Here is a 72,089-nt window from a genome sequence, read left to right on the forward strand (position 1 = left end):
AGGTTTCAAACTACTGATATTCAGATTATGTTACAGAAATAGTCAATTTTATTTAAGAAAAGCTGGAAAGAGAATTCCTGGGGGACTTTGACTTGCCTTTTATCACCAATAGCTATAATACTGGGAAAAAAAATTAGGCATCTGACACCAGTAACATGAACCCTGAAGTAAGGGAGGAAGGCAAGATAAAACCCTTTATTTCTTAAGTTTAATACCAGAAAAGTGAGCAATGAAATAGCATTGTTAGGTGAATCAAATTTCAAGGTGCACAACAATGTATAGTTACATAAATATTTACATAAAGAAAATGTGTTTGTACAATATATACTGTATATACTCTCAGAATACATATCAAACATTTTTTTCACCTCTAAGGATGGAGTGAGAATGAGTTACTTGTAAAGTAGCAGTTGTTTCAGTAAGTGGTGTGACCTGCCTAAGCAGGGCTTTTTATGTCTGGACCCAAGTTAAATTGAATGCCACGTAGGCTACAGTTCATTTTTACCAGATTATTTCTTATTTCCTGTAATACATCGCACTTATTCACCCATTTAGTTTTACTTATTATTTCTCTAATTTTGGAATTTCCTTCACTATTTCTACCTATTGAAATGCTAATCAGGTATTTATCCCCATCTTGGGTGTTACTTTCATGATTATTTTTTGACTTGCTGACCCTCTGGCAATTGCTGTCTCCCTTGCATATTCACACACTGTTTTCTATTACAGATAATTGTGCATATTTTAGTCTCCACTACTAGACCCCATCTTCTTTAGGGCAGAGGTTATGTCTTAATTAAGATTAAATCTCTATCTGCATAAGATCTTATACATAACATGTTGGATTGACCTGCATGTAACTGTGAGATGTTCTCATTTCACCCTGTCCCACAACACAGATCTTAAAAGAAGGTTGGTAATAATCAGGAGTGATTTTCTGAAATTTTGCAATGCGATGTCATCACAGTGCCGTACCAACACTATATCTCAATAGTGTTTTAAAATAATATATGAATGGGCATTATTTGCAATGTAGTATTGTAAGTGATTAACTCTAAAAATATTTTCAGATATAACATTCTTTCTAGAGCTTTTACTCAACTACATACTAAACAAAATTCTATTTTACTCAACCTGCTATGTATCATTTCTCAGCTTTCTTTCTCTTCTGATACTGATTTTCATGTTTATATAACTATTTTAAATTACACCATGGGAAAAAAAATCATTACACTTTTTTTTAAAAAAAAAAAAAAAACAAGGCCTCACAAAATTCAGATTAAATATTTTAACTTCCATTTTAAAGCAGGAACAATTGTTTCCTAGATTTCCAAGAAGAAAGATAATTGTCCTGTTAAGAATGGAAAGTAAATTCTTCCTTTATTGGATAGGGAAGGAAGAAGGGAAAGATGTTTTCCTGGAGAATATAGGTTGTAGTTCAGAGTGGCAATATCTTTTATCCGTGCAGAAGATAAGACCTGGAACAATAGTATCAATTCAATAAGAGGAAAGGAGTGGTCCAAGACATGGGGAAAGAAATGGAAATAATTTCAGATTTTACAGGCAAGGTACATACCTTCTGGCAAATTAAGGATGATATTAATATGTTCTACCCTAAACTGATTCGTTATAAAAAAAATTGAGAATTGATCATGTACCAGAATTGATAAAGACAGATATATAAACCTGAATTAAATCTAGAATTAACAAGAGTATAGACTCTTCTAAGTCTTCTTGGTGGTGGCAGCCTCTTTTAAGCAGGTAATATGCTGGAGGTCAAAGGAAGAGACATGAAACAATATTAGATGGTGGGTGTATTTGTTTTCCATACAGATTTTAAATATGTTTCTAACTTGTGGAATGATCTTTAGAAATCACATTCATGTACAATCACCATACAATGACACGACAATCTCTGTTGTCCTGAATTTAGTAAAGGAGGAACTTGAATAAATTATTTAGTGGCCTGCTCTCCCTTCAGTAATCATGGTTTGTTGATGTCAAAAGTGGACAGTTATGTCATTTTACTAGCATGGTGTTAGTAAACTAGTCTCAGAACAAAACAGAGAAGAAAACTGTCAAAGTAATCCAAAGTTATAAAAGAATCATGAGCCAGAGATCCGTGCAGAGCCAAACTTGACGTCTACTGCAACCTGGGACTTCTGATTATGACTTATGTAACCTAGTTCGAAGGTGGATCTCTTTAGAGATAATGGGCCTAACTTAAACAAATTTGCCAACTCAGCTTCCATCCTAAATTAACAGCTTACTTTTTCATAGTGACTCCCTGAAACCTATATATATACCTTACATTGAACCATCAGGTTTTTTTCTCAGGTGTCTTGAAGTTGGATTTAATAATCATGAACAAATTTGCAGCTACAAAGCTGATATGTTTTTGCTTAAGTTTATGACAATACTGAAATTTAAATTGCACGTGTCATTAAGTTCACTGAAAGACGAAACAATTTATAATATATTAGATAATGCTGCAGAAAATATTTTGAAAGTCTATTCTTGCAAAAGTTACACAAGTGCAGATGTTAAATGTAATATAAGGTTCAAAAGCTTCACCATTCTTTCCTTCTAAAACACTCAAGAAATGTCTCACTATATCTAAGATATCTCATTAGATATAGTCTATGCCTATTCCCTTTTGCCAGTTATTCATAAACAAGATTGAGAAACTCTAGATATGATGAAAGCACATAATATCTCATTGTAAAACTACACATAGAAAAGAGACATGGTAGAAGGATGTGGACAGTTCAGCACAATTTTATCATCACTGTTTTAAAAAACAGATCAAAACATGTCATGTGGCAATGTTGAGTTAGTAACATTATTTTCATATGAAATGGCGTATAGATCTGTATAATTTATTACATGGAGAATGAAGATCTACATTTACAAGTTTGTCAAAAATTTACTTTGAATAAACCAATACATGGTATATTAGTTAAGGGAGTATTTTTCTACAATAAGCCTGCCTTGGTTAAACTCAAAGATCTACTACTGATTATCAAATAATAAACTATACTTGTATCTTTTGACCTCTCTCAAAATCACACTTCAAACATATGTAGCTTAAGGATAACAGCAAATTTATACAATAATGCATTGAATGAATAGATTTATGCATAATTATCAATTCATATATATATGTATACAGTCAAAAACAAAATTTTGACAGATTTAAAGATCTAGTTGGCTTTTCTTAGAGATTCACCAATCAGCCAGTATTTCATCTATGAAATTAAAATGCACTCTGAGGAGCCTATAAAGGTAGAAAAGGGCTGAAGAGGTAGAAAACTGAGAACTAAAATAAATTGGTTGTTTCAAAGTCACTTTCCTTACAGAATTAAAAGAAAAAAGATATTCTTCTTTTTAATTTTAAATTTTTATGTGTATATTATAGTTGTACATATTGATGGGATATACATGCTATTTTGATATAAACATGCAATATGTAATATCAAATATGGGTAATTGGAATATGTATTACTTAAGATTTATTATTTATTTCTATTAATAGCATTTTAATTTTTTTCTAACTATTATAAAATATACAATAAACTATTGTTAACTATGGTCTCCCTATTATGCCATCAAACACTAGAACTTATTGCTTCTATCTAACTATCTTTTGTACCCATTAATAAACCCATATTTATTCCCTCCTCCCCACTACCATTCCCACCATCTGGTAACCATCATCCTATTCATTGGTGTAGAGCTAAAAATGTTGATCGCATGAGATCACATGAGAGACACCAAGGAGACATCAATTCTAACCAAATTAATCTCTACTTCCATGAGATCTTTTTTTTTAGCTCCCACATATGAGTGAGAACATGCAACTTTCTTTTTATGCTATTTCAAACTGACTGGGCTCCTTCTGAATGGTTTTGGTGAATCTCCTGTTTTTTGGAAAACTATCCTTTTTTAAAGTTCAGTTTGATTACATTGTGCCTAGCATGACTGATTTCTCTCCGGGGGCCAGATCTGTTGGGGCCTAGTGCAGGAGCTCAGTCCAAAACAATGTCCTTTCATACATTTTATTTAACAGCACATATAGAGTAAATTTATATGCCTAAGTAATCGAAATTTGAAAATGCTCTATAAATATTAACTATGAAAAAAGAGAAAACAAATTAAGCAGTAAGGTTATTTTACATTTACACTTTAACACGAGCTCGGTGGCTCACGCCTGTAATCCCTGCACTTTGAGACCCCGAGGTGGGTGGGTCACTTGAGGTCAGAAGTTAGAGACCAGCCTGGCTGGCATAGTGAAACTCCATCTCTAATAAAAATACAAAAATTAGCCGAGCATGGCGGTGTGCCCAGCTACTCAGGAGGCTGAGACAGGAGAATCGCTTGAACCTAGGAGGCAGAGGTTGCAGTGAGCTGAGATCGTGCCACTGCACTCTGGCCTGGGCCACAGAGCGAGACTTCATCTCAAAAAAAAAAAAAAAAAAAATTAATTAATTAAATTAAAATAAACAGTTTCTATAGTTGAGTCTATAACTACATAATTTGTTTAATTTAACAGGCTGTGGTTATTTCTGGTAGTGAGAAAATAGAACACACATTTGTTTATTTCATACGTTTTTATTTTACTAGCTGTTTGGTACTTATCACATGGATAGCTTCATTTATAGGAGGTTTTTTCCTCAGGAATTTAAAAATATTACTCTAAAAACTAAAATTTAAATTAATCTACAGTTTTTGTATGCATTTATAACAACCATAATTTCACATGATATATTTGAAATTGTTCCTATTTAAAATATGATTGAAAGGGGGAAGACTCTTTGGGGAAAATGCTAAAGATGAAACAAAATCAAATAGAAAGCAGATAATTCCACTAAGAAAAGAGAAATATTACCATTTTCTTCTGTATAAGGGAAGCTCAGAATAGGACAAATAGTATCATCACTTCTGTTGTGTAAAATGTTCAGTTGACTTGATGTGCTGGAACTTTCAACTATATATTTGTAAATATTCCCATATTACTACTGGAAGTTGAGAGTTGAAGTGCTCAGAGAGTTCTATTTATAAACTAGACATGAGACTACTTTAGGTTACTACGCTAATATTCAAGTATAGTCTAGTGATATTTCTATCTTTTCATTTACCTCTTCTGGCAGCCTCCAAGCTGGGTCCTGAGATCTTTCTTTTCTCATTCTGCACTCTTCACTTGAGTTAACTTGTTTAGGGCCGTAACTTCAAATATTATTACTCCAAGGACAAATTTATATTTAGCCCTTATCTTTAAACTAGAGATGTGGGGAGTAAACAGCTCACTTGACATCACCACCTTGATATTTCTTAGGCATTTTACACTTCTCTCTACCAAAGCAAAATTCTTGGTCCCTAGCTCTCTTGCTAAAGCTGTTTCTCTCTAGTCTTCTCCGTCTCAGTAAATTACCAGTCATATACCCCACTGTTGGAGTGAAAATTATTTTCTTCATCTCCTGATTCCCATCTATCAGCAAACCTATTAGTTTAATTTCAAACTATAACTCTTATCTCTCCCTACCTCACCATCCTTTGGGCAACCTCCATTCTTTTTCTGGTCATTATAATCTCTCATAAATATTTACTACTAAAGGAACCTGCATCTGACCACTTCTTACCCCTACCCTAGGCACTGCAATACCTTTCTAGCTCTTTCCTGATTTCTACTCTTGTTTCCATAGTCTCTATCAACCGTCTGAGTAACCAGCCCCTTCTACCTTCATCCTCTGCATTCTGTGGTTGCTTATTACATTCATCATGGTTTCTTTTCTGGTTTTTGAACACTAATTCTTTCCTATTTCAACTTCTTGGCAAATGATGTTCCCTTTATTGATTCTTAATTGACATGGCATTTCTCATTCTTTTCGTGTCAACACCAACCTTACCTACTCTGAAATCCCTTGCCTTACAATCGTTTATTAAGTGGCTCCCTGGCTGCCCTACCCTGGCTCACTGAATTACTGTGTTATAGCACTGTACTAAATTTCTTTCATTTTCCCCTTTAGATCTGTTCTCCCTTTTCTCTAGCTTGCCCTCTGCCAGGGGAGGATGATATAAACCTTTGATTCTGATTTGCTTCCACCTGGGAGGAGGTTTGAGGTATGAAAACAAAGCCAGGAAACAAACCTGTTACTCTACCTACCTCCCTGTAATGTGTTCATCGGCTGGTTGTGTCCCTAAAACAAGACCCCGGAGTCTTTGAGCACTGGGCAACTTCATACAGCTCATTTTGTTAGGTCCAGAGATGGTAATAGCTCAGATGTTTATAGTGACAAGTAACTGAACTGTCTCTCGTGGTTCTATTAGGCTCAAACCTTTGTTTAAAAAAAAAAAATCCTTTCTGAAAACAAAACAAATAAGCAAGCAAACAAATACAAGTGTCTGGTGATTCCATTGTGAGTCTGCTTATCCAATTGAGTGTGCTTTCAGTTTACTAGTGGGATTCTGACTGAAAGAATTATTTTCTTGATTTCCATCATAGCAGAATGATAACATGAAATAATTTTTTAATTTATTGATTTAAAATTTACTGTGCTCTGTTTAATGGAATATAAACTCAACAAGGGCAGAGAAAGTCCCTATTTTGTTCATTTCAATTTTTATTAAAGGTTTCTAAAATAATGTCTAGTATGAAGCAAAGCAGGCACCAAATAAATATTTTTGAATAAATAACTTGAGAACTAAAATAAGAGAAGATAATTATTAGTATGTTAGCATACAAAGAATATAAATTGAAGAATTGAGGTTAATATTAAAGCTGTTAGTATATCCATCAAATTTCATCTTCTTTGAATATTTTAGTGTGGAAGGATAGTCTGGTGCCTCCAGATCTATACAAAGCTTCACAAAGTTGGAAATAAATTTACTAATGTAGAAAACAGAATCAGATGTTTAAAGTTTTGTAATGCCAAAACAGCAAGTGATTTAAAAGAAATTTAAAGTTTTAGCAGCAAATTTTAATTGTATGCAGATGTTCAGCATTGTACTAGCCTGTAATTTAATCATACGTGATTGCTAGCTAACTTTTCTATTCTGTTCTCATACTAGCTAAGGTAATAGGTAACACTTAGCCACTAACTCTTTAAGCCGATTGAAACTCTTTAATCCAATTGACCGGGTTACTTATGGCAGAAGAATAAAGCAAATGGATGCTCATATACATAGTTTCCGCTTGTCAAGAAGATTTGTTGCAATGGATTCTCATATACATAGTTTCTGCTTGTCAAGAAGGAGATTTGTTGCAAGGATTGAGGCAAGAAGTGACTACAAAATAGAGATAGGTTCAGTGAGAAGATGTACTGAGTGTTCATATTTTAAATCTTTTTTGTGTGTGCTACTAGAGTGAAACTTTTCTGACAAGTGGTATATTTTCTATACTTTGACTGACAACCTAATCTCTAGGGAGAACTGAGCTTTTCAGTGGATCAAAGATATGTCTTTCACACTCACTGGCTGCTGAGTCCAAAACAGAAAAGACGCTGCCACAGGGAGAAAGTGCAGAAGCCAGAGTGAGGAAGGTGGAGATAAAAGCACAAAGCCTTGTTATGACATTTTTGGAGTCAGTTCCTCATTGTTAACCTTTATGAATAAAAGTCTTCCATGTTGAATGAGATTAAATTCTCATATCTTAAATCCTAAGTATTGAATTTCATTGAACCAACATCTCTTCATTTCAATACAATCATTGCTATGTATCTTCATTTAAACATGAAAACATTTAAATGGTGCTTCATATTTTTTAAGTAATAAAAAATAATTATTACTTACTACACAAAATCTATTGTTTTAAATGAATATTTATTGGCATAGATTCTCTTGATATCTTTTCACCAAGAAGTATACACTATGAAATAAGTAGAGTGTGATATATATATATATATTCTATATACATGGAATACACATTAAATTATACACACATATCTACAAATAAAGGTGCTCAGGAAATAATTATTTTAAGGTTATAAGACTATAGATATTTTAATTTTGTACTATTCTTTATTCATCTATAATTTCTATTTTTCCCTGCTATATTTTTCATATACTTATTATATATAATATTGTTGGGAGAAAGTCCCCCAAAATCTGGCCATAAACTAGTCCCCAACCTGGCCATAAACCAAATCTTGGCAGCACTGTAACATGTTCATAATGGCCCTAACACCCAAACTGGAAAGTTGTGGGATTTACGGGAATGAGGGCAAGGAACACCTGGCCCACCCAGGGTGGAAAACCGCTTAAAGGCATTCTTAAGCTACAAACAATAGCATGAGCGATCTGTGCCTTAAGAACATGCTCCTGCTGCAGTTAACTAGCCCATCTTATTCCTTTAATTCAGCCCATCCTTTCGTTTCCCATAAGGGATACTTTTAGTTAATTTAATATCTATAGAAACAATGCTAATGACTGGATTGCTGTTAATAAATATGTGGGTAAATCTCTGTTCGGGGCTTTCAGCTCTGAAGGCTGTGAGACCCCTGATTTCCCACTTCACACCTCTATATTTCTGTGTGTGTGTCTCTAATTCCTCTAGCGCCACTGGGTTAGGGTCTCCCCAACCAAGGTGGTCTTGGCATAATATACTACATATTATACATTTATTACATACTATAAATTACATGGCTTATGTTATATAATAAACAATGCATTTTATATTATATGTAATAAAAAAGTGATTATAATTTTTAAAGTGCTCACGAAGATGGAATAGACTTGTAGATACTAGTAAAATAATTTTTACTTGGTAAAATTGAGCAGCAATGACTTAAAGCAATCTTTAGGAAACAATCTTTAGTCACTTATTTATCTCTGTACAGAGGCCTAGAATGGGACAGTCTTGGCAGGTACAACATGTTTGTTAAATAAATAAACTAAGATAGAATTTACAAATAACTTGCCAGTTTCAAAGAAGATAATTGATGGAACGGCAGTAGAATTGAAGTGTACCTGCAGTAGAATTGTAGATGAGAGAAAAGACATAAGGGATAGAAATAACAGGATTGGCAAGAAGGGGAAGGCCTTATAGCAGAAATGATTGGAGATAAGTATTTAGTATTTATTGACATGTAGGTATGTTGGTCCTCACATTCTTGCCTTCTGGGTAAGAAAGTCCAAAAATAGTAAAGAAAATAGAGGAGAGGAAGAACAGCAAATAAACCATGGAAAAGAAACACGTACATAGCAGACAGGAAAATCCTCATAAAAAGACAGTTAGAAGGAATTGTGTCTGGAGTTGGTTCCTTCCACTGGATTCTTGGTCTGTTTGGCTTCAAGAATGAAGCCACTGACCTTCGCAGTGAGTGTTACAGCTCTTAAAGGTGGCACAGACCCAAAATGCGAGCAGCAAGAAGATTAACTGTGAAGAGCGAAAGAACAAAACTTCCACAGTGCGAACCACGACCCAGCAGGTTGCCGCTGCTGGCTGGGGTGGCCAGCTTTTATTCCCTTATTTCCCACCCATGTCCTGCTGATTGGCCCCTTTTTACAGAGCACTGATTGGTCCATTTTACAATGTGCTGATTGGCACACTTTACAGACCTCTAGCTAGCCACAGAGCACTGATTGGTGTGTTTTACAATCCTAGCTACGAAGTGCTGCTTGATGCATTTTATAATCCTCTTGTAAGTCAGAAAAGTTCTCCAAGTCTCCGTTCCACCCAGGAAGTCCAGTGGGCTTCACCTCTCAGAATGACTAGAAAAGTAGGAGTTAAGGCAGAGGGCACTGTCACAGCGGCCAGGAAGGAAAGAAGTACAAGTAGAAGAGTTTGGTACTTGATTGAACATACCACTATGTTGAGATTAAAAAAGACATGTCTGTTGAAGGAAAAAGAGAAATCATGTTTGACATCTTGAATTTCAGTGATAATCTTAGCTAGAACCTATGCAGTAAACAGGTGAAGAAAAATTCAGATTATATGAGATTTGGAGGTAAATAAAATGTGACGGGGAAGAGTGTAGACTTCAATTTTAAGAAGCTTGACCAGTGAAGGGAATAGTTACAAAGAAATAAATGAAAACAGGAATTTGAGAATTAGGCAACTTCATTTTATTTTTGAAACCAAGTAAAATTTTAATCATTGGAGACAAAGACATTGAAAATAATGAAACTATATCATTAATGGCACACGGTTTCTGAGGAAGTAGGATGTTGTGAGTATCTTTAAATTGCAATGGAAATAATTCAACTTAAACTAATTTTTAAAAAAGGAAAGAAAGGAAAATTAAAAAAAATATATATCTGCATCGATTCACCCTTTCTGACTCTAAAAAGACTTGGATATTGCTATTTAAGAAAGCTTCCAAAGACTTGGGAGTGTCTTCAAAGGAATAGAAGTAAGAGTTGGGTCTAAACTTTAGAACATATTGGGGTGGAATCACTAAGTCATTTTCACTGTGGTCTAATATTTCAGCCCATAAATTAAAACCAAAACAACTGCAGTAATCACTAAGATGTTATGATATATTTAAACTGGTTGGCAAATTGACTGAGGTTCTAAGCCACCAAGTACTTCCTTACACGTTCACTGCTCTATACTCTTCCCAAGATTTTCCGTGTAACTAATGGGTAAATACTTTATATGAGCTGCTACTTTATTTGTTTCTCAATATTTTAAATGTCACCCTCAATTCCACCAAGGCAGAGGGAAAGTGATTCAAGGGCTGTGAATCAGAAACATCAACAACATCAGCAGGAGGGACTATGACTCACAAAATAATGCACAAGGACTGAGTAAAGCTGAAGTGTAGTTAGTCACCATGATTAGAGAACATATAGAAATTTAGGAATCAGAGAGGACAGAGTAAGGCAGATAAAGGGGAGTACAGCACATGAGAAAGAGGCTGCAGATTAGTTGTTGGTTAAAATATTTTACTGTGTATGTGTGTGGGTATGTTCTCTCTTTCTCTCTCTCTCTATATATAATGTGGCTCTCTCTATATAGAGATAATATATAATATATATTTTATATATCTATATATATTATGTATATTATATATATCTATATATATAATATATCTCTCTCTCTCTATGTCTCTCCCTCGACATTTTTCCTGAGGAAATAATTTCATGGGAAAAGGCAAATACACTGAGCAATGATATGTAATGTCTCTCTCTCTATCTCTCTCGATATTTTTACTGAGGAGATAATTTCATGGCAAAAAGTAAATACACTGATCAATGATTTGCACGATAGAGTGTGATTAGGTGCATAGAGACACATGTAGGAAGTTCATATGAGATTTTAAAAACAGAATATGAGAGAGAGACAGTGAGCACACAGAAATGCTCAAAAATGCGGCATTACGAGGCACATAGTAATGGCACACTGAAGACATTTTATTTCAAAGTTTTGAAACATTTATCCCCAAAGTCTAATTAGCTTTACATTACATTATATTTTTCAGAATGTGTAGGCAAATATTGTCTGTTATCCTCATTTTCCAGTCTCATACAGAACTCTGAGACAACAGGGAAAAGTCACACATAAGGACCTATTAATGAGGGTTTGTGATTGTTTGAACCTGGCCCCTGTGTATAGCTAAACATTTATCTGTGAGTAGAGAAACTAGAATAGAGACCTACCAACCACTTTTTTTTTTTTTTTTTGCCTCTCTAACCCAGATTTGCAACATTCTCTTCTGATATTTGTAATCAATATATTTTAAAAAACAAATATTTACTCAAAGCAAATGTTCAAGATAGCTTTTCTTTTTGAGCTTGAAAATTTACTCTGAAAATTTACAGAATAGGGATTTGCTTGGGAAGAAAATTAAAGAACCAAATATATTATTTTAATTAGGATCACATTAAAATTTAAAAAGTTAAAGGAAAGGAATACTAAGTATATAGCTTCGATGAGACTATATTTTATGGTTATTTTGGAATAAATGACTAGATAAAGCTACATCAACATATATTGAAAAGATATAAAGACACATGAAGAGTTCTCTTTTTTTGAGTTTCTGAATATGTGTATATATGGCTGTAGATAGGTAAGTCCTTCAAAGTAATTTTTAAATAGTCATTATCCCATGATCTATACTCGTGTATACTCTTAAGAATGTAAAATTAGTTACAATTTTGTGAGTAGAATTTTCAAATACCTTAAAATTTCAAAGAGTCATTTAACATTTTAACTTGCTACATGACAACATTGGCAGTATTTGCATAAACGTTGAAATCACCACACTTACTTTTTGAAGAGTCCTTAACAATCTTTTTTCTTCACCTTGAATTCAAAGATACTACTAATGAAAGTAGCAATATTACAAACTCTCCTACGTGGGTTTGTGTTCTTGAGAGCCAACTGGTGACATCGTGATGAAACATAGCACTAATAATTGATTAAAGTGACTTCTCTCCTCGCCCCAGTGCTCAGTGAAATGTTACACCTGGCAATATATTATTAAGCCCCATTGTCTCGCTGATGCACTGGACAGAATGTCACTAACGCATCCTTCTCTGAGTAATATATTTCTCCTTCACAAGTTTGAGAAAATCTTATAATGCACATTCAAAACCAGCCTATGTGTCTATTTAAAGAATAAAATCAACTTAGAAAAATCTTAATATTTCAAAGATTGAAATGTGTATATTATGGCTGGAAGCCCAGGCAGTTCAAACTAATGAATAATGCATTTTGGGTGTATTGTGCATTTATGAAAAGAGGAGTCTTCCTCCTGAGGAAAGAACCAGAAGTAAAAGGCAGACACACTGAATGATGGCTTACAAAATGAGGTGTGACTATGGGCCTGGAGATTTATGCAAAAAGCTCCTACAAAGTTTTTTTTATCTTTTTAAGACCACTATAAGGTTATAGAATCACTAAAAAATATAAACAATAGGCCAAATGGCTGTGGTTTCAAACCCATATATTTAAATGTCTGACTATCCACATTACAGGAAAGGCAAAGACAAATGAGTTTCAGGGATCAAAACTTCCTGAGATGAAAAGATGCAGATAATAGGTAATATTTGTTGGCACGTTACAAAAAATGGTGTTAGTTCTACACCAGAGAACTTGACAAAAAGTAGACTAAAATGATAATTAAAATTTTCATCTTCATCAGCTCTCCCAGTCCTTAGAAAAGAAGGTTAGTGACTCATTAAATCTTTGTTTAATTAAATTTAAGGTATTGAGAGTCACAGGGCAGGATGAAAAGGTCTTCCTGTTCCCTAATTCAAATCAGATATTTCCATGAGAGCCAGTATATAAATTAAGATTGCCTACAAATGGTGGGAGAGACACAACATGCAGAAATGTGAAGCTCAGGGGCTGCCATGCGTAGAGTGAGAGCATATAGGGAGAATCTGACCTATGTGTCCTAGATCTGGTAAGTAAAGAGATTGATGCCTAGTTATTGTTATTGTTTGCAAGACATGAAGGGTCAAGCATGGTTGAAACAGCCCAAAACAGCAAGGAAAGCAGAGAGACCAGCAAAGGAAGTTAAATACATTTCCAGAGACTGCTAGGACAGCATGTCTATGTTTTTCTATGGGTTCAATGGATACTACTGACAGCACTTGACTTGATAGATAGGGCTGAGTCTTTTTGAGAGACCACATCCAGTAGTGTTCTTGTGAGGGCTCAGTGATTAATTAAAAATAAAACAAAATCAATGTTGTGTGGTGTATTATTTAAAGAGCAGGAGTATAGGGATGGCCTTGAACAGTTTTCCTCCGGTAGTATTTTCTACATGTAAATGAAATGTTGGGCAAGGAAAAAAGAAAGATTGGATGATAGGAAAGGCATAGATGTTTTTATACCATAGCCATCAGAGAAATAATGAAAATTAATGCAAAGTTAAAATTAGGAATTTCATTGCTATCTCTGTTTTAGGGAGAATATTGAAGTAGAGGTATGAAGGGGTGATGTGGTCATGTCCTAGCATCTTTATCTGGCATAAAGTTTCAATGCAAGGTGCCAAGTGCATATATTCTTGTGAAATAGAAAGATTTATAAAATTTCTCCTCTTGCTATATATAGCTATGTACATGAGAAAAATAAAATAAAAATAAAAATTAATTAATTTAATAAAAATAAAAATGATTACCCAAAACTAAGCATGTCACCAGAAGCAGACACCATAAAGGAAAAAATATTTTCCCATATTAAAGAAAGATTTGGACAGGGCCCAGTGGCTCACGCCTGTAATCCCAGCCTTCTGGGAGGCCAAGGCAGGTGGATCTCTTGATATATGTATATATATGTACATATATGTGTATATACACACACACATATATCATGTTTTTTTAACATATTTTAAAGTCAATTTCAAATATCTATTCTATTAGTCAAATAACACAACTGTAATTTAACCAGTCAGGTTTATTAATGCAACACAGTGAGGGAGACTCACTATAGGAACCCACAGGGCAACTCATAGGATGTTGGAAAGCCCTAATATTAAGTGAATCTGTGTAGCCTTGAAGTAAATGGAGCTTTTCTATGGATTGAATACTGGCCAGAAGTGAGGAAAATTTCATAACTTGGAATCTTAATAATTTTTATCTAGAAGGCAGGAGGAAATAAGGACAAACCTGCAGTTGGTAAAGACTCAGTAATCATCTTAGCTGGGAGAGAGAAGTGTTTGATATTTTCTGATTTAATGATGACCTTGTTTGTCTATGCTCGGATGAGATAATGAAATGGTCTTGTTTGTTTCTTTCTCTCACATTATCATAGACACATGATGACAGAGTGACTTTGTCTGATGTAGGTGTTTTGAGATTATTTATGTTCCACAGGAGGACACTACAATTTAGTTGTGAATGCCAGCCCAGTTTCTAACAACATCTAGACTAATCTTTAGTGTCAGGTCAGTTTCCAGATGTCAGGGGATACTTTTTTCTTTCTCAGGACACATTCCTAAATGTGAAGCTAGTGGTCCAGATATCTCAAGCCAATTTCTAACTGTTGTTTTAATGAAGCAGTGATCAGACTATCAGAGTATGAATCTTCAACAAAGCCACTCAGATTGAGTAAAAGCAATTTGGACCCACCCTGATTTGTTGCATCTATAATGGAAATGCAGAATGAATTAAACAATGGCAGCAATTCAGATGTATCTAATTCTCTAGAACTGATTCATTGTATGCACTGGCATGTGCAACGTGTACCATTTGTGCCTACTTCCTGCATACCAACACCTCCTATATAAGGAAATTTGGAGATGAGGAGACATTGTTGTAAGGGTTTTCTAGAGTAAACAAACAAGCACACATGTACGCCCTTTTGTTCTCTTGTGAACTTCGACTTTTATTTCACTGCTTCCTCTGTAGATGGCTGTATACAAAAGAAATCCTGTCATGTGTGATCATCATTGGTAGTTAAAAATCAGAAAGTCATCATTGTCCCTCTAACTTTCAGAAATGACCCTTGCCTGCCTATTCTCTGTAACTGTTGTCTCCTCTGGGGTTTTCAAATACCCACTGACTTAAATCAGACATTATATATTATTTTATGAGAGTACCACACACAGAACATATTTTAAAATACCTTAATCTGATTAGTTGTCAAGACACATCTATAAACCGAAATTCATTTTTATCTGATATTTGTGTGGAAAACTGTAACACCTGACTAAAATTTAGAAATGACTTGAAATTGTAGATGCAGGGATAGAATTGTGGAGGGAGAGTGGAAGCATGGAGGTAGTACACCAAAAAGAAAATCAAGATATGAGAATGTATATGAGCTGTATATTTTCTGCCTTCAGCTGGCCCTGATAAAATGCATGTTTTTTTACATGAAAAATACTTAACCAATATTCAATAAAATAGGATATCATTATTAGACACCTTACAGTTCGTTTTAATGCTTGAATTATTTTCAATCTTCTCTTTCTTAATGGTATAAAATGAGAAACAGGATACTCAGATTCCAACATAGAGTAGTGTTTATAGCATGCACTCTGGAACAAGAAACAAATGGGGGTTGATTCCCAAAATTCTGTAGTAACTGGGTACCTAATATTTAGTATCTTTCTTAACATGTTTATAATTTAGTGTCTTCGTTTGTAAAATAAGAATGATTTCAGCATCTATTTTATAGCATTCTTATGAATATTTACTTACATAATTTCTGTAAAGCATATAAAAGAGGACATGGGACATAGAAACACCATATGAGTGTGTATTGCATAGTTCAATTGAACCTTGAGAATTTTTTTAATCCGTTCTCTTTTTATGAATCGATGGCCAAGATTGGAGATAAAAGTGCATAAGCCCTAGTCTTCCTTCTCTTTGTACCAAATTATATAGTACTGTTTGGTAATGATCTTCCTCCACAAGGTAGCCAGCAACATCCTGTCCTTGAGTTTCTTCTCCTCCCACAGAGACATTTCCACTTTTAGCCTGTTCATCAGAATGTGAAGTACAGAGGATCTTACAGGCTAGATCAGAATTTGAACATGGAGGAGAAGTCCCCATGTCTCCTATTTTCATAACAAACATATAGGAACCAAATAAGAGTAATTAAACTTTCAGTTGCATTTCTGTACAAATTTGACTTATTCATTCTAGACTTCTATTGTATTTAACATTAAATACATCAACAGTAACACACGGAACCTCCCCTAGAAATAGGGGTTATTAGTGATTGGAACTTTACCTATTCATAATAGAAAATAAAGATATAAACCAGATAGCACCTGTAAACTGTAGACTCATTTGATATCTTCCATGCTGAAGAGACTAAAGATGATTATAGCATAATAAAAAAATATATATCAATTCAGAGCCCAAACACAACATAGAATCCATACAAAATATTTATTAAAATACCTCATACAGTGAGAAAAACCCAGAATCACATTAAAAAAAAATCTTTCCCCAAACAGAGCAAGTTGAGAGATCAAAAATGACCTGGACATATCCAACTTGGCAAGTAGATGAGTTTATTACATATTATGTATGACAAATTCCTGGATGCTAGCAGGAGAGCTTTTTAAAAAAATATTTATTTATTTAGAGACAGAGTCTCACTCTGTCACCCAGGCTGGAGTGCAGTGGCACGATCTTGGCTCGCTGCAAGCTCCACCTCCTGGGTTCAAGAGATTCTCCTGCCTCAGCCTCCCGAGTAGCTGGGACTACAGGTACCCGCCACCACACCCAGCTAATTTTTTGTATTTTTAGTAGAGATGGGGTTTCACCATGTTAGCCAGGATGGTCTCGATCTCCTGACCTCGTGATCCACCTGCCTCAGCCTCCCAAAGTGCTGAGATTGCAGGCGTGAGCCACCACACCCAGCCATTAGGAGGGCTTTACATATCCCTGCTGCCCCTTGTCTCTAAACTACTTTCATGCTTATTTTCTGGCTCTTTGCCTACTGTGCTTAAGCGATGAGACTGTTTTCCTAGTAAGTTCTCAGACACTTTCCGGGATGTTTAGGTTCTCAGGAACACCTGCTCCTTTGCTGAACCCCATACCCTTGGCTCACTGCCCAGCCTTCAAAGTTCGGGTGGTGAGCATATTCCTGTGTCTAGCTAGAGGACTTGTCACAGTATGCCTCTCTTTTTCATCAGTTGTTGCCTATGTTCTAAGAACAGGGACAATTTATCTTATATCATATGGAGCTTATCTCTCTATATCCAGTACCTATACCCACACACAAATCCCCTTTCCATCTTAGTGATGAAAAGGAAAAAAAAAAAAAATGGAGAAAAGTTAAAATCTATTGACATCAAGATTTCTCTAGGTGTAGTGGATGACATGGTGTGCCACACAAAGCCCCCTTTTGGAATAAGCTATACAGTGTCCCACATTTTGAACATGTTGACTGCTAACAGCAATTCTTTCCTTAGAAATTTGCATCTATAAAAGAGAGATTTTTTTTTTTTTTTTAAAGTTCATGCTATCTCCCCAGTAGTAGCCTGCATTCAGTAACTGGTTGATTTGGGAGTACAAACTGTGTTCCCTTTGACACAATGTGGTTTAACTGAACTGTCACACTAGCTTCCACGATCTCTCTGGGATCCACTACGGTGTCTGTTACCACTGCATTGCAATTCACATTCTTCTGCCAAATCCTACCAGCTTCCTCTCCCTTAAGAGGGTTGTTTCTGAGAGCACCACCCAATGAACTTCTACATGAAAATCTGTCTCACATTGTCTTTCCAGGGAGCTAAACTAAAACACTAAATTACAAATATTTGGTGATGAAAAAGACCTAGTTTTTGCCTTCACACAACTCAGATTCTGGCATTTCCAAATGCTTAGTTGCCACATTTTTATTCCTACATTTAATTTTTCCCAATAAAGAATTGGTTAAGTGTCTACTGTGTGCCAGCACTCTATTACTCAGGGCCTCTTTCCAAACTGTGACCGGAATTGGTGAGTTCTTGGTCTCGCTGACTTCAACAATGAAGCCACAGACCCTCCTGGTGAGTGTTATAGTTCTTAAAGATGGTAGTTCAGAGTTTATTCCTTCAGATGTTCAAATGTGTCCACAGTTTTTTCCTTCTGGTGGGTTCACAATCTTGCTAACTTCAGGAGTGAAGCTGCAGACCTTCCTGGTGAGTGTTACAGCTCACGATAGCAGCATGAACCCAAAAAATGAACAGTAGCAAGACTGACGGCAAAGAGCAAAATACCAAAGTTTTCACACAGTTGAAAACAACCTAAACAGGTTATTGCAGGTTAGCGGGGCAGTCTCCTTTTATTCCCTTATCTGGCCCCACCCACATTCTCCTGGTTGGTCCATTTTACAGAGAGCTCATTGGTCCATTTTACAGAGAGCTGATTGACCCATTTGGACAGGGTGCTGATTGGTGCATTTACAATCCCTGAGCTAGACACAGAGTGCTGATTGGTGCATTTACAATCCTCTAGCTAGACATAAAAGTTCTCCAAGTCCCCACTAGATTAGCCAGATAGGGAGTATCCATTGGTGCGATTTACAAACCTTGAACTAGACACAGAGTGCTGATTGGTGTGTTTACAATCCTTTAACTAGACAGAGAGTGCTAGACAGAAAAGTTCTCCAAGTCCCCAGTAGGTTAGCTAGATACAGAGTATCAATTGGTGTGTTTACAAACCTTGAACTAGACACAGGGTGCTGACTGGTGTATTTACAGTCCCTTAGCTAGACATAAAAATTCTCCAAGTCCCCACTAGACCCAGGAGCCCAGCTGGCTTCACCTAGTGGATCCCACACCAAGGCCAGGCAGAGCTACCTGCCAGTCTCACGCCTTGCACCAGCACTCCTCAGGCCCTGGGTGGTTGATGGGACTGGACGCCCATGGGAGCCCATGGTAGGGGGTGGGGTTCGGGCATGTTGGGCTGTAGGTCCTGAGCCCTGCCCCACAGGGAGGCAGCTGAGGCCTCACGAGAATTCCAGCCTTGTGCATGTGGGCCGGCAGGGCTGGGGTACCCGGCGCAACCTCCGCAGTTGTTGGTCCAGGTGCTAAACTCCTCACTGCCCTGGGCCGGCAGCGCCCGCAGGCCGCTCCGAGTGTGGGGCCCCCTGAGGCTGCGCTGGGATGTCCGGGCAGGCCAGGAGTGGTTTTGGAAAAGGCAACATTCAGGTGGGACAAAGGGGATGTAAAGGTCTCACTTTGGGCCACAGTTCCAGGCTTGAGGGTGAGGCTCTTGCCAGGGACCCCGCCCTTTTCTACCTAAAATTTATCTGCCTCCTGTCTCTATCAATAACACTAGCATATTGTATATAATGACTACTGTATCTGGAGTCCTAAACATTTATGCAACTAAATTTGAATGTTTTCTGTCATATTTGCATTAAATAAAAGTCACATTGTGTTGTATACTGTGCAAATAAAACTTTGCAGTGCTTTAAATAGCACAAAGAGTTAAGGAAATTAATTTGTCACAGAGCTTACTTTAGTGTATGCCACCAAATAAAAACAATGGAGTGTATCATATTTTTACTTTGAAGAGAGTATTTCTGTGCTCAATATCACATGTTCTATGTACCAACTTGCAGATACCTGCTATGAAGCTGTAGGAAACATTCAATAAATAATTGAAGTGGCCTAGTGCGGTGGCTCGCGCCTGTAAACCCAGCATTTTGAGAGGGCGAGGCGGGCGGATCACGAGGTCAGGAGATGGAAACCATCCTGGCTAACATGGTGAAACCCCGTCTCTACTAAAAATACAAAAAATTGGCTGGGCGTGGTGGCGGGCGCCTGTAGTCCCAGCTACTCTGGAAGCTGAGGCAGGAGAATGGCGTGAACCTGGGAGGCGGAGCTTGCAGTGAGCCGAGATCGTGCCACTGCACTCCAGCCTGGGTGACAGAGTGAGACTCCATCTCAAAAAAAAAAAAAAAAAAAAAAAAAAATCGAAGTAGATATCCATTTAAATATTATTTAATTGACACATAAAATTTTAATTGAACTAAAATATATAATTAATTTAATTGATATAATTGACGTTTATGTTAAAGTGGCTAGTTTTACAATTACTAAATGACACATACTAAAAAGTAGCAATAACTAATTCTTAGAGTATTCAAGTACATAGGAAGGCTTAACATTTTAATTCTATATTCTACAATGCAGTTACATAAAGAGGTGTACTCTGCAATAGAATAATTGAAGTCAAAACAGAAAAGTGAATTAAATACAGTATCGCACTTAGCCTAATATTGCTCAGTTCTAAACCCCAAGTCAATTATTTATTACTAACATTAAAAAGTCACCTATCCTGCAAAAATCATGCTGTTAATTCAAATTGTACTGCTTTAGTATTTTGGGGTTTTATTAATTTTTAAGTTTTGGGGCATTCATAATTGTAAAATCAACTAAGAAAAATTATAAGTAATCTACATTCATCAATGATAAAGTTGATTTATCATTACTAAAGTCAAAAGAATAATTTGAATTATATACACATGTATGAGTGTGTGTGTATCTATATATGTGGGTGTGTGTGTATATATAAAATTCAGGTGTGAAAGAAAACATTTGCTGCAAATATTATTGTTATAAATGCATGTACAGAGCTTCTACATATAGAAAATTTTAATGTACCTTATATTTCCTTATTTGTTTCAGAGTCACTTTGTGAGAGTTGTTGTTTTCTGTCACTAAAATTCCTGCTATAGCCCTGAAACAAAGTGATGAAGTTGGTAAAATTAAATGTATACGTGCTTCCTATGTACAAAAGTGTTATTGGTGAAAATATCTTTCAAGTTATTTTGAAAACAGAATACATGGTGAACATCTCTGTGGAAAATGCAGAATATCAACCCTTATGCACACATCCATTTGGCAAACTCCAGAGTTTATTGAATGGAAAATACTATTTATAAAAGGAAAAGAAAATGTCTTATTTTCCTGTTTAGGTTGGTTGTTATTCATATCTATTACTTTTGTGGCTTTTAAGTTAGTGATTTTCATCAACTTTGTGATAGGAGAGACCAGTAAATAAGACAAACATGACTTCTGGGAATTATATCACTTAATAACCATTAAACTAGTCACAGCTCTTAACAAAAATGCCCAGCTGTTAAGCCAAGATAGCTTCTGTCTAGTTTGTCATTGATAGTAATGTCTTTTCCCTTGCTGAGTGAATGTTTCTTCCATCAGATTTCAGAATTCTAAGTGGTAACATTAGCATAACTTACAATAAAATAATTATGTATGATTAACTGCAAGGAATAGTTATTTCAAAGAAAACATTTTTTAGTCAACAAATGCTCCCAAGAGATTTTCTTTTAGTACGTGACATTTCAATTTGTTACTGCGTGGTTGAAATAAAGTTCACTACTCTCTGTTAATATAGTTCACATCCATAATTTCATTTTGGTATGTTTATGAAGCATATAGATTCATGTAAGCAATAGTTTTCCTCAGAGACCTAACACTGTAAAGGCTCCTGTTGCTCTTGGTTATGTCCTGAGCAATACGTTATTCATCCAGATAATCACAAAGCACTTAGCTCATAATCCTGTAAAAAATGTTTTATAGCTAATACCCCAATGATATAATAATCATTTATATTTTTGACATGGTTGTAATGACAAATTAAAGTCTTATCTGAAATGCTTCTTCCCCATTAATTTATATTGCTGAGTAGGGCAATATGGATGAAGGTTTTTCAAATGTATCTCAGGAGAATTTATAGATACTCTCAAATAGCATATCTCTTAACTTTAGTGGAATGGAAATCAGATAGATGATATTGATAAGCTATCTTCAGGTGGATGTGTTAAGAATTGGTTTTAGGGACTAATGTAGACCAGATAAAAGAATGAAAGAATTGGGTAAGGTGCAACAAGGATGTTTAATTTCAAAAGGGAGGATGGGATATATCCCAAAAGAAGGTTTAAACAGGAAGCTAAGATGGCACCAACAAAACTGCTTACCATTTCTAGACACAGAAAGAGGATATACTGACCTATTATCATTGCTCTCTAACCACCGAAGTATAATACTGCATAATGCGTAGGATTGTTTCTATATTTTAGCTTTTGGATAGTGAAATATAAGACAAGAAGTGTGTGATAAGAACGAAGGGAATCATGAAGATTTTAATGTTTTTTCAAACAATGTAAAGTCACCAGGAAAACATGCAACTCAACCTCATCTGATCTTAGTTTCTAATGAGATTAATGGAATTACCCCTTGCACTTTTTGACTACAGGAGAAATTAGTGAATCTCCACTAGAAGAGGAAGACATTATCTGCACCTGCTACGTTTTTTGTGCAACATGATTATTTTAAAAGATGAAAACAGCACAATTAACAATCATGACCTAACTGCAGGACAGGATATATAATTTGTGAGGCCCAGTGCAAGACAAAAGTATGCGGACCTATGTTCAAAATAACTAAGAATTTCAAGATTACGACAGCAGAGTATTAAACCAAGGGTGAACGCAGTTTAAGCATACTCTCCCCATTCTACTGTAAAGATCATACACACATAAAATCAACATATGTTAATAAATTCCAAAAAGTAAAATCATCCAAAGTATACTCTACTCTATAACCACTATGGAATTAAAATAGAAAACACCAGCATATAACTAAAACATCTTCAACCATTTGGAAATTAAAACATGTATTTCTAAATAACTAATAGAATAAAGAAGGCAGCACAGAAGAAAATATAAATCATGTTTAATTAAATGATAATATTATGTGGTGTGTCAAAACTTGCAGGTCAGTCTGGGTGTGGTGGCTTACACCTGTAATTCCAGCGCTATGGGAAACCAAGACAGGGAGATTACTTGAACGCAGGAGTTCTAGACCAGCCTAGGCAACATGGCAAAACCCCATCTCTACAAAATATACCAAAATTATATAGGTGTGGTGGGTGCCTCTAGTCACAGCTACACAGGAGGCTAAAATGGGAGGATCGCTTGAGCCTGGGAGGTCAAGGTTGCAGTGAACCATGATCGAGGCATTGCACTCCAGCCTGGGCAGCAAAATGAGACACTACTCCCACCACCCCCCAAATAAAAACCTTGCAGGATACAACTAAATCATAGTTAACATAAGAATATGTAACTTTGTATTAAAGTATCATATGTATACACACATATATACACACACACACATATATATTAAACATTAAATCATTAACTTTCAGCACATATACATATATATATGTGTGCTGAAAGTTAATGATTTAATGTTATAATTTCAGAATCTAGGCTGGGTGCAGTGGCACATACCTGTAATCTTAACACTTGAGAAGCTGAGGCAAGAACATTGCTTGAGCCCAGGAGTTCAAGACCAGTGTGAGTAACACAGCAAGACCCTACTTCTACAAAAAAAAAAAATTACAATAATTAGCCATGTGTGATGGCATCTGCCTGTATTCCCAGCTACTTGGGAGGCTGAGGTAGGAGGACTGCTGGAGTCCAAGAGTTCTAGGATGCAGTGAAGTATGATTGCACTACTGCATTCCAGCCTGAGCAACAGAGACCCTGTCTCTAAAAAAGACAAACAAAAAAGTAATGTAGATAGCAAATCAACCTCTTAAAATAACAGAACAATAATAATGAGCAGAAATGATTAAAGACAAACATTAAATAGGCTACACTAGACAAGTTCTAAGTTCATTATTATTTTCCAATTAAAATTGGTAAAACTGTAGTAAGAATGATCGATAGATAAGAAATGAAAATTAGATTTATCAGAAGTGAACACATTGTTATAGATCCTAAATATATTTTTAAAATTAAGAGTAATTTTCTGCTAATAAACTTGAATAGATAAATAAGTATGGCAAATATCTTTGGAAAGAAAAACTTACCAAAATTTACAGATGGTAACATAAAAAATCTAAGTAATTCAACATACATTAAAGAGGGTTAATGTTATAAAAGTTTTTTACACAAAGCAAATTGTAGTTACATATTATTTCACTGATTAAATCTGATAAGCATGTAAGTAAAATATAGCACCAACATTATATAAGAAAAATTTTTAAAAATCATAATATGATAAGGTTATTTATGAAATCAAAAATCACACTTAATCTCTCAGTAATTGAAAATATATTTAACCTATGTTAGTAATTTTTACTATAAAAAGTAAATTCCTTTTTCACTATTAAAAGTAAAGCTTTTTTTTTTTTTTTTTTTTACTGTAAAGAGTGAATCTATACAGAGTGAATCTGTATCCAATGAGATTTATTTCAAGAATAGACTGGTACTAATGTTAAAAATTCAATCAATAATCAATATAATATACAGCATTAACAGACAATAAAAGAAAGTTATATAATTATGTTGTAAACTGTAGAAAAGGCACTTGATAAAATTCAGTGTTCCTTATTTATTTATTTACTTATTTATTTTGAAACAAAATTTCACTCTTGTTGTCCATGCTGGAGTGCAGCAGTCCTGACCTCAGGTGATCCACCCACCTCGGCTTCCCAAAGTGCTGGGATTATAGGTATGAGCCACCATGCCCAGTCATCCCCCATTTATTTTTAAGAACTCTTTGAAACCAGAAAGAGAAAGAAACTTTCTATCTGATAAAATGAATAACTGTAAATAATCTACAGTGAACAAGACACTTAGTAGTGAACAATTGAAGATGTTCTTCTGAAATAAGGTAAGGTGAGATAAAGGTACTTACTATTATTATTTTTAAAAAATATTTACTGGGCCGGGCGCGGTGGCTCAAGCCTGTAATCCCAGCACTTTGGGAGGCCGAGATGGGTGGATCACGAGGTCAGGAGATCGAGACCATCCTGGCTAACACGGTGAAACCCCATCTCTACTAAAAATACAAAAAAATTAGCCGGGCGTGGTGGCAGGCGCCTGTAGTCCCAGCTACTCGGGAGGCTGAGGCAGGAGAATGGCGTGAACCCAGGAGGCGGAGCTTGCAGTGAGCCGAGATAGTGCCACTGCACTCCAGCCTGGGTGACAGAGCAAGACTCCGCCTCAAAAAAAAAAAAAAAAAAAAAAAAAAAAAAAAAAATATATATATATATATATATATATATATATATATTTACTATAAGTGCTAGCTGGAGCAATAAGGAAAGAAAATGAAATGCTGTAAGGAAGGCCCTGAATCTGTAGAACCCATTGGGAAGTATGGACATTTTAACAACATTCATTCTTCCATTCCATTAACATGGAATATTTTTCCATTTGTTTCTCTAATTTTTTACCAATGTTTTATAGTTTTTAGTGTACAGATTTTTCACATCCTTGCTTAAATTTGCTCAAGTATTTTTGATGATATTAATGGTGTTGTTTTTTAAAATCATTTTTCAGATAGTGTGTTGTTAGTGCATAGAAATTTTACCAGTTTTTGTTGTTAATTTTGTAACCTAAAACTTCACTAAATTTATCAGTTGTAACAGGTTTTTTTTTTGTTTTGTTTTTTGTTTTTTGTTTTTTTCCCAGTGGAGGTTTTAGGGTTTTACATATAAGATCAATGCAATTGTTATCCAAATTCCAAAGTCATTTTTTTCAGAAAAATGGAAAAAAAAAATTCCGACTTTTGTATGGAACCACGAAATACTACAAAGAGCCAAAATAATCTTGAATAAAAAGGATAAAGCTTAAGGCATCACATTCCTTGATTTCAAAATATATTATAAAGCTATTATAATCAAAATAACATGGCATTGGCATAAAATCGACCACAGGTATAGAATAGAAAACCCATACACAAACCCACGTATTTATGGTGAATTGATTTTTGACAAAGTTGACAGAAGAACATACAATGGGGGAAAGGACAGTCTCTTTAATCAATGGTGTTGGAAAAGCTGTATATCCACATGCAGAAAAATGGAATTGGTATCTTATCTCATACCCTAAACAAAAATCAACTCAAAATGGATGAAAGGCATAAATTTAAGACCTGATACTGTGAAACTACAAGAAAAAAAAAAAAAAAAAAAAAACACATAGGGGAAAATCTCTGCAACATTGGTCAACAGTAGAATTTTGTTTTCTTAGCCCAGGAATACATCCCCTCTCCAGTTCTCTATCAAAGTCTAGTCCATAGGAAATCTGATTGTGTCATTATCCTGCAGAAGGTCATGCTGCTCCACCAGCCTGTTGGCATTATTCTACATGCATCTATATACCAAAGAGTGGTAGCAACAATATATTCTTTTTTCATGATACATTCATGCTACACTGGGGAGGGTAGGCCCCTTCTGGTGGCAATTCTGCATAGGTTAGGTGTAAATATTATGATAATGATTCTCTAAAACACACCAGCAGTTTCTGTGACATTTTTTAATAGTTTGGAGATTAGTGGGACAGTTTTGGGTCAGCCATTCTATTTGGGACTGAGGTTCTTCTTTCTCCATCATTTCCTAAGACAAAGGGCATTGTTCTTACCTTCATAATTCAAGGTGGCCACTTTCAAGAGACTTGGAAATAAAATTCCTGGCTAGGTAGCTACATGTTCACATAACATTCTCTTTCCAGTGGAAGAAAGATACAATAGATTTAATGGACAATGAGCTGCCTGTCACAACTAGAAAGGTCACAAGATAAAGTATTATTGCTTTCTAAGTTATAAATAGAAATTGGATTTCAACGTTTTAGCCAACTACAATTAATTGGTGGCAGTTACCCAGATATTACTGTTGGAAGAAAAAAAGTGATCTGAATTGATAAAAATGCCTACAAGGACAGTAGTGTATCTGTGAGGTTGGAGGAAATGTAGGAAAACAGTTTTCATTTGTCATCAGTGTTATGAGGATGAGATGGGAGTAATAGAGGAAAAAATCCCAGCAAAATAAATTAAGATATATAATCATAGTATACATGTCGAATGCTTACTTATTGTCTGGTAATATGTAGAATACTTTAAATACATCATCTGTTTCACTCTGACCTTGTAAGTGAAGTATTATTTTCCCCATCTTATCCATGAGAGAGTTGAGATTCAGAGAGCTTAATTTACATGCCAAAAGTTATAACTAGTTCATTAGTCTATTCTCATACTGCTATGAAGAAATACCTAAGACTGGGTAATTTATAGAGGAAAGAGGTTTAATTGACTCACTGTTCCACATTGCCTGGGAGACCTCAGGAAACTTACAATCATGATGGAAGGCAAAGAAGCAGGCACCTTTATCACAGGGTGGCAGGACAGAGTGAGTGCAAGCAGGGGAAATGCCAAATGCTTATAAAGCCATCAGCTCTCATGAGACTCACTCATTATCACAAAAACAACATGAGAGAAACCACTGCCATGATCTGATTACCTCCACCTGGTCCCGCCCTTAACACATGGGGATTATTACAGTTCAATGTGAGATTTGGGTGGGGTTACAGAACTAAACCACATTATTTCACCACTGGCCCTATCTAAATCTCTTGTCCTCACTTTTAAAAACACAATTATGACCTTCCAACAATCCCCCAAAGTCTTAACTCATTCTGGGATTAACCCAAAAGTCCAAATCCAACATCTCATCTAAGACAAAGCAAGTCCCTTCCACCTATGAGCCTGTAAAATCAAAAGCAGGTTAGTTACTTCCTAGATACAATGGGGGTAGAAGCTTTGGGTAAATTCATGCATTCCAAATGGGAAAAAAATAGCCAAAACAAAGGGACTACAGGTCCCATGCAAGTCTGAAATCCATAGGGCACTCATTAAACGTTAGAGTTCCAAAATGATCTCCTTTGACTCCACATCTCACATCCATAGGAGTTGGGATCTCATGGCCTTGGGCAGCTCCACCACCATGGTTTTGCAGGATACAACCACCCTCCAGGCTATTTTCATGGGTTGACATTGAGAGTCTGCAGCTTCAGGCTCACAGTGCAAGTTGTCAGTGGATCTTACATTCTGGGGTCTGGAGAATGGTGACCCTTTTCTCACAGCTCTACTAGGCAGTGCTCCAGTAGAGACTCTGATTGGGGGTTTCAACCTGGCATTTCCCTTCTGCACTGCCCTAGCAGAGGTTCTCCATAGGGGATCCACCTCTGTAGCAAACTTGCCTGGACATCCAGGCATTTCCATTCATCCTCTGAAATCTAGGCAGAGGGTTCCCAACCTCAATCCTTGATGTCTGTGTACCTGCAGGACCTACGCCATGTGAAAGCTGCCAAGTCTTGGTGCTTGAACCCTCTGAAGCAATGGCCTGAGCTGTACCTTGATCCCTTTAAGCCATGAGTACAGCTGAAGGAGTTGGGACTCATAGAACTATGTGCCAAGGTTACAGTAAGGTATTTTCCCACATATTCCTGTCTTCTGAGCCTTCAAGTTTCTAGGAAATTCCAAACTTTCCCACATTTTCTTGTCTTCTTCTGAGCCCTCTAAATTCCTCCAACCTCTGCCCATAACCAGTTCCAAAGTGGCTTGCACATTTTTGGGTATCTTTATTAGCAGTGCCCCACTACCTTGGTATAAATTTAGTGTTTTAGTCCATTCTCACACACCAGGGGTATCCTGGACCCGGCCCACAAAACCATTTTCCCTCTTAGGCCTCTGGGTCTGTGATGGGAGAGGCTGCCATAAAGGTCTCTGTCATACTCTAAAGACATTTTTTTCATTGTCTTGGTGATTAACATTTGGTTCCTTATTATTTATGCAAATTTCTACAGTGGGCTTGAATTTATTTCCAGAAAATGGAAGGTTTTTCTTTTCTATCACATAGTCATGAAGCAAATTTTCCATACTTTTATGCTCTGCTTCCTCTTGAATGCTTTGCTACTTAGAAATTTCTTCCACCAGATACCCTAAATCACTTTCTCAAGGTCAAAGTTCCACAGATCTCTTTAAGTAGGGCAAAGTGCCTCCAGTCTCTTTGCTAAAGTATAGCAAGAATGACCTTTACTCCAGTTCCTAACAAGTTCTTCATCTCCATCTGAGACTACCTCAGCCTAGACTTCATTGTCCACATCACTATCACCATTTTGGTCAAAGTCATTCAACAAATCCCTCGGAAGTTACAGACTTTCCCACATCTTCCCGTCTTCTGAGCCTTCAAGTTTCTAGGAAATTCCAAACGTTCCCACATTTTCCTGTCTTCTGAGCCCTCTAAATTCTTCCAACCTCTGCCCATAACCAGTTCCAAAGTGGCTTGCACATTTTTGGGTATCTTTATAAGCAGTGCCCCACTACCTTGGTATAAATTTACTGTGTTAGTCCATTCTCACACTGCTATGAATAAATACTCCAGACTGGGTAATTTATAAAGGAAAGAGATTTATTTGACTCAGAGTTCTGCATTGCTGGAGGGGCTTCAGGAAATGTACAATTATGGTAGAAGGCAAAGGTGACACAGGCACTTTCTTCACAGGGTGGCAGGACAGAGACAGAGTGAGTGCCAACAAAGGAAATGCCAGACACTTCTAAAACCATCAGATCTCACGAGACTCACTCATTATCGTGAAAACAGCATGGGAGAAACTGCCTCTATAATCCAATTACCTCAACCTGGTCCCACCTTTGAAACATTCGGATTATTCCAATTCAAGACGAGATTTGGGTGGGGATGCAGAGCCAAACCATACCAACTAGTAAGAGTCTTATGCTGCAATGGACTGGATATTTGTATCTCCTTAAAATTCATATGTTGAAATCCTGCCCACTAACGTGATGGTGTTTGGAGGTGGGACTGTTGGGAGTTGATTAGTTCACTAATGTGGAGCCCTCATGAATGGAATTAGTGCCCTTGTAAAAAGAGAAATGAGACCTAGCTTGCTCTCTCTGCTCTCTACCAACTGAGGAAACAATGAGATGATAACTATCTGCAAGGCAGGAAGAGTGCCCTCACTAGACACTAGATCTACTAGAAGCTTGATCTAACATTTCCCAGCCTCCAGAACTGTGAGAATAAATATTTATTATTTAAGCCACCCAGTCTGTAGTATTTTGCTGCAGCAGTCCAAACTGACTAATACAAGCCCAGTCTTTTTGTCTCCAAATCCACTGAAATCAACTACTACCCCTGACACCACCTCCAGAAATTTGATGCCCTGAGATAGTCTTGACAAGGGGTAATAAAGGGTGTGACATATTTGTATTAAGTACCCCAAATGTCAACTTATACTTAGTAGATTATTATCTATTATTTTCACCACAGACATGTTTATGCAAATTAACTTTCCATATCCTCAGTGGTCCCTTCTTGTTCTTTCTCTCACATAGCTTAAAAATCTACATGCAGTGTTAAGTGAATATAGACATATCTATTTTACCACCTGTGACAAGAAGGGGATTCCTTTGTTTCCTCATATCCTTCTCAAAATTGACTTTCCCCTCCCACCACCATCACAACACACACACACACACACTCACTAGCATCTTGAGGGCTAACTCAGATTAGAATTAAAAAAGAGTGGGCCAGGTGCAGCTGATCACACCTGTAATCCCAGCAGTCTGAGAGGCTGAGCTGAACAGGTCACCTGAGCTCAGGAGTTCAAGACTGGCCTGGCCAACATGGCGAAACTCTGTCTCTACAAAAACACAAAAATTAGCCTGGCATGGTGTAGCATGCCTGTAGTCCCAGCTTCTTTGGATGCTGAGGCAGGAGAATTGCTTGAGCCGGGGAGGTGAAGGTTTCAGAAGCCGTGATCTCATTGCTGCACTCCAGCCTGGGTGACAGTGAGACCTTGTCTCAAAAATAAATTAAATTAAATTAAATTAAATTAAGGAAGTACCAAAAATTTTAACAAAAATATGTATTTTTTTCATCATATAGATAATTTATTCTATAGATAGAGCCAAGAGTGATGCTGCTGTCTTTATCCTTTCCTCCCAGTTTTGGGGTCAGAATCACATGAAGATACATCTAAACCCATTAAAATCTCAGTTTCATTAACAGAAAACTCTCTGCAAGTCTTGGCCAGAAACCTAGAGGGGGAAAAAAAAGGATTACTGGAATCACTTGCCTGGGAAAATCAGAAGGGCCAATATCAAAAGACCAAGACAACCAGGAGGTCAAGAAGGAGAAGAAAGAGGGACTATGGATGAAGGGACACTGCATATCTGAAGTGGAATGTGTAAAGCCTGATGGAGTCTTAGTCCACTCAGACTGCTGTAATAAAACACCATACAGTGGATAACTTAGACAATAAGCATTTATTTCTCACAGTTCTGGAGGTTGGAAAATCCAAGATCAAAGTTCTGGCAGTTCTGCTGCTCATTGTGGGCCAGCTTCGTGGTCGCAGATTCCTGCCTTCTCTTTGTATCTTCACATAGCAGAAGGCACAGAGAAAACAAACTCTGGTGTCTATTCTTGTAAGAACACTAATCTCATTCATGAGGATCATCCTCATAAGCTAATAATTCTCAAAGTCCCCACTTCCAAATACCATCACACTGGGGAATAGCCTTCAACACAAAATGTAAGAGGTTACCATCATTCATTTCATAGTAGAGTCCTTACAGTAACATCTGAAGGACATTTTTGGTGTCTCAATCTATACCTATCTCTTATGGGTTGAATTTATCCCCCCCAAAAAGGTATGTTGAAGTACCCACTGCAACAGAATGTGACTTTGTTTGCAAATCGAGTTGCTGTAGATGTAATTAATTATGATGAAATTAGGGTGGGCCCTTAATACAATAGTCCTGGTGTTATTACAAGAAGACAAGAGATGGAGAAATATAGACACATACAAGGAAAATACCATGTAATAACAGAGGCAGAGATAGAAGTGCTGCAATTCAAGGAATCCTAAGACTCGCCAACAAGACCCCGGAAATTATTGAGGCAAGGAAGGATTTTCCCCTACAGGTTGCTTTGGGCATATGGCTCTGCTGACATTTTGATTTCAGACCTCTAGCTTCTACAACTAAAAGACAATAAATTTCTGTTGTTTTAAGCTATTTGTTTTATGTTATGGCAGCCCTGGGAACCAATACACCACCAATATGGATAACTATCTAATATTAAGTTTTTGGAAAAGGACCAGATTGGGCGGACCTTAAATGCTGGTAAAATGACATAATAAATCTGCACGTGTAACCCTGAATCTAAAATAAAAGTTAAAATATTTTTAAAAAGTGTCTGCTGAGAGACAAAATTTAAGGCAGGAAGACTGAAAATGCCTTAGTTTAATGTTTTTAATATTGGAAGACGGAGGAAGAAATGGAATCTCTCTTGGACACCAACAGTGTCCCAGGATTATTATGTTAGATGCTTTTGCATATATTATCTCATTTAGTTTTTGGAATTATCCTACATTTTACACATTTTAACATTTTAAATGTCTAAAATGTAGAATAATTTGCTTCTAAATTATAGAAGAAACCCAAGAAGGAGTAGTATGCAACTTCAAAATTTACAAAGCTAATTAGAAAAAACAAAAATTGAATTTTTTTTGTTTATTACTGATGTTGTTTGGGTTGTATTGTCTTTGTGTTTAATGTTTTCCAAAACCTATTATTAAATTGATTCAGCTAGATAACATTTAAATACATGTCTTTAGATACAAAATGAATCAAGTTTATGACAACAAAACTAGGGAATTTTATAGGGATATTTAAGAAACCCAAACAAAGTAATTTTTATTATATGCAAAAAGAAGATAGAGTGATTTCTAGCTATAGGTTGAAAAAAACTTAAGAAGTTCTAATATGTTGTTTATTTGAATTTTGCAAATCCATGCTGAAAATGGATTTTTTTGCCATAAAATTCTTACTGGAGCCGTGTACAGGACTTTAAAAGAACCATAAAATAAAGAGCATGACTCATAACATGAAAAAACACTGAACCAAATGTTTATGATTTATGCTTTTTAAATAAACTCTGAATTTCTACACTAATTCAAAATGGGCATTTTGATGGCTATTTTCTCAAGCAGCGTAGTATTTTGCCAGCAAAGATTGGTTTGCCCCATAATCCAGTCTGGTTATTCTTGACTTAACTCTTTACCACATTTAAATCTGAAGATGTAATAATGTGTTTCAAACTTGAGATCTCTCAGAAAAATACTCATTATTTATTGTTAATATGGTAAAAAGTAGTACTTGGATCTAAGAAAATGTTAAATGTATTTCAAAAAACCCTAAAAATGAAAGCTTTAATAAATGAATTTTATAAATGTTGATATTAATGTGGATATATAGATTCAAATTATCTGGTTTTCTTTAAGAATTTTCTTTATGAATTACCCAGTCTCAGTTATTTCTTCATAGCAGCATGAGAATAGACTAATAAAAAAAGCAGGAGTAGGGCGGGTGCGGCGGCCCACTTCCGTAATCCCAGCACTTTGGGAGGCCGAGGCGGGTGGATCACCTGAGGTCAGGAGTTTGAGACCAGCCTGACCAACATGGCGAAACCCTGTCTCTACTAAAAATACAAAAAAATTAGCCGGACGTGGTGGCACGCACCTGTAGTCATGGGCTTGCACACCTGGCTTGCACACCTGGCCAAACAGTGCAGGATCCACTCCTACAGTCCTCCTCCTGAGCTGATTAAGCAGCCATAGCATGTATGGGTATGGCATGTATTTCACCCCGGTGAAAGAAACAGTGTGACATTCCTGACCCCAGTAGCCAGTCCCCAGTCTAGCCTACTGACTGCTTGTATATGTGTGATGCTGACATGAGAAACAACCCAGTGAGACAACCCCCAGCAAAACTGCACTTCTGCTACTACAAACTTCTGCAGTCTAGGCTACTGAGAAACTCACACTACTCTTATTCAACATACTACTGAAAGTTTTAGCCTGAACAATTAGAAAAAAGAAAGGAGTAAATGGCATTCAAGTTGAAAGGAAGGAAGGCAAGTTGTCTCAGTCTGCAGATTATATGATCTTATATATAGAAAACTCTTGAAGACTCCATTAAAAAACTCTTAAACTGATAAATTCAGTAAAGTTGCAGAATAAAAATAATCAACATACAAAAATCAGTAACATTGCTTATATGCCAATAATAAACGAGCTAAAAAGATATCACAAAAGCAATCCCATTTACAATACTATTAAAAATCTAGGAATGAATTTATCTAAGGAGATGAAATATCTCTACAAGGAAATCTATTAAACACTGAGGAAGGAAATTGATTAATATCCAGAATATACAGGGAATTCAAACAATTCAACAGAAAAACAGATAAATTTTATTTAAAAAATTGGCCAATGTTGATAAAAATAGACTTTTTTTTTTTTTTTTAAAGAAGACACACAAATTGTCAAACAAAAATTTTTTTTAAATACTCAACATCACTAGTCATTAGGGAAATGCAGTGAGATATCATTTCATCCCAGCAAGAATGGCTCTTATCTAAAAGATAAAATATAACAAGTGATGGAGAGAATGTGATGAAAAGGGATCTCTTTTACCATGTCGCTGGGGATGTAAATTAGTACTGTTATTATGGAAAACAGTAGGGGGGCTGTCCTGAAGAAAGTACCAAAAGAACTACCATATGATCCAGTAATCCTACTACTGGGTATGTATCTAAAGAAAAGGAAATGAGTATATTGAAGAGATATCAGTACTCCTTGTTAATAGCAATAGTATTTACAATAGTCAATACATTGAATCAACTTAAGTGTCCATTAATAGATAATGCACAAAGAAAATTTTGCATATATTCAATATAAAATATTATTCATCCATTGAAAAGAATGGCAACCTGTCATTTGCAGCAACATGGGTAAGCTTAGAGGATATTATATCAAGTGAAATAAGTCGGGCACAGAAAGATAAGTTAATCTCATAAAAGTAGAGAATGGAATAGTAGCTAGTAAAAGCTAGAAAATGGAGGCAGATCTTAAATGATACAAAATTATAGTAACATAGGAAGAATAAATTCTAGTGTTCTATAGCACTGTTTTATGGCTAAAGTTAAATAATTTATAGTATATTTTTAAATAGCTAGAAGATTTTAAATGTCCCCAACACAAAAAAATGATAAAGATTTGAAATAATGGATATGATTTGATCATTACCCTAATTTGATCATTACATATTGTATACATGAACCAAAATATCACACTATCCTGATAAGTATGTACAACTGTTACCTGTCAATTAAAAATTTAAAAAAAAAAAAAAACCAACTAAAACTGCAAATTCTATAGGTTGCTAATAAAGAGGAAGAAAATTATAAAGTTCATTGCAAAATATTTGGAAAAGGGTTTTGATCTCTGTCTCTATTGTTGCTACTGTTAATTCCACATTCTTCTTGTTTTAGAATAGTGTGTGCATAGTTTCATCATGACAGACGCACATTCATTCTAGGAGTGCTTACCTCAGCATAGGAACCCCTGCCCAACTTATAAACTTTGGGTAACAAGATAAACTATCTACAAAGAAACTGATTTTTGGCTAGTTTTCCCACCAAGTCGGCGTCTTACAGGTTAAGATTCATCTTTTCATTGCAAGAAATAACTTTCAATTTTCTTAAATCATAATTGTGTTTACTCTGTCTTCAGGTACTTCTTCCTTGTTCATTATTGCATTCTAAAAGGAGTCGTATTTCTAAGTTAAAACTGACCCGCAGAAGGACTCCTCTCTACTTCTGCTCTTCCTGCTCTTTGGGAAGATAAAAAGATGATAACTTTGTGTCAGCCTTGCACAGTATGGCTCAAAATTGTAAGCAAGTGATTACGATTGTAAGCAAGTGATTACAAGTGCTCACTGACTAGTATTCAAATGGATAGGTGGTCACAAGGATAGCCCAAACTAGACAGAGAGTAAAAGGTAGCACTACACCCATTAAACCAGACACGGAAAATATTTTCTTTGCAATTTCCATTTAAGATAAATTGTCTGGGGCCGGATGTGGTGGCTCACGCCTGTAATTCCAGCACTTTGGGAGGCCGAGGCGGGTGGATCACAAGGTCCGAAGATCAAGACCATCCTGGCTAACACGGTGAAACCCCGTCTCTACCAAAAATACAAAAAATAGCGGGATGTGGTGGCGGGCGCCTGTATTCCCAGCTACTGGGGAGGCCGAGGCAGGAGAATGGCGTGAACCTGGGAGACGGAGCTTGCAGTGGGCCGAGATGGCACCACTGCACTCCAGCCTGGGCGACAGAGTGAGACTCTGTCTCAAAAAAAAAAAAAAAAAAAAAAAAAAATTAATTTTCTGTATGCCTGCAGATAGCCAGGGTGTAGGAGGAGAGTATGCATTTGCTAAGGCTGGAAATAACTGCCGAGGTTGATTGTGTAACTTGGTGTTTATGATATTCATTATATGCAGCATATTTTGTCACTTGTATTGTTGAAGATTGAATATTTATGAAGATTTATGAAACTATCAGGAGGGAACTAAACACACGACACACAGAATTTCACTTGGAAGATCACCATCAAACAAGTTTATAGCTTTTTCCAAAATATTTGTTTTGGATCTTATTCAACACTTACTTTATTCTTTCATGCTTTTTCTCTGAGAGTATTCTTACCCAGGGGGCAAAACTCAGTCCTTCTAGCTTTCTTCTTTTAAAAATTTTATTTTTATACAGGTTATCTAAAGTAAATTCTTCAAGAAATCTCCCTTTTAGGGATTATGGGTACTTTATTCCTACTTAGAATTGATTTAATTTAAGAATGACAGATTTCTCCCCTGAAAAACATTTTGATGACATATGCAACCACCCAATATAAATAATGTTTATCATAGGTAAGTGGGACATTTAAAATTTTTTCTGCTTTTTTTACCCTAAATATTGTTTCAATAGCATACAATAATTGCAAACTTAGAAATACATATTATTTTACTTCAAATCAAAAAGGAATAATAACTTACTTACTTAATTAATTTTGATGTTTGACATACTCCATGCGGAATCTATCGTGATAAATACATGATTTTTAGCAGGCTGACTACATAATCTTTGTGACTAGAGAAAGAATCAACTTTGATCCTCTGCCTCAATTAGGACTCTATTGAAATGGTACTGAACGGTTGAGAAAGAAACATAAAAGTAATATTCTTTACTCCCAAAGACAGATGCTTGAGCCAGGCTGCATTTCTAAGTGTGTAGCTCCAACCATAAAATGATTTTCTCCATCCATGTAAACTATAATGGATTAACTTTTATCACTATTGTTAAGGAAATTATTTTGTTTCTCCCCCCTCTAGTTCTTTTAAGCTCCTTTTCAGGTAACTCTTTCAAGCTTTTCAAACTACTCTGTTTGACAGTCAGTGAGGTTATAAACATAAAACCAGTATTGGTATTCATTCACATTTTCTAGATTAGTGTTTGTAAATGTAGTATAGAATTTCACTTCAGCAGATGAATCATCTGAGGTGCCTATTAAAAATGAAGGTTTCCAGACCCACTAACTAAGCCTCTAGCCTTTAGAACAGGGGGATCTGCATTTTTAAACACATACTGCAGATAATCCTAGTATATATAAAGTTTAAAAAGCTCTTAGAGGCAGGTAGAAAGTAAATGAAAAGAAGAGAATTTGTTTAATATTTTCATAAAATATAATGTACATAAGTAATCTCATATCATCAAGAATATTCAATCTTTGTTTTTCTTCTGTTCAGTTCTATAATACATTTCAAAAGGAAGTCCTTGGACATTCAAAATAAATGCAAAGCCAACTCAGTTTTACTCTATTGCTTAACTTCGTGCCTTCTTTACAGGTTGTTTCAGTGAATTACATATAAAAACACTTGGAAAAACTTTGGAGATTTTAATTATATCTTAGATGTATCAAGAATCTTTGAAAATAAGATATATGAAGATTTTTTAAAAAAATAATTGACTGAACAGATTTATTGTTGAAAAAATTAACTGCCAACTCGCTCTATTTTTCTGAGAGTCAGTAATTAAAAGTTCAAGTGTTATCTTTCTTTTTTAAAACAGAAAATAACTTTGGAAGTTCTACTAATTAAATTTCACCTTAAACTTGTCAAAAATATTAAAGACATAGGTCAAATGTGTGGTAACTATAATTATCATGCCTGCCCTCCCCATTTTCAGTTAGACAGGATTTTTTGTTGTTTTTTTTTTCTCTGCATTCTGAAGCAGACTGTAATTATTCTTGTCAATTTCAAACCCATTACTCTCTGGGAAACACTGCAATTTGATCCTCGACCAAATTGTCTTTTTACTTCTAAGTCAAGATCCTGAAATAGAATTTTTTTCTGACTCAGTCCAAACAGTGTGTTGCTAAAGTCTTCTACCCATTTATCTAACCCAGAGATAGGAATTTACAGGCATCTCTTTGCCATGCAAATTAGAATAGAAAAAATAAAGAATTAGAATAAAGATTCTAATTCATTCTAATTCTGTTTTTGTTGGGCTATCACACCAGAACAGGTCAGGCACTTTTTGTGTGGTCAAGATTATTTGTAATTACCATTACCACCTGTGAGAATAGAGATTGAATATTAAATTGGGATAAATCATTATACTGCAAGTTAACAGATTCTATCAATAACTAAATAATTACAAACCTTAGATAGTACAATGCAGCTGCTATTAGTTGGATACAAATTGGTGGATAAAACCTACTTAATTATTTCTTTGCTTTGATAATATTAGCATGAACTGCCTGTAGATATACTGATGATCATGAATGTGTGTTTGAAAACTTATCTGTATTATTCAAGGGAATGAGCAAAATAACAATTTGTCTCTTATAATTTTGAAATTAGCTTTTGCATTCTGAGAAAGATATGGAAAAACAAAACCAAAATAACCCTTCTTGTCACAGATGATAAAACAGTGGTGCATGCCCTGTCATGAACATATAATCATTCTGACTTAGTAATTTAACATGTCAAAAATTTAACATTTTATGACAAAACCTAAATAAAACAATTATTAAGTTTTTATCTTAAAATTTATAAGGAAACAAAATGAACATTTGTTTTTAAAAGAATATAATTACATATAATATTATAATAATGTCAAATAGCATAAAAATGTTAAGTGGCAAAGCAGCTCTGTAAGTTCTCTTTGGATATCTAAAGTCAGTTAGTTTTCCTTTTGCCTTTTGCTAAACTTCCCTGGCAAGACAGAAAGATGATAGGGACACATCTACAGGGATCATTTATATGCTTTCAGTGTTATTGGAAACGTAAAGCAATATACTTTCTAGAAATAAACCCCTGACATTAAATTATTTTCTTATTCTATCCCTTATTCTTAATATTTCAGTTAGTTTTGGAATAACAGGTTATTCTTACTGTACTTTAGAAAATATATCTGCCTGCCGCGGCCTCCCAAAGTGCTGGGATTACAGGCATGAGCCACAGCACCTGGCCATTCTTCTTAATTTTAAAGGAAACTTGGGATTTAAATGTACACACTCAGAGGCAGATGAGGAAAGAGAAACGATGGAAAATAGAAAAATTGATGACCAACCAGTGATAACAGAAAAAGCACATGAAAATAGTATTAGATTTTATATACAGGGCCTGTGTCAGAGAGTCATGTAACTTACTAATGTGTGTTACCTTTACATGCTATATTTCCCAGAAGGAAAAGTAGAAAACATGATTAATTACAGGATCCAGTGTCCATAAAATAAAAGCATTTGCTCACAAGAAACCAAACTATCCTCGTATTGATGTCTCAAAGAACCCTTTCTCTAATGCCTTATAGGATGCTATGGAATGTATTGTGAATGACATGCTCACCACATATACAGAAGACAGAGTTGAAGGGCTATTTACCATAACAACCTTCACAGTATCTCTTTGTTAATACAACAAATCCTCTTTCCTTAAATCCAAATAAACACACTAGCTAAACAATCTCCTGAAAAACACAGTTATCATGGTCTTATATCAGGCAAGAATAGATTTTAAACTATCTTCAGAGAAACAGAGAGTGCATCCCATTTCAGATAATCCTTTTATTAGAATGTACTCCCCGACCTAAACTTGTTAAGCAATCAGAGTTTGAATTTAGAGTTTGTATTAAATAGATGGAATTATTATCTATTTCGGTTTGCCAATTAAAAATAATTGTATTAGGCTGGAGGTGGACATGATATTTTACTATAAAAATTACAGCATTTTACAGAATGGACATCTTAAAAAGACATTAAAAATAGAAAAGCATTTGAACTGAGGACAGTGATACTTAAGCAAATTTGCAAAGCCTACTATGCATCAACAGATATTTTAACCATCATGTGTGACTCCAATCATGAGTGAAACTATTAAAACAAATGGGTAATACGTTGTGTGTTAATTATTTTGTTCTCTTTGTCCATCTCCATTTAAAATTATAACATATTTGAAACATGTAGCATATTAAAGCTTGGCTCACAAATAATAGTGTGGGAATATGCAGAAAAGAAGACATTCCTAAAAAGGAAAAGCAAGCCCCAAGAAGCTCTCTCTAGTGAAAATTATTAGAGTTCAGTAATTCTTGAAAACACTTAATGGCATGTACACAAATCAAGATTGGAAACACTTCAAAGATCTCAAACAATAAAGTAGGTAAGATTATTGATAGCAAAAACATTGTTTTTGTATTATGTTAACATATTTCTTACGTCAAGTTAACAACTAGCTTCAATATTTCGTGTTAAAAGGTATATTTTCCGCTTTGAATGATTCATCCTTATGGAACTAGAAGATGTAGAACAAAAATATTGTTTGGTGATGTATTTTGACATCTGGTTGATATTTTAACTGACTGCTGAGCTCAAAAATCATAAATGTCTATATAGACACTTCTTATGCTTATGCTTCTAGACCAGAATGCAACTCAAGTGGTCTAGCTGACAACTCTCTGGAATCTGAGTTGCTCTCAATCTTTACCCTTTGGCTATGTCTGTATAGCACAAGGTAAAGGCAGATGTGGTAAACTGAAGCCAGAGATAACTAATCTGTATATCCAGGGTCTAAACAATTAAATACCTTACTCCATGAAAATATATTGAGGTCATATCTTCATAATGGTAGATAAAGTAAGATAAAGAAATTTAGCTTTGCACCAAAATTTATCAGCAATATTTTTGGCATTTACTCATCTTCCATTATTGATTTTAACTTCCTCCTCCTCCTCCTCCTTTTTCTTCCGCTGTTTCTTCTTCTTTCTTTTTTCTTCTTTCTTCTTCTTCTTTTTTGTTCTGTGGTAGACAAACCTTAACATGGACTCAACCTCCTGGTATACATGCCCTTGTGTAATCCTCTCTCCTTGACTGTGACTTGCTTTAAAAGAATGGAATATAGTGAAGGCTACAAAATGTCACTTCTCTGAATAGGTCACATAAAATTCACATAACTTCCTTCTTGGTAGCAGAATCTCTCACTTGCTGTCTTTGAAGAGGCAATTGCCATGTTGGGAGGCCCACAGGCCAAGAAACTGAAGGCAATCTCCAGCCAACAAGCAGCTAGAAAATAGGGCCTTCAGTCTAAGGGCCCGAAAAGAACTGAATTCTGCCAGTAACCTTGTGTTCTTGAAAGCAAATCTTTCCATAGTCTAGCTTTCCATAGTCTAGCTTTCCATAGTCTAGATGCAGCCTTAGCTCATGTAATGATTACAACTTTGGGAGTGATTTTGAGTCAGATAACTTAGGTCAGCTGAGCCCTAATTCCTGAGCCACAGAAACTGAGGGATAATAAATGTGTATGTTGGTTTTAAAGTCTCTGAGTTTATAGTAATTTACTGTACAACAAAGGATAGCTAATACAAGATCAAAAGAATATTTTCTGTAAATTAGCATATTTTCAATGAAAAAACAACTAACTCTTACTGGTGTATTTCTATTTTATGTTGCACTTTGTAGGAAAATTAAGTGATTGGTAACAAACAAAGAAAAACAAAGCCCCTGGAAACTCACATTAAAAAAAAAATCAACAGATAATTTCAATCAATACATAGGCTTAATGTGTTCAATAAGTAAGTATTTGATTTTTGACATAATCATTTCTAAGCTTTCTACCAATTTGTCCCTGATACAAGGCAAAGTACTTGGTATCAGACTTCCAGTATTTGCTAGTTATAGGCAGCTATTGTTAGAAAGAATGAAACATTTGTACGTTAATTTGGACAACTACATTTTAGAAATTAATACTAAATATAACATATGTGCACAAAAGTTTACAAATAATTACTGTACAGCTCACCAAATTTTCACAAGGTGAACATCCATACATAATCAGTATTCAGATTAAGAAGCAGAACATTAGCAACAATGCAGAAGTTTCTTCCAAAAAGAGGAAGACCGTGGAAGTGAAGTGCCATTCTCAGCATATCATGTCAATGGTACATTACTTATCACTGTTGACGTTGACTTTGACCACTTGGCTGAGGTAATGTTTGTCAGACTTTTCCAATACAAAAGTTTTTCTTTTTCCCACATTTTCATACTGAACACTTGGAAGAAAGTAACTATATGTAGTCCACACTTAGAGTGGCAAGTTTTGTTTCATCTATTGAAGGAGAAATACCTACAAAAATCTTTTAACATTCTTCTGCATGAGAAAATTATCTATTCTCTCCTATCTATTTGATCATTTATTTACATTTGTATGAAAGAAAGAAGAAATTTCTTTTGTGCTATGGGTTATATTAAACATTATATTATTTATTTTGTTACTCAGATTGTTTCAGCTTTGACAACTGAAATAGAGTTGGTGTCTATCTCTCACATATTCCCACTGATGTATTTTCTGAACCTTTTCTTACTTTTTCCTGAATGCTTCCTTACTTTTAGACACTAAAACATATTTCAGGCTTATTTTCCATATTTTATTCCCAGTCTTAGAATCATCCATATCTCCCAAGAGCCTGCTTCCTTTTATTGGATAATTGTATTGGAAAATAAGATCTAGGTGCTAGACATGCTTATTGCTACTGTGGTGTTATTGCTTCTATGCCCTTCTAGCTGACAGAGCAAGGGATACAGTGTGCATGTCTACTAACTCACATATGCAAATCTATGCTATCAAATATATGCAGGAATCTGTACCCATATTAAGGCATACATGATTCCTGTTGATGTTTACTGTATCTTTTAATATGAGCATTCTTTAGTTTTTCTCATTTTTCCTCATTATATGGTAAACATGTTAATAGACTTTCTCATGTTGAACCAATCTTTCATTTTAGGGAATAAACCACAATTATAATGTCGTATTCCATTTATACAATATCAGATCGGGTTTTCCAATAATCTGTTTAGCATTTTTGCATTTATGTGCGTAAAAGTTTTGTGTGTAATTTTTCTTTCTTGTGATATCCTGGTTAGGTTTTGGTTTGCAGGTCATGCTGGATTCATAAAGTGAAGTGGGAAAGGTTTTCTTTTTATGCTTCAGTGAAAACTTGAAGCTATTATTCTTATTGTTGTTCCTTTGAAATACATTTTTGTTTTTGTTTTTGTTTAGCTGCTCCTATCTTTCTTATGTCTTTTGTGGTGAACTTTTTTCTATAACATGGCCTAGTGTGACTTTGTTTTATTTGGGGTTTATAGGACTTCTTGATCATTCTTTTTATTTGCTTTAGACAATTCTTTCAATTATGCCTTCGTATTTTGCTTCTACTCTATTTTTTCACTTCTCTTTCTAGGACTCCAATTACATGTATAATAAATCCTTTCAATTTGTTCTTTGCTTTATATGTCTCTTTTCTTTTTTTTTCTGTATTTTTCTCCCCTTTTCTAAATTCTGTGCTCAGACTGGATATTTTCTCTTGTCTTCAAGTTTGCTAATTCTCTTCTCCGTTGTATCTAATATTCTGCTATTTATTTTGAGGTTCCTAATTTAAATTATTTTTATTTTTCAGTTTAAAATATTCAGCTGAATGTTCTTAGTGAATTCTTGTCATTTGGTGATATTCTCTGTTTTGTCTATAATTTTCTCCATCTTCTCCTCTGTGATCTTATAAAACTTATCATTAACTGTTTTAAAACCCTTCTTTAGGAACTTCAATGTGTCTCAATCAATTTTGGATTTATTTCTGTTGTCAATTTGTCACTTGATTTCCTTAAAATAATTGAGCCTGTCTTTTGAAATACTTGGTGTTTTAAAACTTAAGCACTTGACATTGTATATGAAAAAGTATATAATTAGAAAGCCTCTTGATAATTTCTTGTTTTTCCACAGATAGGCCAACTTTACTAGGCAGATGAAGAAGGCACCAATTATTTTAATCCATCAGGGACTGATCATACTCGTGCTTGCTTTGCAGCTTGGGCAAGGTTCTGTATATATCTGATTAGTCTCTTCTACAGCAAATGATTCAAAATGAATACATGCCTTTGATTCACATTTATTAGGCATAGAAATTCAAACTAATCCAGAATTGAAAAAAAAAAAAAACTTTCAATTAAGTACCTCAAATTGAGTGGCTCAAACATATTTGCTACAGTAAAAAAGAAAAGTCAGAAGGAAGAAAAAGCTCATTAAGAGAGCATATATAAAATGGTGTGGACATTTAGAATGAGAATATAGCTGTGCTGCCTTTAGTAAATTTGTTTACCTCTCTGTGCCTCAGCTTCTGCATTCGTGCTGTAAAATAATGTTGCTGCGAAGATTGAAAGAGAAAGTGTATATAAATTGCTTACAAAAATGCCCAGTAAATAATATGTTCTCAGTAAAATTTATCGGTTCCTATGCTTATTACTATTTCTTGTAAAATCACTAATTTGGCATTATGTTTTTATCTGGGGAAATTGGATGAAGTTCTACAAGTTAGATGCTAAACTGAGCTTCACAGATAATTCTAATTTGTCCTATGATTTAGCTATATGATGAGGGAGGAGACCTTCTAATAAAGGAAAGTGTATGAAGATTCACTCAGATTAGAGAAATAAGTGTATATTATAGAAAATAACATGAAAACTGGGTTATATTTGTTAGGAGTAGTATGGCTCCCCCATGTTTGGTAGTATATTTTCTTTTTTTTTTTTTACTTCACTTTTTGGACCTATCAAGTCAGAACGGATATCAATAGCAAAATAAATAACAAAGTTCAAATCCTTACTATGTATCAACTCCATGATATGTTTCATATGTATGATCGCTCACAATCATCACAGCCATCTCGTGATGTAGTATCTCTTTTTTAGCACCGTTTTACAGGTTGTGTGAAGGAAGAAAGTGAGGTGAATAGATGTTACCAAAGATCTTGTAGACAGGAGAAAGCAAAGCCAGTTTTAGAGCACAGAACGTTGATTTTACAGTTTAAATGCTCACTTTACACGTCTTCCTTAGTTGCCCTTGGTTTTCACTAAAGGCAATAAAGGAAGCAAAGAAAATTCTTCAAGATTTATTGTTTTGCCAAAAAGCTGCCATTAACTTTTTACTTTCCCTCCTCTCATCCCACTCATGTAAAACTTCCTTTAAAATGCATGCTGTGGGTCCTTGCATAATCTTCAAATGTCAGACACTCATTCTCAGGTCTACATTTCCTACCAATTTCCTTTCGTAAACCATACAGATGTTTTTGGCAAACCAATACATCTCCACAGTTTTGTTTTCCAAGATTAAACAACAACAACAACAACAACAACACCAGATACCTCTTTAATACTGGAATTGAAAACCCAAGTTACAATTTTGTTTATATAAAGGTAGTGTGTGTGTGTGTTATGTATGTGTATTTGAGTGCCTATATGTTTAACATATCATCTTTTGAATTCAAAGAAGAAAATAAAGACTTCAACAAAGATATAGAAAATTTATTCTTATTTGATAATGATTATTTTAGCTACTTCTCATACATATGTGCCTGGTATTATATGGTGTTCTTTTGCAAGAAATGGATCTTTAACATTATACTGTTGTTGTATAATTGGGAAAATAATGTATCATTTGTGGAGAATGATAGCAAAATGCAACTTCATTTTGAAGTATACATGATACATGGTCAGATATTAAATCAAAATTGAATCACAGAGCTTTTTCACTTGGTAAACTATATCATGTGAAAAACAGTTGGTCCACTAAGAGAAAGAGCCCACATCTGAGCTATGGAACTTTTATATACATCTTTTAAATGTGATTACTTCACACACTATTCAGTCCCAAGTTTAATTAGTTGCATGAGCTAAGGCATACCTATTTGATTTGTGGGTAACTATAAGAACTTTGCAGTTTTCTCTTATGCAGTAACATATAAATTTATATTTTTATAATTATTTATGATATGAATATGGTTAGATTCGTGTCCCACCCAGATCTCATCTCATCTCAAATTATAATGCCCATAATTCCCACATGGCGAGGGAGGGACAAGGGTTGGGTCATGAGGGTGATTTCCCTCATGCAGTTCTCAAAATAGTGAGTGAGTTCTCATGAGATCTGGTTGTTTTATAAGCATTTGGCCTTTCCCACACTCACACATCTCTCTCCTGCCACTATATGAAGAAGGTCCTGGTTTCCCCTTCACCTTCTGCCATGATTATAAGTTTTCTGAGACCTCCCCAGCCATGTGGAACCATGAGTCAGTTAAACCTCTTTGCTTTATAAATTACCCAGTCTCATGTATTTCTTTATAGCAGTGTGAAAATGGACTAATATGTAAATTGGTACCAAGGTACTGGGGCATTGCTATAAGATACCTGAGAACTGGAAGTGACTTTGGAACTGGGTAACAGGCACAGTCTGGAACAATTTGGAAAGCTCAGAAGAAGATAGGAAGGTGTGGGAAAGTTTGGAAATTTCTAGAGACTTGTTGAATGATTTTGGTCAAAACGGTGATAGTTATATGGACAATGAAATCCAGGCTGAGGTGGTCTCAGATGGAAATGAGGAATGTATTGGGAACTGGAACAAAGGTCACTCTTGCTATGTTTTAGCAAATAGACTGGCGGCATTTTGCCGCTGCCCTAGAGATCTGTGGAACTCTGAACTTGACAGAGATGTTCTGAAATTGGAACTTATGTTTAAAAAGAAAGGAGAGCGTATAAGTTTGGAAAATTTACAGCCTGATGATGTGATATAAAGAAAAACTCATTTCCTCGAGAAAAAATTAAGCTGGCTACAGACATTTTCATAAGTAACGAGGAGCTGAATGTTAATAGCCAAGAAAATGAGGAAAATGTCTCCAGGGCATGTCAGAGGTCTTCACAGCAGCCCCTCACATCATAAGCCTAGAGGCCTTGAAGGAAAAAATGGTTTCGTGGGCTGTGCCCAGGGTCTTGCTGCTTTGAAGACTTGGTGCCCTTTGTCCTAGCCATGGCAAAAATAAGTCAACATATAGTTCAGCCCATTTCCTCAGAGGGTGTAAGCCCCTAACCTTCATGGCTTATATGTAGTGTTGGGCCTCTGTTTGCACAGAAGTCAAGAATTGAGGTTTGGGAACTTCTGCCTAGATTTGAGAGGATGTATGGAGTTGTCTGGATATCCAGGCAGAAGTTTGCCACAGGAGTGAATCCTCATGGAGAACCTCTGTTAGGACAGTCTGGAAGGGAAATGTGGGATCAGACCCCCCAAACAAAATCTCCACTGGGGCACTACCTAGTAGAGCTGTGAGAAGAGGACCACCATCCTCTAGACCCCAGAATGGTAGATCCACTGACAGCCTGCACCGTCCACCTGGAAAAGTCACAGACACTCAATTCCAGCCTGTGAAAGCAGCTAGGAGAAAGGCTATACGCTGCAAAGCCACTGGGGCATAGCTTCCCTAGACTGTTGTAGCCCACCGCTTGCATCAGCATGACCTGGATGTGAGACATGGAGTCAAAGGAGATTATTTTAGAGCTTTAAGATGTAATGACTACCCTACTGGATTTTGGACTTGCATGGGGCCTGTAACCTTTTTGTTTTGGCTAATTTCTCCCACTTGGAACAGGTGTATATATCCAATGCCTGTACCTCCATTGTATCTTGGAAGGAAAAAACTTGTTTTTTTGTTTTACTGGCTCACAGGTGGAAAGGACTTGCCTTGTTTCAGATGAGACTTTGGAATGTAGACTTTTGGGTTAATGCCAATGTTAGTTAAGACTTTGGGAGACTGCTGGGAAGGCATGATTGAAATGTGAGGATTTCAAAACCATATCATCCCACCTATGGCCTCTTCCAATTCTCACATTCTCACATTTCAAAACACAGTCATGTGTTCCTACCGGAATCTCATCTTGAATTGTAATCTCCATAATCCCCACATATCAAGGGAGGGACCAGGAGCAAGGTGAGTGGATCATTGGGGCAGTTCCCTCATACTTTCCTCATAATAGTGAGTGAGTTCTCACAATATCCAATGGTTTTATAAGGCAGTTTTCCCTGCTGTTGCTCGTTCTCCCTTGCCTGCCACCATGTAAGATGTGTCTCTTACCCTTCTACCATAATTGTAAGTTTCCTGAGGTTTCCCCAGCTATCTGGAACTGTGAGTCAGTGAAACCTTTTTGCTTTAGAAATTACTCAGTCTCAGTCTGTGGTAGTCTTAGTATCTTTAAAGCAGTGTGAAAACAGACTGATGCAGATGTCTGTTTTATAAAGAAATTTAAAATATTATTTGAATCTGAAATATTTTGAAGACCTTATCATGTCTTATTTTCTCTAATTTTTATATTATTTTTTGTCCATAATGTATGTTTGTTAAAGATAAACATTTTACAAATGTTTTGGTCTAATCTAAGAGTGACAACTGATATGTTCAAGTCATGATTATCGAGAGAGCCAGTGTGTGTGTGTGTGTGTGTGTGTGTGTGTGTGTCTGCATACAACTTATCTCTTGACTCTCAAGGTAAAGGAAATTAGCAATCCAAGAGAGAAATGGAAACTAAAGAAATTAAAAGCTCCTGCACCCATGAATTTCTATTACCTGGAAAACAATTTAATGTAAAATATTTAAGCCTTTCTTTTCCATTAGATAAAAAACAAATATACAACTAACAATGTAACTTAGGATATATTGTTGTGTCACATTTAAGAGTGGTTACTTATAAACTTTAGCAAAAACAAACAAAAAAAGCAATAAGTAAAATATCCAACAAAAGAAATTTATTTGGCTTGGGTTATTATGAGGCACTCATTAAGGAACAATGCTGCCATTACAATAATATTTTCAAGTATATTTAGTGGCATGTAAAGATGGGCATGACATCTTAAAGATGTAACAGTTCATTTTAATAAAATGTGTAATTTTTGTGTATTTTTTTAGTAGATTTTTCTTTGTTTAGGGAGTGACCACTATGAAAATTAGTCATAGAGATATAAGAAAGTTTCTAACCTCTGTTCAATGAAAATCTCTAGGTTAGTGTCTACAAATAGACCATTTTATTAAGAAAAATATACATGTCAACTATCAAGATAATGCTATAAGTTTTTATATGCATGTACACACATACACATATGCAAGTTTTAAAACACATGGCTATATTAATTGGTGAAATTATAGACTAGGTTAATTTTCTATTTTTAGTTTATGAATGTTTTCGAAAAATTTAAAAATTAGGCTATACCATCTTGTATACTTAAAAATATACTTAAAATATTCATATATAAGTTGATGTGAGTTCTAGAAAAAAAGGATGTATCTATACTTACTTAACCTATATGATATAAAATTTCATAAATTTATACTCAACATAATTGAAACAATGAGTAATAAAACACATATTTTACTAGGAAAAGGAGAGTTTTTAAATTGTATTAGAAATTTTTGGAAATATATAAAACATCTACAAGTTCCTCAAGAGTATGTGTAAGACAAAACAATGTAGACCTGAATGAAAAAAAAACTTCTTCTGAAAAAAACCTTTCCTTCTGGTTATCTGTTCCCACATACTTCTTATTATTTCAGGAGGTATGACCTAGATGTACTTATAATCCATGAGACAATTTAAGACCCTAGGCCCTTACATTCTTTGAACCTTATTTCTCACTTCTGAATATGTTAGAGAGTATTCTCATGAATAACTTTTTGTAGTTCAAAACCACTTTTAATGGTTGAATGAGAGGGTTTACAGAACATACCTGTTTTTTTTTTTTTTTTTCTTCTCTGCTGAACGAAATACAGGTAGTGTTTAATCACATATTTTAAACTTTCACTCTTATTCTGTGATAACTAAAGGTTTTAATGGCATATTTGTGGAATGTAACTAATAAAAAATTTGATAACATCTTGATGGTGTCAAAGAAAACCTAAGGGCCCCAAAGATAATCTTTCTATATAGGTTTGGCTTTTAAAAAATGGTGACAGTATAAACCATCTGATATATAATGCATTTGCTCTAAGTAAGAATGCAAAGCATATTGTAATTACAATGTTCAACATGATAATAAAGTAACATTTAAAAATGATAGCTATGATATTCAGGCATGAAGATAATCAGATCTCATTTATACAACTGTAAGTGAGAATAATTTAGTGCAGCAACTTGAAACTCAAGGGCCTCTGGTTTACCTAATTTTATGTCTCCGTTGCAAATTTAAAAATATTCTCATAGTGAATTTTGACTTAGTTAAGTCCTAATTTATCTAATAAATGTTTAAACACAATATAAATTTAGAGTTAGATATTGATATGGTTTGGCTGTGTCCCCACCCAAATCTTATCTTGAATTGTAGTTCCCATAATCCCCATGTGTCATGGGAAGAACCCAATGAGATGTAACTGAACCATGGGGAAGGTTATTCTCATGGCATTCTCATGATACTGAGCGAGTTCTCATGAGATCTGATGGTTTTATAAGGTGTTTCCCCCATTTTGCTCATTTTCTTTCCTGCTGCCATGTGAAGAAGAAAGTCTTTGCTTCCCCTTCTGCCATGCATGATTGTAAGTTTTTTGATGCCTCCCCAGTCATGCTAAACTTCGAGTCAATTAAACCTCATTGCCTTATTAATTACCCAGTCTCAGGTATGTCTTTATTAGCAAAATGAGAGCAGACTAATATAAATATATAAATTCATTCTTTGTAATAAATTTTACTCTACATACTGGCATATTTAATATTAACTTAAAAATGTGTGACAAAACCTGCATTTGAGAAAGCTGTGAAAATGACAATAACGTTTATCTGATAAAATATAACAAGAAAATGAGAAAAGAAAAGGGAGACCTTTGCTTTTTACTCCTAATGTAGTGTCCATTAATTAGAGACTGCAATTGACTTCACTACAGGTACCTTAGGTCCAAACAATAAAATAAGAATATAAATGATATAAAAGCACTTTTTAAATGTAGACTAAAAAATAAAAACCATTCATAAAAAATTATTAGAACTGTCAATTCATAAAACAATAGGGCCAATCAAGTCATGAAAATCTGTTCAGCCTCAGTGGTGATCAGAAGAACATAATTTAAAAAACATTGGGAAAAGAAAACTAAAAACTTCTGCATATTTTACTATCAGATTAAATTTAAAATGTTGATATTGTTAAGCACTGAGGAAAGTGTGAGGTGAAAACCTTTTTAGTGGCAATGGTAGACTGCACTTGAAATGGCCTTTTTGAATGGAATTTCAGTAATAATTATAAAAATGTCAATTGTACATTTTCTTTGTATTGGTAATTGAATTTTATTTCTAATAACAGATCTCAAAGCAATACTTAAACCGAGTAGGGACTGGACTTTCTTCTGATAAGAAGTCTGGAGGCAGGCCATCCATATTTGGTGTACATATACCAGGATTTCACCGGGAACCTAGCTGTCCTTTTATCTCTCATCTCAGCTATCTTGAGGACACTTTGACCTTTATGTGCAAGTCCAATGAACCATATCTACCTCTGCCTATTTTTCTAGAATACTTCACTTGAAGTCACACCCTGCAATCTGTACAAACATCTGTATATACTGGTTGGAAGTTCATTGAGGTCTGTAAATGAGAGCCTGAATTGCTAGTGAATTAGCAGTCTTTGCTATGGTGTTTGTTTGTTTGTTTTCAGAGTCTCACTCTGTTGCCAGGGCTGGAATGCAGTGGCCGATCTGGGCTCACTGCAACCTCCACCTCCTGTGTTCAAGTGATTCTCCTGCCTCAGCCTCCCAAGTAGCTGGGACTACAGGTGCCTGCCACTACGTGGAGCTAATGTTTTGTATTTTTAGTAGAGATGGGGTTTCACCATGTTTGCCAGGCTGGTCTCGAACTCTTGACCTTGTGATTTGCTCACCCCGGCCTCCAAAAGTGGTGGGATTACAGGCGTGAGCCACTGCGCCCAGCCTGCTATGGTTTTCCTAGCAATTCCTCTCCTATGAAACGATCCTTGGTAGATGTGAAGATGTAACACCCGTTGCCTCTCAGGGAAGGACTTACTGCTCACATGGGGAACATACATATCAGAGAGCCTCCTGTGGTCAGTTTCTCTAGCATGTCTAGACAAAGATGGAAGCTATGAATGGGTTGGTCTAACAGCATGGATTTCCACTTCCCAAATTCAGCCTAACTACCGATCTCTACCAATTGGGCTAACATTTTCTCAGACATGAACCACAGTCTCAGGCTCTTTCTACTTTTAAAACCTTCTCCTTTCTTCTCTTTTTTCTCAGCTGTCAGACCTGGATTTTAGAGTCAATATTTGCCTTATTCTCTTCTTCTTCTGTCCTTTATCCTTCACAGTTATTTTTCTCCAGTATAACCCTTACATGAAAAATTCTGTCTTAGCATCTGCCTCTTGAGTGCCTGAACCAATTTAACAGTAAATTTTATTTCAATAATGTTTTTATTATTTCTCAAATTTCATTTAAAAATCCCCTTATTTCCATGGGAAAAAATAAAGCAATACAAAAACAGCAGAATCAGTGTATACACCAATGAAACCAATGTAACAACACTTGGGATGGTAGAAGAAAAGATAACAGTCATTCTTTTGCTACACTTAAATAATTTGGTGACATAAAATTATGAAACATTTCTGAGAGACTGCAAGGAGATAAGAGAATATTGAAATGTAAAGCAGCAGAATTAAGACTTACTCTGACATTTGTCCTGGTCTGCCATTTTTTGTTATTTAATAATTTTCAATGATTATTTTTCATTGTTTCTAATTAAACATTACTCTATGTGTGATCTTTGATGAAAATAATAAATATTCGAATGTTAATTACAGGTCAAAACTGAAATGTGTGCATATATGTGTTAATACCTTTTTTCAAATTACTGTTTTTGAGATGGTGAAAACATTTGGATAACTAGGATTAATTTTAGCAAAATTAATAGATAAATAAAAATAAATACACGAAATTTTACTCAGTAATTTTACATTTCAATTCATTAACACTATTTTCTCATTTGTGATTTCAAACATCTTTTAAATCTTATGCCAACTGTTTTAAATATGTTAAAAGAGAACCCTTTTTTTATTTGTGCTGTATTTTATTAGTGACATTTGGTGCAAGAAGTATATCCCATGTTCTACATGCAAAACACAAAATTTATAAACTAAGAATATATATGTATATAATACGTAATTTGCCATTTTATACAGTATGAATACTTTATATTCTGTAAAATATGTTATAAATAATAAATATTATATGAAAAAGTGGGTTTGATTCAAGCATCTGTCCCACTTATTTTAGACATATGTTACAGAAATTAAAATTTATCAGAAAACATTAATTTGTTTGAATTTCCATAATTTCATTTGGTTTTTCAAAAAGGTGGCTAAAATGTGAATACTTTACTACTATAAATTTCTACGTTAAGGCTAATCATTATACTTTACTACAGAACTAACTTGTGTTTCAACATTTCTTGTATGTGACCTGTTTTACATGGTTTTACCTTTTCTTTTACTGTGGCATGTACAAAGCATGCTCAAGAAATACGTTTTCTTCTATGACTGAGATAGTAAAAATTCACTTATCTTTAGTTATATTAATTGTTGGACACTGTTGATTGGATTGATAAATTTCTAGGTAAAAGTAAAACATAAAAATGTAAATATTGAAATATCAGATTTTTTATCATGTCTATGCAGATTAAAACAAGAAATTAACCAGCAGTTTATGTACAAACATTAGACACATGGTAAGGTTTTGCATGGTTTTTATGATACCCTTGAGAACCTTGCTAATAGGAAGAATTCTCCACCATTTCAGAGTGAGTTCTTATCATTTAGAACCTCACTTTCAATGACGAACAACAGATGAGCTAACCAGTGTAGAATGATTCTGCAAAATAAGAAAATCTCCTATCAATTATGGGGTACAGGAAAAGATAGGTCCTCAATGCCAGTCTGCACAGAGACTGCATGACATGATAAAGTTTCTAGCACTTAGAAGCAAAAGTATATGAATTAGGTTGCCAGTTAAATTTGCTTGGGATCAACTTTTCTCATTGTATGAAACGTTTTTATGTCATTGGTCCTATTTTCTTTTAAAAATATGGCACTTTATTATCATCTTGAGGTGGCAGATATCTAGTTGGCATACATGTTTGTCTCCACATTTTGAAGACTTGGAGGTGGATGGATTTTGCTGTTTGTAAAATTTCACAATTGAAAACACCTTGTTAACTATTTTTAAAAATAATGACCATTAAGAAGTGGAATAAGTTTCGCAATTTGTCATGAAAGACTTGCTTTTCAAAGCATAAAATTCATTTTCATAGCTACTGTAAAAAAAATGCTTACGGATTTTCTTTTCTAAGTTTACCAACTCATTCAGTTTCTTTTCTAAGTTTGTCAAACCATTCAGAAAATGACTTCTACGTAGCTCACACATTTCTCTCATTTTCTTCTATTTGTGGGTCACAAATATAAGAAAACAATGAATTTTGATAAACGTAATATGGTGTTTTTCTAAGAGCAATTAATTTTTCAAGGATAGATTTATTCAAGCATCATTGGGGCCTTTTAATTTCTATTCAATGAGACACAATTAAAATTACATTGGCACTAAGAAAAACAATCAAGATTGTAACGGGCTGTTTTATTTCCCTAGTAAATAATGGGTAAGATGACCCTGTAAAAGCTATTGTTCTTCACAAAATAATATTTGAAAGCATTCATATTTACAATGTTTGCCATTTTATGTGTTTCTTTAGCCTGCAAGATCATTCTAATTGAATTGTAAAAAATATGAAGATATGACTTTATTACACCTCAAGTAATTACAGTGTTAAGTCTAATAAGCACTTTTGTCCCAATATTTCAAATTCCAGCTAAAAAAATTGACTGCTTTTAACTATCTATTAATGGTTTGGTCAAATTATATAAATAAACATAATTAATTTTAGACTCCCAACAATACTGTTTACTTTGTGAGTCTGTTCTCAGGCTACTAATAAAGACAGGTCCAGTACTGGGCAATTTACACAGGGAAGATGTTTAGTTGACTCACAGTTCCACATGGCTGAGAAAGGCCTCATAATCACGGTGGAAGGCAAAGGTGAAGCAAAGACACGTCTTACCCGGCAGCAGGCAAGAGGGCGTGTGGAGGGGAACTGCTCTTTTATAAAAACATCAGAACTTGTGAGACTTATTCATTATCATGAGAACAGCAGGCGGAAAAAAAATCCACCTCTATGATTCAATTACCTCCCACCAGGCTCTTCCCATTGTGTCTGGAATTGATGGGTTCTTGGTGTCGCTGACTTCAAGAATGAAGCTGGGAACCCTCCCGGTGAGTGTTACAGTTCTTAAAGATGGTGCGTGCAGAGTTTGTTCCTTCAGATGTTCAGACATGTCCAGGGTTTCTTCCTTCTGGTGGGTTCATGGTCTCGCTGGCTTCAGGAATGAAGCTGCACACCTTCTCAGTGAGTGTTACAGCTCTTAAAGGCAGCCCCTTTGGAGTTGTTGGTTCCTTCCAGTGGGTTCGTGGTCTCGCTGGCTCAGGCGTGAGGCTGTAGACCTTCGCAGTGTAGGCCTTTATCAGTTCATAAAGGCAGTGGGGACCCAAAGAATGAAAGGCAGTGTGGACCCAAAGAGTAAGCAGCAGCAGGAGTTATTGTAAAGAGAGAAAGAAGAAAACTTCCACAGTGTGGAAGAGGACCCCAGTGGGTTGCCACCGCTGGCTCAGGCAGCCTACTTTTATTCCCTTATCGTACCCCACCCACACTCTGCTGATTGGTCCATTTTACAGAGAGCTGATTGGTCTGTTTTGACAGGGTGCTGATTGGTGCGTTTACAAACCTTTAGCTAGATGCAGAGTGCTGATTGGTGCGTTACAAACCTTTAGCTAGACACAAAAGTTCTCAAGGTCCCCACCCATCCCAGAAACCCAGTCAGCTTTACTTCTCAGGGGCACTTGGGTGGGACTGTGTAGCACCCAGTTCGGGCATTCCAGAAGCCCAGAGGGAGCTCATCCCCGGATCAAGCCCAGCAGGTGCAGGCCAGCCACTCCGAGTGCATGCGGGGCCCACCACCCCGAACTGGCATGGCAGGAAGACCCAGCTGCCGCCCCTGCGTCTCGCTCTGCACCTTCCTGCGAGCAGAGGGAGCCTGCTCCGGCCTCAGCGGGCCCCAGAGAGGGGCCCTCATAGCGCAGTGGCAGGCTGGAGGGCTCCTCAAGCATGGCCAGAGCAGACGCCTGGCCAGAGCAGACGCGAGGCGGAGGAGGTGCTGAGAGTGAGCGAGGACTGCTGGCACGTTGTCACCTGTCACCATGAGATCTGGGGATTATTACAGTTAAAGGTGAGATTTGGGTGGGGACACAGAGCCAAAACATATCACATGCATAATGTAAAGTAACAATTATTCAAGTAGTGTATAATGTAAAGTAACAATTAAACAAAATGTTCAAGATGATTATTTTCTAGTAGGAGATTTAAAGGGGGCAAAGCTTGTCAGAGAAAAATTCCTCACAAAAGTGTTAGGTTGAATTTTATGTCACTTCTCATCTGTATAGCAGATTATAAGAATAAAAAAGTCTTATTCTTATATATACATGAGTTATTAAAATATTAAAGAATTTAGTGTTAATTTAAATATTAGGAGCCAAAGAAAACTAGAGGTTGCCCTTTCTTCATGTTTATCCATATATTTCTTTCTTTCTTCTTCTTCTTTTTACTATTATTTTTAAAGTCATGGCCTTGCTTTGTCACCCAGGCTGGAGTGCAGTGGTGCGATCCTAGCTCACTGTAACCTTAAACTCCTAGGCTCGAGTGATCCTCCTGCCTCGGCCTTCTAAAGTGCTGGAATTATCGGTGTGAGTCAGCATGCCTGGCCAAACTTCTTATATTTCTTATATAGTACTTTTTAAATAGAATAACGTGTTGGGAGAGACTCAAACTTTCTAATAAATAAATACATCAGACATTTGATTTCCTCGGTATCTTTTTCTTTCCTGTCACTAAAAAATTGGTTGTGAGGTTAGCAATTTATACCTAACTTTGGAAAATAATATTTATTAGCTGTTGAATGTATGGGCCTTGTCATCATGGAGACCTGATATTGAGTTCCATTTTAGTGATTTTGTAGCTATAAGATTTGGGCAAGTTATGTAACCTCTTTATACCTCAGATTTTGCATATGTAATACCAACTTACCTCAGAAGATGAGAAATATAATTTATGTAAAGCATTTAACATGTTGTCTAATGTATAGTAAGTTCTCAATAAAATAAATATGTTCTCTAAAGTATTTGCATTTAAAAATAATTGATATTTACAATGTGAAAACAAATTTTAGAGACACATGCCACTTTTGAAGGCTACTACAGCTCATTCATTACAGTACATTAAATTTGTATAGTGTATATTGTTGTTTGGACGAAATCTTTTTTCCATTCGGCCTGCTGGGCAAATAGCTAGCTCACAGCAGAGCTGAGCAATCCTTCCAGAGTAGAAAGAAATCCTCTTCCTTCTGCACTGAGGCTCTGAGAAAACTCACATCCCACAGATAGAGGCTCTGGATCTGCTGTATTCACAGCTCTCAGAATGTTTTTCTATGCTACAGAAGGTGTCTGGGAAGGTGTGATATAGGAGTGTCAAGAGATTGCTTATCAACAGGAAAGAGTCATTACAGAAGGAAAATCACAAAGAAAGAATGAAAATGTGAGAATGGGAAATGGAGATTAAAATATGGGCTCTGGAAGCTTGAAAAGTTTAAGTCAATGTTTTACCACAAAACACCTGTATATTCTTGGGAAAGTTTTTGAGCTTTTTTTGTGTTAAGTTTTTCGTCTAGTATGATCTATTAATTCAATGGGGCTAATAATATCTGACATCGGAGGTTATAAAGGGGATAACAGGTACGAAAATACAGTTAGAGTGAAAGAATAAGATCTACTGTTTGGTAGTACAATATGGCAACTGGAGTCAACAATAATTTATTGTATATCTCAAAATAACTAAGAGTAGGATTGGAATGTTCCTAACACAAACAAGTGATAAATTCTTGAGGTGATGGATACCCTTTGACCTAATTTGACCATTACACATTGTATGCTTGTACAAAAATATCACACACACTCCATAAACATGTATGACTAGTGTGTATCCATAATAATTACAATTTTTAAAACTTTAAAAGTAAATTGTGTATATTAAATAAGATAAAACATTTTGGGGTACTTACTAAAAAGCTCAATCTACTGTATTGTATTGAAATTCGCTAAAGAAGAAGGAGAAGAGGAAGAAAGAAAAGAAGGAAGAAAAGGGGAAAGAAAAAAAAAGTGGTAGTAAGAACACATTTGAATTGTATTCACTGAGAAATAAATCAGAAAAAGGCCGGGAGCAGTGGCTCACGCCTGTAATTCCAGCACTTTGGGAGGCCGAGACGGGTGGATCACGAGGTCAGGAGATCGAGACCATCCTGATTAACACGGTGAAACCCCATCTCTACAAAAAATACAAAAAATTAGCCGAGTGTGGTGGCGGGTGCCTGTAGTCCCAGCTACTCTGGAGGCTGAGGCAAGAGAATGGCATGAACCCAGGAGGCTGAGTTTGCAGTGAGCTGAGCGGGGACGACAGAGCGAGACTCCATCTCAAAAAAAAAAAAAAAAAAAAAAAAAAAAACAGAGAAAGAATTGAAGAAAGAAAAGATGTATGAAATCTTAGCTTGCAAAAAACTAATACTAGACAGAAATAAGGAGTATCAGTGAGAATATGCAGAATTGGAAACCTCATGCATTGCTGATGGGAATGTGAAATGGCACAAGTGTTTTGGAAACAATGTGGGAGTTCCTCAGAAAGTTACATATGAAGATACTAGGTGACCCAGCAATTTCTTCTGAGGTATATATGCAAGAAAACCTATGTTAGCAAAAAGAACTTTAATATGAATATTCTTGGCAGACTTATTCATAATACCTAAAAAGTGGAAATAGCACCAAATGTACATCAGTTAATAGGTGGATAAACAAATATAGCCATACAGTAGAATATTACTCAGGCATAAAAAATTCAAGTTCTAACATGTGCTACAACATGGATGAACTATGAAAACATTACACATTAAATAAAAGAAGCCAAACCACAAGAGGCTGCATATTTTATCAATTCATTTATATGAAACGTCCAGAATGGGCAAATCCACAGAGACAGAAAGTAGATTAGTGGTTGCCTCTGCGCAGAAGGGAGGCTGCTAATGGGTATGGGAATGCTTTGGAGAGTATGAAATTGTTCTGGAATCGGGTAGTAGTGACAGTTGGACAACTTCGTGACTATACTAACAGCCATTGAAGTATATACTTTAAAAGAATCGATTTTATACCTAAATAAAAACTATACTAGGAAAAATAAAACAGAAAAAGGCACAGTCTGGCAAAGAAATAGTGCAGTATATATAGAGAGAATGTTTAAATTCCAAAATCAACAGTACATTCTCTTTTTATATAATACTGTGATTAAAATGTTATATATTTTCTCTAAGGGCACTATGTCTACTGAGTAGCAAAATATGCTTAATAAACAAGAATGAACATAGAATGAGGCAAGGTAGAATAAATAAAACAAAAACAAAGAAATAAAGCAAAAACAATATATTTAAAATGCATGTACTACATACTTAATTTATGGCAGTTATAATTTTTAATCAAAACACCATTTTTTCATATGAATATGAACTTGCTCTAAAAATAATGCCTTTAGATTTAAATATACAAATGTATGTCTCAATTATAAAATCTATCCTCATGAGTTACTTTAAAAAATACAAGAGTAATACCAGCTACTCTTTAACAATGTCTCTGTTTTAAGGGTTCTTCTTTATTATATTTGAATAAATTCATCTGAGCCTAGCAGGGAGCAAAGGTGACCTGATCCTCCCAGTTTCACATATAGCACCCTTCCAAGGCTCTCTTCTTTCCTTAGAAAATCATCCAAAGACACATTATAATTCATTGTGTCCTGTATACTCAGTCACCTGCCTGGACTTGTAAATATCTCCATGATATCAACAAAAAGCAGCATAAAATACTGGTTTAACAACATGAATCGTACTATAATTTGTGAACTGACTAAGACTTATAATTTAATGGAGATTGTCAAGAACATCTTGGACAGAAAAAAAAGTTGATTAATAATGCTCTAACATAAAGAGCAGAAACTTAACTCATCTGCTTGGTATTTTAGTCTTTTACAAACACCAAATATAATTACTTTTATTAATATTTTAATCACACAATCATTGAGAATACTTGGTGTGAAATTTGTTAATTTGAAACTTTTAGGTGCTATCTGTGGTGGTTCTGATAAACTAAGTTGAAAAGTCCTAGAACAGAGTATTAACCAAAACCCATTCAAATCAGTTAGACATTTGCACTGATTGGACAGTGCTGATCCGCAACCAACTTAAATTTGACCCTATGTAGTTGTAACTAAAAACACCAAGTTGTCAGGTTACCTTAGAAATGTCTATCATAATTTAACGATATTCAAAAACAAAGAAAATGTGTGTGTGTGTGTATTTGTGCATGTATGTGTGTGTGAGAAAGAGAGAATATTGAAAATTGAGTATTTTCTAGTAGATTTTTTTCACTGCTTTCTGAATTATTTATGCAGGCAGCAACCTATTTTCTGCATTAGTGCTTATTCCATCAATAGACATAAGTGAACAGTGAGCCAATCCATATTCTCTCACCAGTTTGTGGATAAAGAGATTTAATTAAAATAAATGCACTTAAAATAAATGTAAATTTTGTTTAAAATTTAGTGTGGGATTATTCTCCCATAACCAAATGGGCAAAATTTTCCTTCAGAAGTTAATATTTAAAGATAATCTCAGGAAATGCTGAAAACTTAAAATTTGGGATGCTAGGAATCTTTTCTAAATAAGATACATTTTGTATACCTTTTTTGTGTAGGAGAAAAATACATGCGCACATATATATAATTCCATATTCAATTTTAAAGTATTCGTGCTGCAGTATTTTTGTCTCTAACAGTTACTCTTTCAAATATAAGGGGCCAAATGACTGAAATCATCATTGGTCTTCAGTGTGAATAATAACCTGTGTTTGTCTCCATCTCTTACATGCAGATTTATTTTATAAGTCTACATAATAAAGATGATCTTATTCTCTCATTTATATCTATAGTCTTCAGAATAACTGATCTATATTGAGACTTTCAATGTTAATAAACTACACTCTAATGAAAAGGCAATGTTAAATTGATATTCTCCTTAACAATTCCAGGTACATACAGTGGCATTAAATAATGGTAATACAAACAATGAAGAAACCACTCATTTAAACTTTCAAACATCAAAATATCTTTTACATGGCTTAGTCTCAATATAATCAATTTCCATTACCTTTTCTCACATGTTAATAAGTATAATGTAAAATTATACAGCTGAACTATAAGTATCTTTGACTCATTCTTCATGAAGCTTTTATGAGTCTTAATATTAATGCTATACAGACAATTGACTAAATATCTTAAATAATTCAACTTTTCAACTGGCCTTTTAGGTCATATTTGATTAAAGATAACTGTTTGAGGAGTGACAGAATATTTTTTTCTTTTTTTAGAGGAGGAAATATGTATCAAAGACATCTGATATTGAAATATTAAAGATATGAGATACCATTCTAAGAGCATACTGTTTAAAAAAGAATGGTTCAAAATTCTCCAAAACTATGAATAGAAAATGATTATTGCAAGTACTGATTACCTAACAACAACAATTTAAAAAAAAATAAACACTGTAGATAAAGCCTAGGCTTATAACTGATATCCTGTCTAACAGGCTATTAATGGCTATATTTTAATATTAATTTATTCTTTGAAATGTAGAGATTGGTATTTTGAAATAACTACTCAGAGGTTGCTTATAATAATATTGAACAAGTATGTTTTGGGAGGGGGGTTCTCTTCGACACAATCTTCTTTTCCTTCTGGGTTGTTCATATATTTATTTTCATATATTTTGTTCTTTTCCAGCCCCAGAATTCCCAGTTTTAACAATCTCTGAATTAATTAGCCTTATTTTTTATTCACTCCTCTCTTTATTTAACTTAAATTTCTTAGTCCACAGTTTTCACCCCATGTTCCGTTTTTCCCTTTTTGGTCTTTTGCCTTTTTGTGTTTGTGTTGCATCCGTATGGCGGTCCCCAGCCCTGGATCCTTGAAGAAGACCATATGCTTCTCTACACCACAGCAGCCTAACCAGGGCACTTTCAGCTTTCAATCATCTTAAATATGTCCTCTATAGCCCATCACTGCCATATGTTTGTGTTTTTCTATTATTAGATACATATTTATTTTGAAACATTTCATATTGAATAATAGATGATAAAATATAGTGCAATATTTTACATATATTTTTTCAAAGTCATCAATTGTCAATATTTTGCTTGTGTTCTCCCTCTCTCTCTCTCTCTTTTCTTGTATGTATCTTCCTGTGTGTGTATGTGTGTGTGCTGGAAAAAAAAAGAGTTAGTTTTTTCCTTTACTTACATCTACAGATAATACTAAAAATAAAAATACTATACTGCATGACCAAATAATTGTATACTCATTGAAAACTTTTATTTGGAAAAATTTTTAAAAAATGATGCTGTCCATTAAAAGCATAGCTCTTGTACACAGTAATTATATAAAGAAGAAACTGGGTGAACAAATGAATGAAAAATAACTCTAATAAGAATAACAGTATATTTTGAGATAAGTATGTTACATTAGGTGAAGAGGAGAGCCTGATTTAAATTATTCCCCAGCCATTTGCGTGCTTATATACTATATTGAGTTCATTAGTAAAGATAGGGTTTTGTATGCAGAGTGGTTTTTATTTTTTTTATAAATAACTAGCCCCTCACTTGTAATTTTGTCATATGCATTCAGTTTTGTTACCCTGTTTACAATTATTAGACCTGATGGATTTGCTTGCTTTCATTATTCATTACCATAACCTCCAATTCTTTATTTTATTAAAACATTTTCACTCCCTAATCTTTAAATGCCCCCTAGACTATATTCCTTGAGATCAGGGATTTTTGTATGTTTTGTTGATGACATAATCCTAGCTCCTAGAACAATGTTATTACATATGAATTACTCAATAAATATTTGTTTAATGAATTAACGAGTAAAATGTAAAAGCTTTTTTCCTCTTGATGTCCTTGGAGAATTCCTGCCTGACTTTCAATATTTTATGTGTAAGCCTCCACTAAATCTTACCCAGAATTGGGCCTTTCTCCTGCTTAACTACCATGCTTTTTTGTGTGTCTGCGGTTTTGATCAATGTTATTAAATGTAGCTAGTTTCACTAAACTTTGAGGACTTTAAGGATGGATATTGTTTATTATTTGCTTTTACATTCCCAAAGTGTAGCATAGTGACAACTATATAATCAAGATTATATATTCATGGAATTAGTAATTAACAAACTGGTTATTTTCCTTATAACAATTGTTTGTTGTTAAATTTAAAGTAAACTACTAAAATTGGCAAGGTAAATGTCAAAAATTGGAATTTCACAAGAGATATTTTTAGCAAAAATACATGCATTTTGATAGTCTTGTAAAATATTTTAGAAAGCAGAACATGCCTAAATTAAATTGAAATGTGATAAAAATATTAGAAAAAATATGTTTATAACAGCTTCATTACTGAAAAGATAGAATTTGGCTAGGTACTTAATTTACTAATAGGTGGCTGTACTTACCAAACCCATGGTAGTCTTTTCACAATTGTATATGTAAAAAGCATATATTTCTCCAAGAGCAAAAGAAGCTTGATGTAATATTTGTGTATAATATGAAATTGTTATGAAAATAGGTTTTCAAAAAATGTTTTGAAAATGTGTATATATGCTGTAAGAAATGATTACAAACTTGGTGATTTAAACCAACTCAGATTTATCATCTCATTTCTGTAGGTAAGACATCTGACATACAACTCACTTGGTTAAAAGGAAGATGTTATTGACAGGGCTATATTCTTTTCTGGAGACTCTTAGGAAAATGTATTTTCTTGCCTGTTTCAGCTTTTAGAGACTAGCCACATTACTTGCCTATCAATCCACAATCTTCAAAATCAGCAACAATCCATTTCTATGACCATTTTTCCTTCCTTGCCTCTGCATTCGACTCTGAATTCTTCTGCCACTATATTCCACTTTCAACGATGTTTGGGATTATATTGGGTCATCTAGATGGTTCAGGATTTTCTCCCTATCATATGATCAGTTGATTAGCACACTTATTTCTACCTGCAATGTTAATTTCCCATTGTCATGTAACATTACAAATTAACAGGTTCTAGGAATTAGGATATGTCCATAGAGTCATTCCTCAGTATAGAGGGGGACTGCTTCCAGGACTCCTGCCTATACGCAAATTTGTGCATAGTCAAGTGCTGTGGTCAACCCTGTGGCACCATATATACGAAAAGTTGGCCTTCCTTTTGTGCAGATCTTACATCATCTGAATAATGAATTAATCATGGGTATTTTAATTGTTCAGATTATTGCAATAATATTTGTTATGGCCTAATATAAGATAGAGTGTTGGTTTCCTTATGTTAACTCTTATGTCTTTCATAGAAAGGCCATGCTATTATGTTAGACTTCAATTCAACACGCATTTACTGAGCACATGCTAACCATAACCAATAGCACAATGGTTTAAATGCTGGTAAAGAATATACGGAGAAAAAAAAGAACAGATGAGTACAGATACAAATAAAGACTAACACCTGGTCTGTTAGACACTTGAAAAATTGTAAGAGCTTTGATCAAAGTAGACTTTGTTTAAAACACATGTAAATTAAAACAGTAACATGAGCAGACAACCAACCTTTGTATATTTTTTTCTTTAAGTAATTCCTTGGACACATAAGCAGAATTAGTAAGTTCACTAGGAAGATATTCAATAATAGTGAGAGGTTCATGTCCAGATTTGTTATCCACACTTGTAATATCAGCAAAGTGTTGATAAATCCTGAGATGTAGAAGAGAAAGTAACAGTGGCAAGAACTGATGTTAGGTAAACTCACACTCAGGAGGAAGAAAAGTGGGCCAGAAGTTACAGTGCCCAAAGAGAACATGGATCACGACCTTCCCTTCATTTAAAACCCATGGATCTATTAATATAACTCATCCTTGAAATTTTAGCATAAGGGAAAGCCAGAACTTAATATTCTGTCTAAATTTAGTCCTTCCTTTATTTTACCTTCCCCTCAATTTGCTTATATTCTTTATATATTAAAATTGTTTACACAGTCTTCTCTTCACTAGACTTTAAACTACTTAAAGGTAAGGAAATAGTGTTCTATTGTATATCTTCAGTATCTTGTTCTCCGAAAATCATTGATGTTCAAAAAAAAAAAGATAAGATTACACAAATTAAGTGACAAACTATTAGAAAGAGTTTGAAATTTAAAAATTAAAAAGTCAAAAAGAATTGAGGAAGAAGGGATAGAATTTCAATCGAAGAATATTCTTTGAGACTGTATAGGAAGTTTAAAGTAAATAGATGATGAAAAAAAAAAATGATGGTATCCCAACACTAACCTTAGATTTTAGTGGTGAAGTGGAAAAGAACAGTTATGTGCTAGCTGGAAAAGGTAGCAGAGATGAGCTGCAAACTTTGACAAAAAATATGAGGAGAAGGACTAATCACAGCAGAAAAATTCTTCCCAGTATTGAAGATATAAACCATAATTAAAAAACATGGCATTACTGGAAAAGGAACACACATTTTTCTACTTAGAAAAAAAAAATCATGTTAATAGTAATGATGATAATAAACAAAAGCAATAGTAATGTTTCTAACATGTTTAGATATTTTACTAAGTGTTCAGTCACTGTCTAAATGCACATAAATGTCCCAGCAACACAATGTGGTAGATAGTAATATTCACGTTTTGTAGGAGGAAATGAAGCATAGACAAATTACAACACTTGCCCAAGATCATACAAGTGGAAAGTGGCAGATTCATGTCTAGAGCCGGGACTTTCAACCACTACATCATTATATTTTACATTTTGCTGTGTCCAGCAGTGTGATAGGAATTTGATATATATTTTCTGGGAAGCCTTTCCTGATTGTCTGTTGGCAACACATAATGAGTGCAACATATTTTTACACTCTCTGTTATGTAGTCACAGGAAGACTTGGAATCACATTTCCCAGAATCTTTTGGCAGACGAATTTTGCTTAGATTCTACTGTTGAGGGCTTCTTGCACAAGGTTGGACAGTTGAAGAAAAAAGTCATTTTTCTTCTTCCCCAGCAAAGCACAGAGAGAGGATACTGTGTAGTGTTTGTATATTAAAGAAAGTTTAGTGTATTCGTGTATACAGAAACTGTCGATGTTTCTGCACGAAACCCTTGATAGTAGCTCTAACCAATGGTAGTAATTTTCTGTAGTACGTAAGGCTGTACAGGCCAAACCTAAAAACTAGAGGTTATTTTCCTTGACCTTGCTCTTTCTGGTCTTATTGTGGTTTGGAAGGAGCTATTAGTTTGTATTTCATCACTTCCTGCTGGAATTTCAAAGGAGTTTCTGTTTCCCAATCCTAATACTGATACTGATTATATATAGTAGTTTAATAGTTAGGGACCAATTTATGACTTTTCTCTAACTCACAAGCCTGCAGGTCATATATAGAACTGATGTAACACAATTTTACTTTAGAGAATTCAAGCATCAGGATCAACCTTGCACCCATGAAATGAGAGTAGTAGTAACTACCTACTGACATCTTTATAGACTAGTAAGAATTAAATGATAATGTGTGTCACTTACACACAGATAAAGGTAACTTGAACTTTCCACTGGGTTAATATAAAGAAGAGTTATCATACTGGCAGTTTTTACTTTAGAAATCTAAATTCTTCTAGCTGATTTTATTTGATCAGTCAATAAAACAAAATCACCAAGAGAAAATGACAGAAACATGTTTTACATGTAAAGAGAGATAATTCATTTTTTCAAAATGAGGCAGTATTGTTCTGTTTCATGCATTGTGCTCATAACTGTTGACTTTATCTGCCAAAAATATTTTGCTGTTACCTATGCAAATATATGTGCCTAAAATGATAGTCATGAGGCTGTGTATGTATTTCCTTAAGTAGAATGTAGTATTAAATTTGCTAAAGAAGTAAAAATTTAAATTCAATGGCTGCAAAGTTCTTTGGATGATCTTGCTCCTATGTAGTTTAACGTGAAAGTGTGCAAAAGAAAAACATTAATGAGGAAATGCTAACAGGAATGCTTGCACAAAGCACATAACTAAGAAGATTATTTTCAAAGCCACATATTAAAGCTTTGAGGCCTTTTTATGATCTTTATTCTGCACATGACTGAGTAAAGCTTTAAGACTTAAATTCCCTTAGGTGCTTTATTGGTTAGGGACCAATTTATTTGGCAACTTGGTTTTACAGTGGCAGTATGGGTATTCTCAGTGCATGTCTGCAGATGTAGAGCTCCAAAAAACTAGGAATATGTGCTGTAAACTAGAGGAGTTTAACAGAGCATTTAATGATTATTTGGTTGAAAATCTCTGTAAAGGGAACAAGAAATTCACACAACAGGCTTGCAATGTTCTTTCTCCTAATCTTTTAAATGAAGTGATTAAAGGTTCATTTGCCTTTTATGTCTGCAATTTCACATTTTGAGGTATTGTACACTTTTACAGTGACTCTGATTTTAAAAATGGATGAATTTTAAGTGCATTTAAAGAAAAATATATCAAATATAAATATTATTGATGATTGTTTTATTAGCTAGAAAAGCAGACTACAGACATGTAAACTGAGGTCTTGCTTAATAATTAAAAATATGTATTGCTTAGCCAGTCACAAGAGGGCAAATACTACATGATTACATTATATGTGTGTGTGTGTGTGTGAGATTTAGATGTAAGTTATCAAAAGTAGTCATTCTCAAATAAGCAAAGAATAGAATGAAATCATCATCACAATGCCATAAGCTTACCCATCACTTCCAAAAGTTTCCTTCTATCCCCTTTGTTTTCTTGCTTTGTTTTTTTTCTATTTTAGCAGCAGTTCACATTAGATGTGTTCATTTAGCAAATTTTTAACTATACTGTACAATATTATGAATTATAGGCCCTATGAGTTACAACAGATCCCCAGAACTTATTTTTCTTGCATAACAAACTTTGTATACCCTTTGACTCACACTTTACCATTTGCCCCTTCCCTGCACCTGTCAACTAACTACCATTCTATTCATTGTTCTATGTATTTGACCATTTTAGTAAGATCATGCAATATTTGTCTTTCAATGTCTGGTTTATTTCACATAACATAGTATCTTTCAGGTCTATCCATGTTGCTGAAACTGACTCAATTAGTCAGAAAAAGTTTCACTCTGCAATAGAAAGTGGTTGAACAAAAAGGGCTACTCTTTATTACCACACAGAGATGAAGTTAAGTAAGGATAGAGCACTGACGATTTGGCCAGAAAATTGGGCAGGGATAAGATGATAGGACTTATGTATTTTGCTAAATTACATAAGCAATTTTTTTCTTATAATATGGGAAAACAAATTAAAAATTCTTGAATCATTTGTATATTTTCAAATATTTATAGATTAAATGGTTTGAATCGAATAGAAACATTTCTACTCTACAGTTCATCATCTGAATCTACAAGTCATGTATTATTATTGGACATTCTTCTCATGTATTCCTTGAGGATCTTGTGCAATTTTTCTGTTAGTTAATTGGTTTGTTTTGATAACTTTATTTTCATGACTGTGAAGATAAGGATTTGGCATTACTTCTAAAGCTGGCATCATAGACAGGCCTAGATTTATGATGGATGTTTTTCTAAGTCAATTTATTAGCAATGTTCCTGTAAATAGTTTAGTATAGTTATAACCAAGGATTGGTTTCTGTCATGTATGCGCTAACTCATAAGAAACTTGCAGTTACAATTTCTAATTCCATTTCAAATATTACCCATTGCTTACTTCCCATACTATAACAATATGTATACCTGAGATTTTTAAAACTCATTCTTAGGGAAATTACTAAAAGGAATTTTGAGCTGCTTCAACTTAGATGCTGTTCACTTTGGATACATCAATTTATTTATTTATTTATTTAAAAAACAATTTTAAACTAACGATATTCACCACTATAGTAATTAAAACATTGTAAGAGATACACATATCTCCTAAATTTCAACATTTTCACTTTTTTAAGGTTTTAATTTTTTCAATGTTTTTAACTACTATTTTAGGTTCAAGGGTATATGTGCAGGTTTCTTATATAGGTAAATTGCACGTCACAGGGGTTTGGTGTGCAGAGTATGTCATCACACATATAAACGTAGTGACTGATGGGTAGTTTTTCCATCCTATTCCTCCTTTTACTTTCCACTTGCAGGTAGGTCCTGGAGTCTAACGTTCCCCTCTGTATGTCCATGTGTTGTCAAAGTTTAGCTCCCACTTATAAGTCAAAACATGTGATATTTGGTTTTGTCACTGTGTTAGTTTCCTTAGGATAATGGCCTTCAGCTCTATTTATGCTTATTTATTTATTTTTATTTATCTATTTTTATTTATTTATTTATTTATTTATTTATTTATTTATTTATTTATTTTTTTGAGATGGAGTTTCCCTCTGTCACCCAGACTGGAGGGCAGTGGCATGATTCTGCCTCACTGCAACCTCCGCCTCCCAAGTTCAAGCAATTATCCTGCCTCAGCCTCTTAAATAGCTGTGACTACAGGCACGCACCACTATGCCCACCTAATTTTTGTATTTTTGGTAGATACAGGGTTTCACCATGTTGGCCAGGCTGGTCTTGAACTCCTGACCTCAGGTGATCCTCCTGACTCAGCCTCTCAAAATGCTGGGATTACAGGGGTGAACCATGATGCCCAGCCTCTATCCATGTTGCTGTAAAGAACATTATTCGTTTCTTTTTTTTTTTTTTTTCTTCCTCAGCCTCTCGAGTAGCTGGGACTACAGGCACATGCCACCATGCCCAGCTAATTTTTGTGTTTTTTTTGTAGTAGTGACAGGGTTTCACCATGTTGGCCAGGATGGTCTCAATCTCTTGACCTCATAATTCACCCGCCTCGGCCTCCCAAAGTGCTGGGATTACAGCCATGAGCTAATGTGCCTGGCTGATCCCTTTCTTTTTAATGGCTGTGTAGTATTACTTGGTGTATATATATACCACATTTTCTTTATCCAGTGTACTGTTTAGGCTGATTCCATGTTTTTGTATTGCGAATAGTGTTTCAATGAACATACACATCTATGTGTCTTTATGGTAGAATGATTTATATTCCTTTGGGCACATACACAATAATAAGATTGCTGGGTGAAATGGTAATTCTCTTTTAAGTTCTTTGAGAAACTGCTGCATGGCTTCCCACAATGACTAAACTAATTTACATTACCACTACCAGTATATAAGCATTCCTTTTTCTCCACAGCCTCACCAGCATGTCATTTTTGACTTTTTAATAATAACTATTCTGACTGGTGTGAGATGTTATCTCTTTGTGTTTTGATTTTCATTTCTCTAATGATTAGTGATGTAAAGCATTTTTTTTTTCATATGCTTCTTGGCCACATGAATGTTTTCTTGTGAAAAGTGTCTGTTCATATACTTTGACCACTGGGCAAGAAGCCAATAAGGTTTTTGTTTGTTTGTTTGTTTTTGAGACAGAGTTTCACTGTTATTGCCCAGGCTGGAGTGCAATGGTGTGATCTCGGCTCACCGCAACCTCTTCCTCCTGGATTCAAGCGATTCTCCTGCCTCAGCCTCCCTAGTAGCTGGAATTACAGGTATGCGCCACCACGCCTGGCTAATTTTGTATTTTTAGTAGCGACGGGGTTTCTGCATGTTGGTCACACTGGTCTTGAACTCCTGACCTCAGGTGATCCACCCACCTCAGCCTCCCAAAGTGCTAGGATTACAGGTGTGAACAACCGTGCCTGGCTGGTTGTTTGTTTTTTGCTTGTAAATATGTTTAAGTTCTTTATATATTCTGGATATTAAGTCTTTGTCAAATGTGTAGTTTGCAAATATTTTCTCCTATTTTGTAGGTTGTCTGTTTACTCTTATTTCTTTTTCCGTGCAGAACATCTTTAGTTTAATTGAATTCGGCTTCTCAAGTTTTGTTTTTGTTGTATTGCTTTCAGCATCTTCATTATGAAATCTTTTCCAGGGCCTATGTCCAGACTGGTATTTCCTAGGTTATGTTCCAGGACTTTTATAGATTAAGGTTTACATTTAAGTCTTTAATCACTTGAATTGATTTTTGTATATAATGCAAGGAAGAGGTACAGTTTTAATCTTCTGCATATGGCTATCCAGTTATCCCAGCACCATTTATTGAATAGGGATTTCCTTCCTCATTGCTTGTTTTTGTCAAGTTTATCAAAGGACAGATGGTTGTACATATGTGGCATTATGTCTGGGTTATCTATTCTGTGTCATTGGTCTGTCTGTTTTTGCACCAGTCTCAGGTTGTTCTGGTTGCTGTAGCCTTCTAATATAGTTTGAAGTTGGGTAACATGGTGAC

This window comes from Chlorocebus sabaeus, chromosome 9 (assembly GCF_047675955.1).
Source record: "Chlorocebus sabaeus isolate Y175 chromosome 9, mChlSab1.0.hap1, whole genome shotgun sequence".
NCBI lineage: Eukaryota > Metazoa > Chordata > Mammalia > Primates > Cercopithecidae > Chlorocebus > Chlorocebus sabaeus.